The sequence below is a fragment of the Dendropsophus ebraccatus genome, chromosome 2 (genome assembly GCF_027789765.1).
Source record: "Dendropsophus ebraccatus isolate aDenEbr1 chromosome 2, aDenEbr1.pat, whole genome shotgun sequence".
Lineage (NCBI taxonomy): Eukaryota > Metazoa > Chordata > Amphibia > Anura > Hylidae > Dendropsophus > Dendropsophus ebraccatus.
In genome coordinates this window covers 28,806,228-28,878,316 of record NC_091455.1, presented here as the reverse complement: position 1 = coordinate 28,878,316, position 72,089 = coordinate 28,806,228, and the positions used below count along the sequence as shown (strand labels likewise).

Genomic DNA, 72,089 nt, shown 5'->3' with positions numbered 1-72,089 from the left:
CCTTTTCGCACCAGCCAGTTCCCTCCCAGCATAACTTCTCGTGCCTTACACCTCCCAGCCTACCTCCTTGTGCACAAGAAGGTATGCTGGGATTTGTAGTGCACAAGGAGATATGCTGGGAGTTGTAGTTTTGCAGCAAAAGCCTTCCACCAGCACTACAACTCCCAGCATACCTTCTTGTGCCTTACACCTCCCAGCATACCTCCTTGTGCAGCAGAAGGTATGCTTGGAGTTGTAATGCACAAAGAGGTATGCTGGGAGTTGCTGTTGTCTCGGGAGGCTACTGCTGCACAACTATAACTCCCATCATACCTTCTTGTGCACAAAGAGGTATGCTGGGGGTTGCAGTGCACAAGGAGATATGATGGGAGTTGTGTCGGGAGGTTGCTGCTGCACAACTACAACTCCTAGCTTACCTTCTTGTGCACAAGAAGGTATGTTGGGAGTTGTAGTGTGCTGTATTTTAAGTGCTTTTTTCAACCTTTATCAAGTATCGAAATGGTATTTAGTATCAAAATTAAAAAGATGGTATCGGTATCGAACTTAAAATTCTGGTATCATGACACCACTAGGAAGCTACACTGTGTGTGTGTGTGTGTGTGGGGGGGGGGGGTGTTGAGACTATACACTATGTGGGGGCAGCCAGGAGGCTGTACTGTATATGGGGGCTATACACTGTGGGGGCTACACTATGTGGGGGCAGCCAGGAGGCTATACTGTATGTGCAGGCTATACTATGAGTGAGCTATATACTGTGGGGGCTAAATTATGCTGGGGTGGGGTGGGGGGTGGAGACTATACACTCTGTAGGGACAGCCAGGAAGCTATAATCTATGAGGGAGCTATACACTATGGGGTCTATACTATGTGGGCATTATACACTATCTAATATAGGGGAGCACAGGGGTTGGCTTAACTACTATATGGGGCACAGAGGTGCATAATTACTGTAGGGGAGTATAGAAGAGTGGCCTAATACTACGGAGACAGCACAGAGGGGGCCTAATACTATATGGGGACACAGAGGGATACTGTTATTGTGTGAAGCAATACACATGGGGAGTTTGTATAAGGTGAGGATGATGCTGAAGCAAGTAGCCTAAAATGTTTGTCTGGCAGATTCTGTGGAGACGGTTCATGGCGGTAGAACTCTTCATGATCTAAGCCAGATGAAAAAGACAGGCAAAGACTAACAACTTCAACTGGCAAAAACGTCAGAGAGAAGTAGAGAAGACGTCCCATGTAAGTCACTGGATATAACTGCACTATAATCACGTATAAGGCCCAGGGGCGGATTAACTTTACTATAGGCCCCGGGCTGTTCACCAAGCCGGGGCCCCCCAACCCCTCTGTCACTATGGCAGCACTAGTTTGATGCTCATAGTACAGGATAGATAATGTCATTATACCCTGATTTGTGCAAAACTGCGGTAAAAAAACTGACTTTTTTGCAAATAATGACAGAACTGTTGCCAGGAGACAATACACCACTGAAATTATAAGTCTTTTTGGGTGGCCATGGGGCCCTCAGGAGCTCAGGGCCCCGGGCTACCGCCCGAAACGGACCTATTATAATCCACTGGTAAGGACTATAGATCTTGTATACAGCTGAATCTCTACCTCTATATGGTCACTGCTAGAGATTGGTGGAGTTACAGACTTATAACAGTTCGTGCAAACCTGAATGCCTGGAAATTGAATCCTAGTGGCTGAAGAAGATGAATGCAGCCTATGCATCCATCTTCTCCAACCATCAGCATTCAAATAGTGAGTTTTTAGGTTTGTGTGAACCTGAACTTATTATAAGTTCGCTCATCTCTAGTCACTGCTGAGGAAAAATGTTGCTTCTTGTATAGTATAAAGGGAATATAATTTACTGACAGTGTACTGGTATTATCAAGTTGATGTATGGTGATAATGGTAGTGGTCACAGTGTGAAAAGATTATTTGTCCTGTGTATACTGATATTATTGGTAATATTTTTGTTTTACATAGTGGATTCAGTGACAGTATGAGTCATTATGTGGTGGCATTGGTAGTAATTAGATAGATAGATAGATAGATAGATAGATGATAGTTAGGAGAAAGATAGATAGATAGATAGATAGATAGATAGATAGATAGATAGATAGATAGATAGATAATAGATACTAGATAGATAGATAGATAGATAGATAGATAGAGTAGATAGGTGATAAGTAGATAGATTGGAGATATAGAAGGTAAATCACTGCAGCACTCCAAATGAAATCAAACAAGTGGATTTATTGCTCCCACAAGTGCGACGTTTCGCTCATATAATCAGAGCTTTCTCAAGCAGGCCTGCTTGAGAAAGCTCTGATTGTATGAGTGAAATGTTGCACAGTTTCCACGGTTGCTTCCCTAGTGGAGATCGCTGGCACCGACCTTCAAGATCGCACTTTGAGTGCTGCACTTGCAATACCTTTTCTAGATAGACAGATAAGATGGGAGAAGAAGAAAAGAAGATAGATGAAGAAGCATGCACAATGTCGTCTAATTGCTGGTCTTATTACACACAGCAATTATCGTCCTAAATGGCCACAACAATAATCACTATGCCTAATAGGGACCTAACTTAATAGAATATATCAGTTTAGACTTATTTCCCTTAGCGACAAAACCCTTTTCATTTTAATTTTATAGAATGTCTTCCAAAAAGCCATCAGGTGCAGAATTCCAAAAAAGGCGGAAGTTAAGAGCAGAAGAAGCAAATAGGCTTTCGCAACAGTGGCAAAAATGGCTACAACCACCTCAAGCTTTGGAGGTTGATAAACAGACAAGCGCTACTACTAGTTCAGGTTCCCATGATCCCAGTGCTATGGAGACACATAGCAGTGTTACTGGTGAGGGTTTGATGACTGACTGTGAAGTTCAGGAAAGCCACATCTTGTCTGATACAGAAAAAAGTGACACTGAAGGGTGCTCTCTGGAGGATGATGAAATTGCAACTGGTAGTAATGCTCCAATAGAAATACCGTCCCCAGATGTTGCTGTTGAAGGTGTTGGTGGAATAAATTTAAATGACCCACCATCATGGCCAGAGATTACTGACAAAATCAAACAGTACCTTGTAGAGAAGGGTCCTGACCAGGGAAAAGATGGGTGTTTTGAAAAATCGATATCTCATGAGGACCGCTACTTCAATCCACATTGGTTTGCCAAAGAAGTGGCTAATGGTAAAAAGGTTGGCCGCACCTGGTTAATTTATTCTAAGACATCAAATGCCTTGTTTTGCTTCCCATGTATTTTATTTGGTAAACAAATTTCAGCCCTTACAAACCCCAAAAAAGGTTTTTCTGATTGGAAAAATTTGAACCCCAGAATTCCAACTCATGAAAATAGTCTGGACCATCGCTCCAATTACTCTACTTGGAAAATGATGGAGAGAAATATGAGGAAAGGGCATTCCATTGATTGTGAACTTGAAAAAATGATAGTTACAGAAAAAGAAAAATGGCGCAGTGTTTTACAGTGCATTTTACAAACTATATTATTTTGTGCCAAAAATAATCTTGCACTTAGAGGATCCACAGATGTTATTGGCAGTCGTCAAGCAGGGATCTTTCTTGATGTTATAGAGGTCATAAGCAAGCATAATGCTGCTCTGAAAGAAAGAATTGAAACACATCAAAGAAAAGCTGTTACGTACTTATCTAATAAAATTCAGAATGAATTTATTCACATTCTGGGAAGTAAAGTTCGTTCAGAGATAATTTGCAAAATAAAAGAAGCAAAGTATTTTTCTTTGTTATTTGATTGCACACCTGATATATCCCATCAAGAGCAATTGTGTGAAATCATACGCTATGTTTCAGTTGTGAATGGAAAAGTAAGCATACAGGAAAGCTTTATAGATTTCATTCACACAAAAGAAAAAACAGGAAGTGGTTTGGCTTCTGAAATTTTGGAAAAACTTTTTAGAGATGGGCTAAATCTGAAGGATGCTAGAGGTCAAGGCTATGATAATGCTGCTAACATGGCAGGAAAATATAATGGAGTGCAGGCGAGAATTTTGCAAGAAAATGAATTTGCGCGCTTTGTTCCATGTGCAGCACATAGTCTTAACCTAGCAGGTGTACATGCCGCATCGGTGAATCCAGAGATGCAGACCTTTTTTGGAACCGTTCAGAGACTGTTTAGTTTTTTCTCAAGCTCTACATCACGTTGGGATATACTTGCGAAATTTTTGACAACAACCCTAAAAGGACACACAGATACCCGTTGGTCTTCAAGAGCAAAGGCAGTTAAAGCCTTGTACTCTCAGATTCCACAAATCTGTGATGCTATTAATGAAATTGTGGAAACCTCTGCAAATAATGAAGCTGTTTCTACAGGAAAAAGTCTCCTTCTTCAATTGGACTTCAATTTCATGTGTATCCTACATATGTGGAACAAAATTTTAGACCACTTGGATAGAGTAAATCAATCACTGCAAGGGAAAGAAGTCTCCATAATACAGGCCTCAAGGCAAATAGATGGTCTGAAAATGGCTTTTCAGGAAATGCGTACGATGGATATGCAGGAGGTGTTTGTGTATGCAAAAACAGTTTGCGAAACCTTAGACATTCCTGCAACATTTCCTCAAAAAAGAAAAAGAAAAGTTAAAACCATGGCACTATATGAGCCAGCTGATAGTGAAGTCAACCTATCTGCTGAAGATCAATTTAGGATTAACTTTGTTACGGTTTTTGATGTATTAATCAATAACCTTGTATGGAAATCAGAAACACTCCGAAAAACTGCTGAGGATTTTGCTTTTCTTTCTTTTCCAGCACTTAGGGAAATGGAGGCCTCTGAGCTGCATAGAATGGCAAAGGATCTTGCAATAAAATACAAAGAAGATTTGGATCCGTATGAATTCTGTGCAGAAGTTGAAAGTTTTCGTTTCCAAGCAGCTGCCATGTTGCCAGATGTCAGTTCTGCAACAGCACTTGAGCTCCTTCAGATGATTCAGGATTTTTGCCTTCAGTCTTGCTACCCGAATATAGATTCAGCATTACGTATTTTTTTAACTCTTCCTGTCACAGTTGCATCTTGTGAGCGTAGTTTTAGCAAGCTTAAACTAATAAAAAACTACTTACGCTCAACTATGGGTCAGGAAAGACTCTCAGACCTAAGCATTCTATCCATTGAATATGAAACAGCAAAAGAAGTAGACTTTAATGATGTAATTGACGAGTTTGCATCCATTAAGGCAAGAAAAATTGCACTGTAATGTATAGTGTTGTCATCTCCTTGTAACCAAACCATTGGCTGCTTTGAAAAGTTTATATTGTTAATTGTATTTTATTTACTTTAAAGTTATGAAGCACTTTATTGATGAAGAAAATACCTCTAATTGTTTGCACTAGTTAAGTTGTTTGCACTAGTTACAGGGGAAAAAAACTATTTATATTAATAACACTATTTTATGATCGTTCTATATTAAATGTGTTTAAAAGTGTGTATACATGTACATGTTTTTTTGTATGCAGATATATACTTTTTTTTTTTTTCCGGGGAAGGGGGGGGGGGGGCGCCATTTGCCTTCTCTGCCTAGGGCACCAAAACTCCTTGTCCCGGCCCTGCCCCAGGTCACTACCCATGGCTTTGCTTGCTAGCAGTGGTGGGCGAGGTGCAGCTGGAGAAAAGTAGGCAAGCAGGCTGGAACACAGCAGATGGAACCAGGATAGCAGTCACAGGCAGGAACCAAATATAGTAGGAAGAGCAAATAGCTGGGCAGGAGTCTTGGAGAGCTGAGACCACACATGATGAAAGCATGCAGAGGCTCCAACAGGGAATGTCAGGACAGGTGCTCATTTATAGGGGAGGTGATTGGGTGCAACATACAATCAAGGACGTACTGTCCCTTTAAATCTAAAGCAGCCAGTGCGCACACACCCTAGGAAGTGGAGACAGTGGCACAGAGCTGAGATGCGGAGCCAGAGAGGACAGGAGCCGGGGCTGGTGAGGTGCCCGAGAAGGCTGAACAAGCGGCGTCGGGCTCCTACACATGGGCTCCGACATCCGCCCGGCAGAGCCAGCAGGGAGAGCAGTTGTGGCAGCGGGACGGGACACGGATGTGACAACCACCTTTTGGAACAATTTGCTTTTGATCCAATATGGCAGCTTTAAGGATGGTAACCATGTTCTGGACATAGCCTACAAGCTAGGCCCCCAGACCCATAACTTGCTAGGGTATTTATATTTGTAATTTTCCCTTTTGTTTCTGAAATTAAAGGATGTCCTGAGACTTTTGACTCACCCTGTAGATGTATCATTTCAGTATTACATATGAGTGTAGGTAAAACACAGACCAGACAGTGCTAACAGATAATGTTTTATACTCCTACAATGGACCATAGCATCATCAATTGCAACTGCTAAAAAAAAAAAAAAAAAAGAGACGGCTTTGATACAAGGCTGATTGAAGAATAAGCGTTTTCTATCCGGTCAGGAGATAATCATGTGGGAAAAATGAGTCTGCAAATCCTTTTTCTGCTGCATTCTGAATATAGGAAGTGTAAGTATTAATAGGATTACATGACTTCATTAGTGGAATTATACCAAGAGGATCTGCAGGAATCGCTAACTGATAATACATTGAAACGCAGCCCAGCGCAGTAAAACAGCCCATATATCATACACATATACATATAGAGGAGACTCTTAGCAACTTCTATTTTGATACTGGATATTCTCCAGGGACGTTGTGTTCTCAAATCTTGCCAAATTAAACAGGAAAAGCCTCCGAGTAACCTTGTGACCATTACTTGGGGTTCTTAAAGGCTTCCCCCGCCACATAGGAAGACACTAGTGTTATAAATGGCACACGGTGGGTGAGTAGGGGGGTGGCTGTTATAGGTTTTTATTTAGGGTCCATTAGATATATGTGAGACCTCTGGTCATGTATAATAGATATAGAATATCACAGAGCGCCCTACAGGAGGATTCATGGATAGTTTGAAGCTATTGTGAATGCAAGAAAAAAAAGTAATAAATTTATGTTCAATATCTGTAGAATTGTGTGAAAACTTTTTGTTTCTCTACTCATTTTTTGGTGAACTCTCATCTTTAGGCTGGGTTCACACTATGTATGTGTGCGGCTGTATTTTTTATGCGGCTGTAAATGTGCGGATGAAACTACGGCCGTGGGAAAAAAATAGACATGCGGCTGAAAACTTACGGTCATTTACTTGGAAATCGGGTTCAACTAAAAATAACAAATAAAATCTTAAGAAAGTGATGCAAACACCTCTGGATGCATCTGGGAAAGCAGGGAAACAGTTTACATGAATCGCTATTACCGGGGTTTGCGATCCTCTGCAGTATGCCGATGCCGATGCCTCTCATGTTTAATATATTGAATTAATAAAACACATTTTCGTTGTAATAAAGTCCCTTTCATTGTTTAATAATTACATTTAAACAATTCCATCATTTTGCAATTAAATATACTGTTAAAATAAATATATATATAAATAAATGTATATTTATATATATATTTATTTTTTGACAGTATATTTAATTGCACAATGATGGATTCGTTTAAATTAAATTATTGAACAACGAAACTGATTTTATTTCAACGAAAATGTGTTTTATTAATTAAATATTAATTAGTACAGAAAGCTCCATAAGCCGTTAATTCATATTGCCGGCAAAAGAGCATTCTGTACTAATCATCACTTTACTTTAATTAAATGATCAAATGTTTCTTCTAAATATGTTATCACAATAGCATTATAGAAGAAACATTTAGAATTCTATGTGCGCTCAGCTGATTGGCTGATCGGCTCAGCGCACATATAATTAGCGGGTCCGCAGTACAGTGACTTCATTGTGCTGCGGACCAGCGAAGAGGACACATCGGGGTGAGTATAGAGCTCTCCCCACCCCCTCCCCAGCACTGCACCCCTCCCAGCAAGGAAGGGGGGTCACTTAACCCCTTCCTTGCTGGGATGGGTGCAGTCTGACATCAGTCTGGCCCCCAAGGGGTTAAGGGGGATGCAATACATCCTCCCTTAACCCCTTGGGGGCCAGACTGTAAGCAGCGATCTGTAAAGATGCTGCATACTGTAAGGAGCACAACACCGCTCACAAAGATGGGTGTTGTGCTCCTGTTTGTGTGTTTTTTGTGTGTTTCTCCCTTTTTGTTTTTCAGATATCGGTATCCTGGGGATTACGTCGGATTCGGTGGACTACGTCGATGACCAGTGGTTGTTTGTTGTTGTTTTTTTAATAAAATGGTCAATGAGGGGTGTGGGGGTGTTTTTATTTGAATAAAAAAATTTTTTTAACTTGTGTCTTGTCTTTATTTCTTTACTTTATAGACTAAGTAGTGGAAGCCGTCTAATAGACGGAATCCATTACTAAGTTGGGGCCTAGTGTTAGCCGGTATAAAATGGCTAACACTAACCCCCTATTATTACCCCAGTACCCAATGCCACCAGGGGTACTGGGAAGAGCAGGGTGCCAGTGGTCCCGGAGCGTCAAAATTGGCGCCCCTGGACCGGGCGGCAGCAGGCTAGTAAGATTTAGGCTGGGGAGGGCCTAAACCAATGTCTCTTCCCACCCTGGTGTTACCAGGCTGCTGTCGTTTGGTTTTTAACCCAACTGGTTATAAAAATAGGGGGGACCCTATGCGTTTTTTTTTTTAAATAAATAAATAATTTAAAAAAAAAACGCATAGGGCCCCCCCTATTTTTATAACCAGCCGGGTTAAAAACCAAACTACAGCAGCCTGGTAACACCAGGGTGGGAAGAGCCATTGGTTTAGGCCCTCCCCAGCCTAAATCTTACCAGCCTGCTGCCGCCTGGTCCAGGAGTGCCAATTTTGACGCTCCGGGACCACTGGCACCCGGCTCTTCCCAGTACCCCTGGTGGCATTGGGTACTGGGGTAATAATAGGGGGTTAGTGTTAGCCATTTTATACCGGCTAACACTAGGCCCCAACTTAGTAATGGATTCCGTCTATTAGACGGCTTCCACTACTAAGTCTATAAAGTAAAGAAATAAAGACAAGACACAAGTTAAAACATTTTTTTATTCAAATAAAAACACCCCCACACCCCTCATTGACCATTTTATTAAAAAAAAAAACAACAAACAACCACTGGTCATCGACGTAGTCCACGGAATCCGACGTAATCCCCAGGATACCGATATCTGAAAAACAAAAAGGGAGAAACACACAAAAAACACACAAACAGGAGCACAACACCCATCATTGTGAGCGGTGTTGTGCACCTTACAGTATGCAGCATCTTTACAGATCGCTGCTTACAGTCTGGCCCCCAAGGGATTAAGGGAGGATGTATTGTATCCCCCTTAACCCTTTGGGGGCCAGACTGATGTCAGACTGCACCCATCCCAGCAAGGAAGGGGTTAAGTGACCCCTGAGCTCTATACTCACCCCGATGTTGTCTCTTCGCTGGTCCGCAGCACAATGAAGTCACTGTGCTGCGGACCCACTAATTATATGTGCGCTCAGCCGATCAGCCAATCAGCTGAGCGCACATATAATTCTAAATGTTTCTTCTAATAATGCTATTGTGATAACATAATTAGAAGAAACATTTGATGTTTTAATTAAAGCAAAGTGATGATTAGTACAGAAAGCTCTATTGCCGGCAATATGAATTAACGGCTTACTGGAGCTTCCTGTACTAATTCATATTTAATTAATAAAACACATTTTCGTTGAAATAAAATCAGTTTCGTTGTTCAATAATTTAATTCTAATGAATCCATTATTGTGCAATTAAATATACTGTCAAAAAATAAATATATATATAAATATACATTTATTTATATATATATTTATTTTAACAGTATATTTAATTGCACAATGATGGATTCGTTAGAATTAAATTATTGAACAACGAAAGGGACTTTATTACAAAGAAAATGTGTTTTATTAATTTAATATATTAACTATTAGAGGCATCGGCATTCGGCATCATTGCCGGCTATTTTTGAAGTACTCCGTACAGACCGCCTGTCAATCCACGGCCGCATGTCCAGCCGCAAACAATGGTCTTGCTAATTTTTTACGGGTCCGTTTACGATAGGGCCGTAGATTCATACATAGTGTGCACTGTGCAGCCGTATATCGTATACTTTCCAGCGTACGCATGAACCACCAAAAATACCGCCGCACAATTACAGCCGCAAATACAGCCGCACAGTTACATAGTGTGAACCTAGCCTTATAGTGCGATAAAGCAAAAGTAAGCAAATTTGCAATTTCGTGTCCTTCACTCTTCCCTATTGTATACCACTCAGTGTCTAGGTTACTAACTACCGTTCTGCGCTCTGTGATCAGTGGCCGGGCTGTGCTGTCCTCGGTGTCCGGCACTCTCAGCCAGCTTCTTTGTCTCCCTCTCAGATCACAGAGTTTTATTTACGATTTAAAGTTGCATTATCATTTGCCGGATTCACCTTGACAACTTACACGGGGCGACTGAGAGGAGCAAACAAGCAATGTCAGCGCTCGTTTGCTCCTCAGTCAATGCTCGTTGCCGCCGTTACGGCATGCGGCGGCGGCAGTGAGCGGGTGAGTACGGGGGGGAGCGCAGGGAGATGCGGGCGGGTTTGCCCGGGTGATCGCCAGATCGTCCGGGCAGCCCATAGAGGATAGTGGTGGTCTACTGCCGCCGCTCCTGTTCTGCGGAGCAACAGCAGCAGATCGCAGATCGTCAGTTGTAACAGATTTCCTCGTTAGGGTTAGCCCAACATGGTTTTTTTTAAAGTGTTTTTAATTTCATGTGTTTTCTGTATTATCTTGGTACAAATAAGGAATTATTAATGGATGCATCCATTTTTTGTCTTTTTCTTTTCAGGTTTGTGCCATTGGTCTTTCAAAGGCACAGGATTGCATCCCTTAGAAATAGTGGTGTTGGAGCTCCCTAATCTTTTCTCTTACTGTACAAGTAGAAACAATCAAGAAGAGAAGCCTAGAAGGATTTGCCATGTATATTGTTGAGTGAGCTTGCCAAACTGTTCAGGTTCTGCATTGTTCTTTAAACCAGAACCGGACCATTTGACTGCCAGTGGTTGGAGAAGTTGGATGCTGCCATAGGGAGACCTGGAAATCATGGATACAGCCATAGACTGTAACCATGTTTTAACGGAAGCCCTAGGGATGGCATCCAACTTCTCCAGCCGCTGGGAGTCAAATGGCGAAGGTTCGGGCTTGGAGAACAGTTCAGAAAGTTCACTCAATAATAGTCATGTACTGTATGTGTGAAAAATAAACTAATAACGCTTCTATTTTTAAAGCATTGTTCCATTGTAGCACATGTGCACAGTACTGTATATATAGCATTATAATGCATTGTAAATGATGGGATGGCTATAAGTGTCCTACATACCTGGTAACCGAAGCCTCGGCAAAGGAATGTACTACTTAGTGTTGTGGCAACTATATATCTGTGCTCGCTTGATAATATTCATTACACTCTCAGGAAAAGCAAAGGTTATATAGCTGCAATCAGTTAAAATGCTTCCAGACGCGGAGGTCACGTTACACGTTATCTGACTTCTGGGGGACGTCCTTAAAGCTACGGCAAATAGTGAAATCCTGTAGGGATGTGTGCTCCTGCCATTGTAATCTGTCTCCGAAAATTATTAACCATGATAACTGGAAAATTAAAACCATTTCTGAAAAATCATGCCATGCGGACAAAGGTCAGGCTGGGAATGGGAGCCATAGCACAAATCAAGGCCTACCTTACACGTACGTGTTTTAGGGTTAGGAAAGGTTGTGAAATTGCAAAACAGCAAAGAAATCATGACAAGTAATGCCTGGACTGTAATAGGCCCACAGCCAGTAATGTGTTATCTGACAAAATGCAGCAAATCTCTGTACAGGAGCGATGGAGAGGCCGCCTGCCAAGTGCTCCGGGTGTGACTGAAGAAGACATGTCTGACCAGAGTTGTCACAGCAACAACTAGATGCATCAATAAAAGGGAAAGTAGCTGATGACCTTAGGGGAGTCAATTTATAGGCTTCACTACTGACCACCATAGTATACAGTGCATTGGCTATGCCTGGATACTGGCTATGGCCAGAAGTCTCTCAGAAGTCACTTGTTACACCACCAGACTGTATTGTCGGAGACTTTTCTGTAACGATCACCTCATTTATTCTACTGGGACTCAGTGACAATTGCACCACCACCTATACACACAGGCTACAATGTCCTTGGGTCATTTTCCCCTTTCTGTGGGTGGCGGTACTGACAGTCCGGGTGGGTCTTCTCCCCACTCTGGACCACTGTGATAAGAGCCCAAGAGACCCATCACAGCCCGGCAGGTCACCGACCATTGTGGAACAGTACAGTCAGCCACAATTAAAAGCAGGTGTAACACCCAACCTGTGTGCTGAACTAGCACTGGCGTCATCACCGGCTGAGCTGTACTACACTACCGACCAGCCACCACAGAGTTGGCGTCACCAGGGACAACTTAGTAGGTGACCGGTCGAGCTACCACACATCTGCTTTGAATGGTTTGCCTGGTACCTGATGTTCTACTCCTGGCTCCAACTCTTGCCTCCATTTGTAAAGGAGAACTCTGTCAAAAAATTTAAAAACAATCCAGCTGGCCTCTGGCAGCTCCCAGTCCTACGATGTCACGACACGGCTGAAGAATATCCACTCAGCGAGTCAGTGATTGAGGCGGGACACTGCAGCAGTCACTGATTGGCAGAGCAGGGAGTTCCTGCCGGGTTATGATGACACAGGAAGTCGGGAGAAACTGGAGGCCGGTGCGGGGCCTGTGTGATAAGGCACAGGAATAGTATAAGTATAGCTAGATTTTTGACGATGTTCTCCATTAACTACTGTCCTGACACAACTAATCTTGTCACTTGCCTACCTGCTTTCTTGGTTACAACCTTTGGCTCCATTCCTGACTACACTATTTCAGTATCAGAACTACTGTCAAAATGTGGCAGTGCTCCTTAAGATCTCTCTATTTCTTTGCAGGGCTTAAAGGGATTATCCAGAATAAAGAAAAAAAAATTCTATTAGCATTAGAATAGACATTAGATTCATATCTACTCTAATGCTAACATGTACAAAAATCAGGGGAGGCTCAGTATGTAGCATCACCAGTGACCAAGGCGAACCATTGGTGACAGCAGAGAGGTGTATTACCCCTTACTGTAGCCACTCAATGTAAAAAATAATAATAAAATAAATATATATATATTTACAGTTATTTACGTTATTAAAGAAATATGGCCTCCACCTCACTACACCGGCATGTATTGCTATAAAATTTCGTCCTACCCTACAGACAGCAACAAGCTTCTCGACACATAAGAGACATTTCATATGTATAAAATCCCTTTTCATGACCCTGACTGAAAACCACCTTTCCTCTCTATTTAAATAATTCTCCATAAATAAACCCTTTAACCTCCCATTTAGCTTATTGTCAACCAAAATTGAAGAGCAAACACTAAGTATTACTTTGAAATTATTATTAAAGTTCCAAAATTGGCTCTCACTCCATCAACCTATTTGTAGTCCACCTTTGCGTCCTCTATTGTTTATGGAAAATTTTTCACCTCGACAAGTTTTACGTGTTAGGATGACAGCAAACGTTCCGATCATGCCTCCAAACTCCACCGCACCGTAACCTTGGTCAGACCACCGGGCGAACTAAGCTTCAGCATCATCCTTCTAGTGCTACCATAAATCTTTGAAGAAATGTCCTGCGAAGGAAACAGAAAGACTATGGAGAACTCCTGGAGGCTTCCCCTACATTCTTGTTCTCTCACTTAGTTGTTGATAAGATCGGACTACTACTGGGTGTCTCCCTTTAATCTTGATGGGATCTAGATAGGGATATCTGTCTGACTGCATGTAGGGGGGGATAGAAAAATGTTCTCACTCTGTTACACATAAATCATATCTTGTCAGTGAGTACAAGGGGTGAATCCAACATTTTTTTTCTTTTTCGGAGAATTAGACATTGACCTGTTACCGCTTTGCTAATCCTGATATGGTCCATATGTTTCTATGTAGTAACAGCATGCTGTAGAGTTCAAATACAAACTACATGTTTCTATGCAACTAAAAAGCATCATTATAATAAAGGTCAACCATATAATTTCCTAGTATTATGGAAATAGGGCAATAAGTAGTGACATACGTGAACAGAGTACTTGTCTGCTAACTGGTATGTAACAATGCCGGGTTGACATTCTGTGCTTTAATGCTGACTTGGTCCAGTCTCCTCTTCTCTCCGTTGGTTGTCCAGTCCTTATTCTTCTTCTTTTTCTCTCGTAGTTCCTGTGTAGTCCATGGCAATGGGTGCCCACCAGTTTCCTTGTTTCTCCCAGCCTGTGCTTGCAGCTTCTGGCCACCGCTGCAATTCCACCCCGTCCAATAGGATGAACATGGTTGGCTGCTCTCTTGGATTTAAAAGGCCAGTGTGTCTCCTCTTAATTGTATTTCTTCTGCATCTATTTAAAGCTGCTCGCCTGTTCCTTCTTCCCTGAGTGATGTTGGCTTCCTGTATTATTTCGTGAAGGTGTTGTTTCTTTATCCGCTATGCCATGTATTCTTACCTGTACCTGTTTCTCAGATTATGATTGCCTTTCTGGCCTTTTCTGTATTATTTGCCTCTCCTGTTGCTGACCCCAGTGTTGGACTGGCCCACCAGAGGAACGGAGGATCCTTTGGTGGCCCCCCAGCTTTAGAACCTGCACAAACACTGACTGACATGTTGTTTCTGACAGGTTCTTCATTGGTGGGCCTCCTGGATCATTTCCTCTGGTAGGCCCCAGATACCCCAGTCCGACACTGGCTGACCCAGACTGTATGACCTACATCTGAAGCCACCTGCCCTGATCCTCTGCCTGTTTGTCTACTCTGCTGCCTTATCTTTCTTATCTTGGTCTTCTGACTTTGCACATTCTGCATATTTCTCTGGTGGATCACACCAGTACTGTCTGGTTCTGAAGACCCACCGCTAGCCATATTGGAACCACTTTTGTACAGCAACCTGGTGTTCTCTAACCGCAGAAGTCCAGCTTCTGCATCCTGGAGCAGGATAAAAGGTGAAGACTTAGAGGGCACTTATAGCCTTATTACACTAAATAATTGGTTTTACTTGGCCAATTACTGACCACTCAGGCTGATAACCGTTAAGTGTATTAGTACATGTTGATAAACAACAGTCAACATGAACAATGTTGGCTGATGGTGGTCTTTCAACATGCTGAAAGATCACGATCATGTCACATAGCACAGGCAGTAAGTGGAGAACAAGGGGGAAGCAAGCGCCAAACTGACAGCTTGGTGCTCGCTTCCCCTAGAACATTGTGCAATGTAAAACGGCCTTCAGACTCTGCACTCGGGCGTGACACCAAAGTCAAACTGGTTTGGTAGCGCAGTGGGTACTTATCCACTGCCTGTTACGTGTTACCAGTTATAGTCGAACCTTGGCTATCATACTGGTAACTGTCTTATTGGTTTGTAAAAAAAAAAAAATCAAGCAAAAAACTGTATATTTTTTCCATTCATTTCCATAAGGAATCCTTTTTGGAAACATTGTTCTTTGCTCTGTAAATGACCAAAACTTTGGGTAGGGCATAAGTTAATTGAAGTCAGAATAACTCCTACCTGCATTTTTTTTTATTATTATTTGAGACCATCTGGATCTTTAAAAATTCTTTTCAGATGATTTTTATGCTAATGTTGTACGTGAAGAACATACAATGAACCTTCCGTCTCTCTTTATGTCTGTCCAAAACATTGGCATGTATTTAGATTGAGATAAGGTCATTCTAATAGCACAGAATGTACAGGAACCATTGCATAAAAAAATGAAACTTAAATCTCCTGGGCCTCAGTGCAAAATCTAGCATGTAACATGCATAATATTAGTGTCTGCTTATGTTTTAGAGGTCTGTACCTCTGCAACCCCTATTGCTATGTCTCTAGTTACGCACATAATCATCATTCAGCATGACATGCATCCACGCCATGCTGAATAAGTGCTTCCTCTGTAAAAAAAAAAAAAAAAAAAATTATAATAATTCTGAGCGCCAGAGGTTGCATGTCATCTGGGAAATATATTTAAAACTAAAATGTTTGTTGAACATCAGAACCAGAGAGAATGATAAAAAGTTATACAAGAGCATCTTAAATGACAAAAAGTTAGAATTGCAATGAAATCTATTTACCATACCGGTCCTGACGTGTCAGCGCCGGAGATCCCAGAGCCTGGCGGAGGTCCCGAGGCCAGTCCTGCTGCTCACTGCGGACGCGGGCAAAGGTAAGTTCATTCTCCTAATCAAATCCCCAGCCCCTGCCAGTTTAAAAAAAAAAATGTCCAGACTTCTCTATTGAGGACTTAGGGAGAGATTTATTAAACATGGTGTAAAGTGAAACTGGCTCAGTTGCCCCTAGCAACCAATCAGATTCCACCGGATTCATTTTCCAAAGGAAAAATGAAAGGTCCCTAGGGCAGGTAGGACGCTGCAGGCCTAGTGCACACATGATGCTCTAGGACCTGCCTCATTGACACCTGGACTAAAAGAGTGTTTTTATAAAAACAATGACATCAGGATATATTTGGACCCATGGACCAAATATGGATTGACCACGGTAACGCAACAATACCAGTGGTTTTGGGGGGTCTGGGGTGCCAACAGGCCTTGGAATATTTCTATATCTCAATGTGATAGCTGTCTGTTTGGACACAGGTATTCTGCAACAGAGTGAGCACAGATTGGAAGGAGCCCATGGGCTGGCTGAGGCTTGTAGTCCTCACGTCAGTCACAGTGAACAGAAGACTCCGATGCTCTTGGTGGCTGACACTTTCTCCAACAGCTTTCTTCTTATTCTAGTTATATCATGATTTATTATCTTTTTTTATATTGTGTATTTTCCGGATACATCTTATTGCTTTTACATGTAAGTGTCCCTTTTTAGTAAATTGACCCCGTCTGTAGAAGGAGGGCAAACTAAGTTTAGGGGTCAAAAGGAACGTTTTAAATGGAAAAGCAGAACATCTATCTCTGGAAAACTCGGGACACGTCAAAGGTCTGAGACAGAAGCTGAGATTTGGGATTCATTCATTAGTAATAGGAAACGGGGGGCTAGAGAGGGATATGCTTCAAAGGAAAAGTGATGAAAAAGTGATGACAATGTATGATACTACTGTATGACCTTCATAGACATCATTCAGCAATGAGTGGGTGGTGGCCGTGACTCATCTCTGGTAGTGGGTGACTGCTACTCTGGTGTAAGTGCTAAACTACACTACAAACACAGTACATAGAGGGTCTTGAGTTACTTTGGTGGACAGTGGGGACGATTTATTAAACTTTGTGCAGAGGAACTATTAAGCAGTCGCCCATAGCATCCAATCAGATTCCAGGTTTCATTTCAAAACAAATGAAAACAAGAATCTGATTGGTTGCTATGGGCGACTGCTCCTCTGCACATGGTTTGTTGCTACTCCCCTAAAGAAGTAAATTTTTTGATGGCTTGGATACAGCTATTGCTTCTTCTGATGCCTGTGTGTACAGCTCTTACCTACAGTACTGATATACACTCTAAGGTGACCTTAGACCAAACTAACCTGCTGATAGCCCCCAATAGCACCTGGGACGTTGAGGAGGAAGGTATGTGTCTTACCCTCCTCCTCAGCGCCGGTCCCACGCTGTTAGTCTGCGTAATCTTTGGCCGGCAACAGTGTCCCATCCCCACAGCGTCATTAGGCCCACCTGCTCCATTGATTATTATAGCCGAAGATTATGCCGACTAACAGTGCATCAAGGAGAAAGATACATATCTTATTTTCTGGCGTATAAGACGACTTGTTAACCCTGAAAAATCTTGTCGGGGGTCGTCTTATACACTAGTATGGTCGCCCCATACGGTGGGGGGGGCTCAAAAATGACCCACATCCCCAACAAGGCGACCATTTAAAAAAAAAAAAAGCAGTTAACTCACCTAGGCCTGTTCTCGGTCTCTGCGCGTCTTTTTCTCCGCTCCCGTTCCTGGCGCAGCCAGTGTGACGTACTGTACACTGACTGCGCCGGGGATGCCCGAATCCCTGCCAAGCAGCCGAGCGTCTAATCGGAGACGCTCGGCTGCTTGGAAGAGCTTCGGAATAATGACAGAGGCTTACGGGTATTTCCGGAGGCTTCCCGAAGCCTCTGTCATTCTTCCGAAGCTCTCCCGAGCAGCCGAGCATCACCGATTAGTCGCTCGGCTGCTCGGGAGAGCTTCAGGCATTCCTGGCACAGTTAGTGTATGTCACACTGGCTGCGCCAGGAATGGGAGCGGAGAAGAAGACACACGGAGGCCGGGAATGGGCCCTGGTGAGTTAACTGTTTGTTGTTTTATTAATTTAGCTGCAGTTAACCCCTGCAGGGGTAAACATACACCCAGTCACCTTATATGCTGGAAAATACAGTATCTTTTTCCTCAGCATACCAGGCGCTTTGGGGGGATATCAGCAGGTTAGATTTGTCTAACCTGCTATCAGTTTCCCTTTAATGTGGTATACAGAGCTTTTATGACTCGTAGACAGCATTATACATGTGTTTGGGGTTTGAAGAAGATAATTTTTTTTGCTAAGGTCCGTCAAACTAGCTTAACCAAAGAAAGTCCGAAGCTCCATAAAACCTTTTTTTTTTTTTTACCAGATCCTTTAAATGATACTAAGCAGATAAACGTGTTGGCATGTTTTTATCTGCTTTGTATCATTTTAAGGCCACGTGTCTAACAACGGCTGCTCTGTGACATAGAGCTGTGTCACAAAACAGCCGCTGTCTGTGAAGTTCACCCCAGATGAACATCCACTTTTTTAAAATTGAAATACGGGCACATTTGGGTGTGCCCGTGTTCCAATAACCCATAGCAGACAATGTAAAGTGCGCCCAGAGCCGTACTTTACATTGTCTGCAAAGTCAACTTCACGCGGCCGCTATTCAGTTTGACCAGGATTCCATAGTAATAAAAGCAATCGACCAATGTCATGACACAATGCCCGTTGTTGCAAACCTGCAACAACATCCGTTGTTTAATGAAAGTATATGTTGTGTGAACCTAGCCTAAGGGTGTAAAATAAACGTAAGAAGTTTAGAGCTGTGGACTTTCTTCATTGCATGATCAAGCGGCCGATGGAGTGGCCTGGAGTGGCCTGGAGTTCCTGGTCCACCATCCATACACTATACATACACCTGGGGGGAGATTTATCAAACATGGTATAAAGTGAAACTGGCTCAGTTGCCCCTAGCAACCAATCAGATTCCACCTTTCATTTTCGCAAGAGTCTGTGAGGAATGAAAGGTGAAATCTGATTGGTTGCTAGGGGAGACTGAGCCAGTTTCTCTTTACACCATGTTTGATAAATCTCCCCCCATGATGGTGACTATGCATACACGTGGTAAGCTGACATATGTCTACAGTATATACCTGCTAAACCGAACCTTTAAAAAGTTTGTTCATCTCTATTACTTATTATAAGCCAAATTGGACCCTAAAAATGTATCTTATAAAAATGATGACCTCATCAATGTATAAATGAGAAGTTGCTGCTGTTTTGTCTATGAATCTGGGAAGGAATAATATTTTTTTTCTTGGCAATCTCAATAAGTACAGCGCCCATATTTCCACCAGTAAGAAGGATTAAATTGTAAAGTTTGTGGCATACAGCTGCCTCTCATGTTTAAGGGCCATTCTTTTAGGGTGGGGTTTTCTTTGACGTTTATCTATTTATCTATTTTTTTATTTTTTTGCTGAATTCAGCTGGTCATTCTTTGTTCCACTAGAAAACGTTTTCTTATAACGTAACATTGGAAACCCTATTGTTTATCAGTGCAGAACTGACTGCTACCTAATAGGTTATGCTCTGCATTAAATAAGAAAACATAAATCATTGCTTAAGAAATTTTACCATCATTAAACGTTGTCCTGAAAGGTCAAATATCTGTGTGTTATATAATGAGATCTGACAGAATATTGGAAGTATTGATGACCTGCAACAAGCCGGACAGGAACCTTATACCTTCATATAATGAGACAAGAGCGTGCCAGGAAGTCATATGAGCTACAATCACTCGACATCACTCATAGCGCTAATTTACTACCAGAAAGACGTCCACCGCAACAATTATAGATATACTATGTAATTATATTCTATTGAATTTTCAGAATATAATATACTTTTTTATTTTAGAAAAAAAAATAAGTTAATTTTCTTCCAATTTTCTTGCTTTTCCACATTGACTTGTAATGCTGTACAATTGAGCAATTTCATCAACTTTCCCCCAGGATGGAGCAATGATCTGCATACAGAACAGGGGACACAAAACAAAGATAAATTAGACCTGACAGCATGAATCAAGGTGTAACAATCAAGGCCGTGGCTATACAGGGCTTAGTGTCATGTGTAAAGGAAATGTATCCCCTAAAAATAAATAAATAACCAATTAAAATCTGTTTCTATTTTCTGGTTGTAATTTTTTTTTGGGCAGATTATGGGGATAACCATTTTGCCTGGTTTATTTTTAACAGCTAAAAGAGAGATGCTTCGAAACAGGCAACAATAGACAAGAGCTTTCTCAATTAAGTCAATGGGAAAGGACATGAACGAACCAAATTTTCCAAACTGAAATTTGTTCCAAACTTTGCAAAAAGTTTGGTTTGGGTACCGAACCGAAAATTTAGCAAAATTCAGAATGACTTTGTAAAAATGATGGCCTTATATCTTTAAAAAAAAATGGTATGCTCACCTGTCTGCATTCCCCTAGTGTTGCCCTACGGGTCTCCATAGTCTCCAGTCATCTAGAGCCGTCCACAGCCTGCTCAGCCAAACATTGGTTGCGGTGCTGTTCCATTTTAGTAAGTGATTGCCTTAGCAGAATTTTGGAAAGGCATAAAAAAAAAGAAAAAATGGGGGAGCGAGCTTTTCTTTTTTTTTCTTCCTTTTTTTCTTTCTTTTTTTTTTTGTTCTTCTTTTTTTATTTTTATTTTTTTATGCTTTTTTTTCTTACTTTTTTTTTTTTTTTTTTATGCCTTTCAATGTTGGACCGGTGACTTGGATCCTCCGGAGGGTGTAGCGATCCCGATAGAATTGTGTTATTAATCTCTTGGGCGTTGGTCTGCAGTACGTGGGGAAGTTTCACCACTCACCAATTGTGAGTGTTTTATTTCCTAGAGTCCTGTTCCAACCATAGGAACGTTACCGCTCCCAAAGTGCGTTTTTTTTCTTTTTGTTTTTACATAAGTTTAGCAGAATTTTGGCAGCTGTGGTGGACACTGGAGAAGAAGAAGGAGGACACAGAGGGAACATGGACAGCGCATGAGCAAACTTTGTGTACTGCACTAAAACAGATAAAAGCCTGCAATCCTTTAGCTGTTTTAGTGCGGCTCAATTAAGGTTCAGTTTGAACGAACCCGAATTTTAAGTCAAGTTTTGGCAAACCTGCTGAACAGAACTTTTTAAAAGTTTGCTCATCTCTAGTTTCTGGGCATGCTCTGCAATGGTCATTCCACAGAGAGGAAAGAGGCTGAGCTGTGAGCTTCATTTAACCCCTTCCCCGCCTCAGGGAAATCAGAGGGGGCCGCGCAGCGACCCCGCTCTGAACCGCCGTGGTCCTGGGTGCCGCATGTAGCCCGGGACCGCTGCTATTAGCAGGCATGGTCCGATCGCCATGCCCGCTAATAAAGTAATCAGATGCAGCTGTCAAAGTTGATTTAAAAGTTAATTTTAAACACTAGGTCGCTTTCTGATGAGACATTCCCCTTAATCTCCTGTTTTTATATATTCCATATTATGTTCCAATCTTAAGATATTATAATTTTTCTTAAAGGGGTTATCCAGCGCTACAAAAACATGGCCACTTTCTTCCAGAGACAGCACCACTCTTGTCTCCTTTTTGGGCGGGGTTCCGTAGCTCAGTTCCATTGAAGTGAATGGAACTTAATTGCAAACCGCACCTGAACTGGAGACAAGAGTCATGTTGTCTCTAAAGGAAAGAGTCCATGTTTTTGTAGCACTGGATAACCCCTTTAAAGAAAGAAGCCTAAAGTGCCCAAAGGGCTTTCCCCATCACTATGAGAGTCCAGCTTTTACAACTTCCCCTCAGCCAGCTTGCCTCCACCCCCACCATTGAATGACTGACAACCACTATGTTGTCTTCTGTTTTCACCCCCTTAATTAAAGCCCCATCTGACTATAAGGAGGTGCATGTGTGTTCATACAGTCATACCGTTTCAAAGGTAAAACACAAGCAGAAGACAATGTAGTGGAGGGGGAGGGTGTAACAGAGTGGAGATGCAATCTGGTCAAACAAATAAAGAAACTGAGTCCCCGGTAAGAAGAAGAGTAGCTCTGCCGTTTTCCCTTACCATGTTTATGCCGGGAGGGGTAAATGATAGAGATGAGAGAACCTTGAGCATGCTCGGGTTTGGCCAAACCCAAGTGTGCTGCATTTCATTGCTGCAGATGAAGAAGTTGGATGCAGCCCTCAGGCTTCCTAGAAAACATGGAAACAGCCATAGGCAGTATACTGTATCCATGTTTTCCAGGACTTCTTAGGGCTGGATCCAACGTTTTCAGCTCCCGGGAGTCAAATGCTGTAGGTTTGGGTTAGGACGAACCTGAGTGTGCGCGAGGTTCACTTATCTCTAGTAAATAACTTTTGGCCAAAGTGTTTCTAACACAAGTAAGTATGGAATGGTTGATAAATATGTATAGATTGTTCCACTGTTCATGTTTTCAGACCATCCACAGTCTATGAGAAACCTAAAACCGAACCCAGACGTGAGCTGTAATATATTAAAATGATAATAATCCTGTAATAGCCAAGACGGATATAATACAAGAAGTGTAACCCCATCAGCAGGGGAGATCACCTAGCACTTTGGCAAAGGCCCTAGCATCTGGTTAGAAACCAAACTCTGAGCTAAACTCAAAATGTAACTAGAAAAGGGATTAAAATCCAAGTTTAACAAAGGCTTTCAGGATATGCCTTGTTCTATCCACTTAAGAGAGGCAAATCCAAGATTATACATCAATGCTAGAAGTTACAAAGAACAAAATAAAGCAACTTAATGTCTTTCCCTTGTTATATTGGCAGAGGACAATGTTTTGATAATATGTAAACCGTTCTCAGTGATCCCGGTAAGATTCTCTTAATGCAGGTCATATGGAAAACACCTCATTCGTCTTCCCACTCCACACTGTGCATCCATTAAACAGTATTTGCTAAAATAAAAAAAATATTTTCGAATGGACGGAACACCGATGGCCAAATAAAATCAGACCGGATAAATCTTGGGTATTAATAATGACAAATGATGCAATTTGTATCAACAATGTTCAAGCAAAGGTTACTTACCGTTAGTTTGTTATTTAAAAATTTAAGAAAATTCTCCAATAGAAAATAAATAAAGCCAGGGTACAACCAATGTGCATGACTGTGACTTCTTCAGGGGGTTTCCCCCAACTAGCTTAAAGAGGTATCCACAGGATAGGAGAAAAGTAGGAGATTGCGGGGAGAGGGGTCCAAAGTCTGTACCCCCTGTCGATCTCCGTATGGGGGCAGCTTCTGTATTATGAATGGAGCCACGGGTATAGCATTTGACCTGCGTCTCTATTCATTCCTATGGAGCTGCTGGAAAGAGACGAGTACAGAGCTCTACTCGGCTCTTTCTGACCCTTCGTAGAAATGAATAGAGCCATGGATCACGTGTCATACCCCCAGCTCTATTCGTAATACAGAAGCCGGGGCCCCATACAGAGATCGGTGGAGGGTATAGAGGTTTGATGCCCAGTGATCTCCTACTTTTCTCCCATTCTGTGGATAGGATAAAAGTTAAAAAACACACAAACTCAATAGTTGTAGTTAAAGAGTACCTGAAACTACGGCCTTTGCAGGGTCAAAGGAGAATTCGACTCTGCACCTTGAATTTTGGGTGCATATAGCTATGAACTCGCCATGACAGAAATGCAGGCAAACCCCCATTCTGATCCTATGAGAGTCGCTCAATTTTTCATTATGGCGTGCTTGTAGCATACGTATTGATAACCGAACTTCCGGGTTTGTAGCCAAATTCACCTCTGATCCAATAGCAGCCGTGGTAACACTTATTTTCAATTTTGCTCCCATTTTGTGCACAGTCTGTTTTATGTGTCTTTGCCAGTTTTATGTATCTTTGCCAGTTGTGAAAGTGCAGAGCATAGAGGATTTTGTATTACTTTTGCTTGTTGAAATTTGTTTTTAGTTTTCTTTTGGTACACTAATTGTTGTGAAAAAGCAGTGCACAACCTGTTGCTACTCTACTGTTTGGAAAAAGCTATTTTCTGATATCTTAAAATTAACTTTGCCTTTACAGCTTGAGAGTACTTTGATACACTCCTTGGTGTCCTAACAGTGTAATGCAGGGCCTATTACGGGGTATACATGAGTTTGAGGGCTATTGGTGAACTTTAGGTATGGATTCAGTTGGGTCTGAATCAAACTTTTTCTTGAAGTTTGTTGAACCAGCCAAATGGGGTTTCCATTGGTGAGCATTTGACAGCTAAGAACCGCACTGACCCATGGAATAAAGGCTTCCTGGTGATTTTTAAAGGGGTTGTCCAGCGAAAAAAAATTTCTTTCAAATCAACTGGTGTCAGAAAGTTATATACTGTAGATTTGTAATTGACTTCTATAAAAAAAAATCTTAAGTCTTCCCATACTTATATGTCATGCAGGAAATGTTTTATTTTCCGTCTGACACAGTGCTCTCTGCTGACATCTCTGGCTGAGACAGGAACTGTCCAGAGCAGGAGAGGTTTTCTATAGAGATTCCCTAGCCAGACCGTGGATCTGATGACCTGAACTGATAGCTGCCAGTCATGAGCCCTTGGTTAGGCAGGGAGATGTGATGATCATACATACATACATACATACATACATACATACATATATATATACAGTTGTTTTAATAAAAGTAAATACCCCCTACATAATGTTCATTACAGCTGTTTTGGGTCCTTAGAGTCCTTAGCAGCTATTCTCCACTCTGCCCTAAAGAGTCCTGAATTGGATACCCTTTCTATTAAATCCTGAATTCTATGACCAAGAAAACCCCCTTGAACTGCAATTTTTTGTTTGTTCCAACTGTTTTTTTTTTTTTTTGTTTTTTACCCCCAAAATTGGAACAGGTCACATCTTGAAATACTGAACCTAGAAATTCCTGCGTATTTGTCTTAATCATTACCTATTGGACTGTCTTCATGTCCTACAATGTATACTTACACACCCTATCATTCATATTCCATATTCCTAATAGATTTCTTCAAGATTCGGCGCTAACATGGTCCGGTGACCTCAAGATTCATTGAGATGTTAGCAGTTATCCATTTACGTATATTTAAAACGGAATGACTTATTGAGGAGTCATTTATGTTTTTGTCTGATACTTAAAATTGATCCCTCAGGTTGTAACATCTAAACATCTGGTGCATTTCTATGACCACCCAGATAATAAAGACCAGCAAATCATCCTAAAACATCCATGCAAGACGGCTGGAGTCTCCCCAGGGACCAGGCAGTGAATGTCTGCAATACCTATTATTTCCATGAGAAAACACGAGAACCCTTATTGCAATATTACTGGCTCAGATATTAGTTATCAGTTATATTGTGTGTGGCCGCACATAATACATAGTCAATAGACCGATCTTATCTGGCCAATGTGATACAACACGAGCGCTTCTAGGCAGGATTTAATAATGGAAACAATTGTAAAGGTGAAAGTGTAACTCGGACCAAAGACGTTCTCACGGCCGATGGTGTACAACATAAACTCTGCTCCATCTGTTTCATGTTACATGATAATATTCTTTAGTATAGTATTATATTAGGTCTGTTTACCTATGTAAAATCCAATAGCCCGATGATGAACCGTGTGATCTCAATAAGGAACACATATGGTATTGAATGCATTTGATGGAGAAACATCATGAAATCTTTGATTTTTTTGTAATAATTGAAGATAAAGGGAGGGGGGGGTGAGCTGTAGTATCCAGCCAGGTCAATACACAGTGAATGGAGCTGACTGATTCCAGGCCAATTTACAGCTTATATGCAAGGGAACCCGGGACCTGGATGGAAGACAGGGAAAGACAGACAATGTGAGCTCTAGCACTAGGCCCCCCAAGACTGTCCCTGCCTACCTGCCAGCCTGACCCTATGCGATTGGCGACAAAAGGGTGACGTTTCTTTCACTAGGTAAATGAAACACAGAACGAAACAAGACAATAAAGAAAAGTCATGTAGATACAAGTGAAACCGGAGATAGCAAAATGGTACAAAAACAGCATGCTAAAAACAGAGGTCAGAAGGACAGGCATAGAGGTCAGATTTCTTAGCAATCCAAACCAAAATGAAACACCAGCTCAAGCTAAAAGAGATTATTGCAAGCTATGCCCCAGAGCACAAGTGGACTTCTTATAAGATGCCAGAGTCGCAGTCCAGGGCATGATTGGACCAGCCCTCTGCCATCCAGACCACACAGAACACAGACTGACAGGGAAGGGAAATTTAGTGGAAAAGGCAACTGTTCATCACTACTGAAAGTAAACTATCTGCAGACAAGCTAGGGCTAGCAGAAGAAACCAGATGGGTGTGGTGGAACCTGTCAATCACCACACAGCACGTGCTGGAATCAGATACAGTTCAGACTGCTAAGAAACATGCTCACTGAATCAAGGCCAAAAGCACGGTCTCAGATGTACTTTATAAGCAGAGGACCACACTCAATTACACTAAGCCTTTAAAAGCTCAAATAAAAGAACCAAACACTTAAGAAACCTGGGAGAGAAACAACAAGCGCCCCTGCCTCTTATCCAAGCCAAAGTGATAGGTACTGGTGGGACATGCAAACCTGACCCTCCTGACTCTGAGCCTCAATATCATGCATATTACAGGTGCCTTGATGTAGGTAACCACCTGCTCCAGTCATACTTGCTACTGTTGTCAAGCTGCTGTTCTTTGGTTTGTACACTCCAGTTTGTGCTCTTCCAGGCTTCATCTAGTTTACTCTTTTTACTCATCAGGTTCTTCTACAAAGACCAGCCTCTTGCCCTGAGACCTTGAGTGTCTGGTCAGTTTAGCCTGTTCTGGCTGAACCCACTTTCCTGCTGTGTCAGTACCATCTCTGGTATGCAGGTCCTCCTGTGCCCACTGTGAGTTCTTGGTGGGCCATCCCTGGTGTTCTGAGTTTCTGCTATGCTACCTCTGGTGTTCCAAGTTCCTGGCATGCCAACCCTGGTATTCTGAGCTCCTCTGTATGCAAAAAGTTATTATCTCAAGTAAAGACCTTTATTCTGCTCAAATCTCTCCAGTGTTTTCTTTGTTCCACCATCTATTTTACATCATCTGTCCAGCTGCCACAGATAAGCAGAGGAAGACCAGCCATTCGAGCAATAGACCAGTATTGGAGGTTCCATGAACACAGAGAGGTAACAGACAGAGTGCCCCTCAAATCTACGGGGCTACTTCCCCTCTCCTCATAGAGAAAGCATGAATGATGACAATTGTTGACAGCCAATGGTTTTTGAAAACATATGACCACTTTTAGCTTCTCAAGTAAAGTATACTGTTCTTCTGTTATAAGTTTTTCTCACCAACAAAGTTGACACGTTCCGTTTCTGAAAGCAAATTAAATGTTCACAATAATTCTGGGGCCACTTCCTGTTGTCACTTTTGCAAACATAGCCGCCATAACTGAACAAACAAATGCCAATATCCCTATAAGTAAAATCAAGTTCCCCACTGAGTCCTTGTTGATGTCTTTTGCAGACTATAGACAGCATTTATACTATGCAAATAAGAGCCTTGAGAGTTGGTGGGACTAGTTGACTGCAGTGGTGGGAACTTGGTCTATATGATCTTTTAAGTTTGACCCTTACAGATTGTTCTGCCAATCATCAGACGTGAGTACACTACTCTTCTGTGCTTCCCGATAGCCATGTGCTGGGATACATTACCAATGTCTGAGTGATCAGCACTGTACACACTGGCATCCATCAGTAAGGCCAATTGTGTGCACGACAGGTAGATATCCATAGAATTTGCCCAAAAATTTACTTTTCAAAGGGATTATTGATCCTGATGACAATCACTGTTCCTGTGCACAAAGACAAAGCAGAGGTCAGTCTCTACGCACTGTTGTGACCTTGACTAATTGGGTCAACTGTGGTCCTTGTAAACAGTAAAATGTATTTGTCAAAGAAATAAATGGCCCTGAAAAACGCTATCAATGAAGAACAAAAGGCACATAATCTGTATGAACACTGTGTATGTAATGTAACAGTGCTAGCTAAAGACCCTTTCTTACAAAAAAAAAAAACAATTTTATGTATATTTTTTTTTTCTTTCTATTATTAGGTGACTAGGGCCCACCAGTAATATTAACTCTTCGAGCCCAACCTATGGTTACATTCAAATTTTTTATCTGTTTTACTTTTTCTAGACCTTGCGCACACAACAATAACACCACAAATTTACCATAATTTGCATAAAACATTTCTGCTATAACTTTGTGCAGATCCCAGCAAAATTCAAAGGCATGTCTGAGAGATATTCAGGAGTCCAGTAGAGACCCACTTGTGCCTTGGTGGGCCAGCCAAGCCTGATTACTCAAGAATATAAATGATTTTTCTACATTTCTACAACATTGTACAATCCATTTTGGAATAATGTAATAAAGCTCCTTGTACTACATGATATTTTTTGTACTCTGACACCAGGTTAAAAAAAAAAAAAACATACTGGAGAAGCATATAGCATTGATTCATCTGACCAAGTTCTAAAAACTCCAAATCTCCATTTGTGCTAATATTAATACTGTAGTACTGGCTTCAATGTGGTTTTGAGTGATTTATCCCTGACAGGAAAGGAAAAGTAGAAGAATTACAAAATATGTATTGTCTCCAGTGCCCAACTCCTCTTTTGTGATGAAGCCATCTATAACCAACACCTCCAGCCTTCATCACCATCTCCCAGTCATTTTCACAGACATATATATTTAGTGAGAGTGAGGTATGATTACAGCATGTTGTCTTGTCATGAATGATGCTACCGAAAGAGCAGAGTGAATGCAACAGGTGCTGTATCCTGATTGTCCAATAGTCTGCAGTTGAATGAGATGTTCTGCAACAGCTTTAGATAAGGAACTTGCTGGAGTGCTGTGGGAGAGAAGTGATCAGGATGGGGGGACTATGAGAGAGAGAGCAGTGGGAAAGCAATGCATTCTGGGAATTGTAGTACCGATCTACTGCTCAACCAGGAAACACAGAATTAAGACCCTTAAACAAATGGATTTAAAGTCGAAAGTCCGGTGGATTGTAAAAGCTGGCAGCAGGCAGGGGAAGGGGCAAAATGTATTACAAGTACTTACCTCTCCCCGCGCGAGCGGCGGGCCCGGCCTTGGGACCCCCACCGGAAGGCATTTTTTCCCCAAATTGTGATGACGTCATGACTTAGGGGAAAAGGCCTGTCCCGGTTTGGGTACTGGCCGTTCAGACAATCAGTGACTGGAGCAGCCAGTCCATCAGCCGGGTCATGACTAGAGATGATTAAACATCGGGAATTTTATGGTTTCGAAATTCCATTCAATTTGGATCGCCAGAGATTCCGGAGCCTGGCGCAGGTCCCATGGCAAATCACGGGCACGGGGAGTTGTAATCAATTTACCCCTGCCAACTGACGGATTTTATAATCTGCCTGGCTTCTTCTTTAAGTACTGGGGAGGACAGGTAAGCAATGCTACATACTTCTGCAACAATTTTATCTTTTTAGGAGCACTATCTTTTAAAGGAGCACTACTGCTGGTCAGCAGAATTCTGTATTTAGCTCTGGAGCTCATATCATGATGTAGCTTACAATTAGCACAATACAAAAAAATTAATGTAGATACTTCTAGTTTTCATCTAAATTTGGTCTGTAAAGTTATGTTTCTAGGTGGACCTAAAATGAGATGAGAATGTATTTTTACCCATGCTTACTAGTGAAGGAGTCATAACCTGCATGCCCTTAGTTAATAGTAGACGTATAACAAATTGAAGCTTGTAAAGGATTATTCTACACTGAGAAATTCGCTACCGCTCAGTTACAGAACATGACCTGCTCCCTAGATCTTCTGACCTCTGAAACATGATTCTCTCTTGAAGTCTATTGAGTTATTTTTATGTGTAAAACTTCGTCATGCGTTTCATTCTCTCCTCGGCTATTATCTCTTAAAGTCCGAAAAGTTTAGCATTGTATTACATAATAAAGAACACATGAGGGGTCATTTACAATGAATTAGTGGGGTGATCTGCATACGTTCGGGATAAGTGTGTTTGCAAATTCCACAGATATCTCAAAGGAATCGGGTATGGACGTGGCAGGTAAAATATGGAACAAGTGCAGGGGGATGGACAGATCAATAGGGATCACTGGCATTCCAAATGCAACATATGAGGTGTAAGGACGTCTACAATAATCCTAATAATTCCAGATATTACCAATGTACAAATACATAATCCAGAATTTATATAATATTACATGCAATGAACTGTGTTTTATATCTACATAATAAGTATCGGCATTCACTAAACTATTATTCAACTCCCTTAACCTGTTAATTCTTCAGCCACTTTTGCCATTAAATTTCAAATCTGACCAATTTATATGCTAATAACTTATCCAAGAAATTTTTCTTCGGGGAAAAGAAAACTTGAAAATTTCCTAAAAAAATTTGAAAAAAATTGCATTTCTCTAGGTTTTAAAATCTCTGTGTATAACAAAGATAGTCAGACAACACAAATAAGATAATCCTAAGATAATGAGCATTTACAATATGTTAATGTCGGCATTATTTTGTAGAGGTTAGAGATGAGCGTACCGAGATTCATTGCAAACTTTGAGAAAAGTTTGATTCGATACTGAACCAAACTTTTTGCAAAATTTGTAACAAGTTTGTAAAGATGGCTCCCGCGGTGTCCTCCTGTGGGTCTACGGTCAATCACTGACTGAAAAAGGACAGCACCAGTGATTGGCTGAGCGGGCTGTCAGTCTTCAGACAAGAGTGTCAGCCTGCTCAACCAATTATTGACTGGTTAGTGATTGGCTGAGTGGGCTGTCACTCTCGTCCAAGAAGTGAGAGCTCGCTCAGCCAATCACTGGCCGTGGAGCTGACCTTTCTTAGTCAGTGATTGGCTGAGTGGGCTGTAGGCAGCTGCGGGGGGACACCAGAGACCGGGGAAGGAGGACATCAGGGGAGCATGGACAGGTAAGTATTGATGAGAAAACTTGGTGAACAGCACTAAAACAGCTAAACACCTGCAATTGTTTAGCTGTTTTAGTGCAGTATGTTTTAAAGTTTGATTCAGAGAAACCCAAACTTTTTTCAAAGTTCAGCTATCCTGCCAGACAAAACTTTGAAAAGTTTGCTTGTCTGTAGTAAAGGCTATTTTACCTTTGAGATGTTATAGGGCTTACAGCAACAGCGGCTGCAATTAGGTACAGTAACAGGAACCACTATTAGGTACAGTGACAAGAGCGAAGATCACATACACTAATAGTGACAACAACCTGATACACTAACAGAAGCAATGATTAGGTAACCCTAACAGAAGTGAAGATAATGTATAGCAACAGGGGTAACTATAGTTACAGTAGTAGGAGATAGTGGAGAGTATCACTCCAACTAAGAGTCTTAGATCACGACTGGTAATATATGCCAAAAATGTATCCAATATGAGAGAATACCCATCTGTTGACAGCTGTTTCGGGGTTATTGTTCCCCATCAGTATAGAGCAGGGTGCTGCTTATTGAGAGGTCTATTGTTGTGGGACCATAGGCATAATAGTTTGAGGAGATATCTTGACATCTCTGGGTCAGAGACATCAAAAGGTATACACAGTAGATTAAAGTTAATGAAAGTAGTAAACTATCTTAACCAAAACAATCAGGTGTAATGTAACAGGTGTCAGGTGCAATGTTACAACAAATGAACATTTTGGCCAACTGTTGGCAGACTGTGGTCAGTATAAGGTGTATGGGAGATTCCTAATTCTCCTTTAACAGATGATGACGGTAGAGAGAAGATTCGGGTGTGGTGGATTTCTGCCATGTCACCAGTTTGTGGAGTGTGATGAGCCGCCAGTAGAGCAGAATTCAAGAACAATTGACTGTTCTAAATGTTTATGTGTATGGGGAGAACAGAAGAGGTAACTGTCGGCAGAACGATCATTCAACAGACAGTTGTCGAGGAAATATGGAAACCTTCATCTTTTAAAAAGAAGTCAAATGTGTTTGAAAATTTTGCTCAATAGTCACATGCAAGATCTTTTTTTCACAAACTACCTTTCAGGGGGAAAAAAAAATTTCTTAGAAAGATGGTTTATCCTTTACCTGTTTCATTGATCAAGTATGGTCGGTGTGAACAAGTGTGTACATAGGGCCACATGTATCATCCGGCGGACGGATGATTTTTGGCGGAAAGTGCCGATTTGCGTATTATTTTATACGCAAATGGCCGATTTGCGAATAAAATAATCGCAAATCGGCACTTTCCGCCGAGTACGCCAGGGGGCGGAAAAGGGGCGGAAAGTAGGCGGGAAGTGGGCGGAACGGAGGGCGCGGACTCAGAGTCCGCGCGATTTATCATCCGTTCCGCCCAAATGTACGCCGAAAACCTACTCCAGTCCTCAGCTGGCGTAGGTTTTCGGCGGTGCGCACCGGCGCGCACAGGATTTATGTACAGGCAGTCCGCCTCTACATAAATCCCCGTACCGCCGGAGCTGCGGGGGCATTTTTAAGTCCGGCGTGAAAAACGCCGGACTTAATAAATGCCTCCCATAGTGTATAATGTGTACAGTTAGTTGTGCGAAACAATCATTCATCAGATGATCATCAATTCAACAGTTGTTCAACCCTCAACCCACTTTTGCCTAATGTATACGGCCACCTTTACACTGTACTCCATAACTATTAAAAAAATATTAGTACATCTGGGCCATTATTATCTTTTATGACTTTTATGTGTTTGTTACATCTAGAAATATTACATTGGATCAAGCTCTTTGGACAGTTTCATGTCATCAGTTCTGAGATAGAACAATAATTTCTGCTTTTCCTATATGTGTGAATGAAGACCAGTGACTGGTGCCTGTAGATCATGATCCCCAAGGTGCTGACAGTACACACCTAATCTGTTCCACATCCCTGACAGCACATACCATCTGGTTTCTCCTGAACGTTACGTGGAATTGTAGCTGCAGACATTTTCATTCATGTTACAGAATAATCTACATTCCACCTAAGAACAATTATTCTACCTTCATATGTGAATAAATAGCATAGAGATAAAAAGGGAAAAAAATACATTGTAAATGCATAAATAGCTAGAACAACCATGACAAAGCTGCTAACACTGCAACCAGCCAGATAGTAACTTTTATTCTACTGTATAGCATTGTAGTAGGATGTAGTTTGCTATAAGGGAGGACTATGATGGCTGCTGAGGTATGAACCCGCCATATTGTTCGATTTATATTTGCTACCCATGAAAATGTAGAGGTGGACTAGCTGAGGTTAGACCCCCAACAACCATAAAAAGAGGACATATACTACTGAATTTTACTTACCTAAATTCCACCATTTTAAAGATTGCATATTGTTCCTTGCTGTAGCCAACAATATTTTACAGTTTTTTTTTGTTTGTTTGGTTTTTTTTTTTTTGGGGGGGGGTGTTTTTGTTTTTTGTGTTGGTAAGCCAATATACAACAAGGAGAAGGAGGAGAGTGTGAGAGAGAGAGTTCATCATGAGTACTGTCTACTGGAACAAAAGGTATTTCTACTGGGAATCCTCAGTCCATGAACCCAAGCAAGTGGACTTTAGCACATTTGTTGGTAGCAGAGGTAACTTAGGCCTCTGTACCATCTCTTTCTGAGTTCAAAGGGGAAGTTGAACAAGGGCCTTGGGGCAATTCTAGGAACTGCAAGTAGCGGCTTTTGGCTCGGCCTAGATGATTAAGCAGAAAGCTTACTAGCTGACAGGGATAGAAAGACTGAAGCACCATTGGGAAAGATCAGGATCACAGGATCATTGTGGCGATTATTGTCCCACTTGTAATGACAAACTGTAGTTTAGGGCAAACCACTGTACTCTCCATTTAAAGCTTAGTAACCCATTCTTGGCTACCAGGCTTAAGAACTGTATACAACTGAAATGTTTAAGTGCCTATAAGTTATCAGTAAAGAAGTTATTGTTGCACCACCTCCTCGCCTCCCTGTTCACCTGTACCTCACCATCAGCAAAGAGCATCTTGCAGGACAGCAGTATCAGGGGTTGGCCTTTGGGAAACTATAGTTCCACACCACGAACCACTCTGCACACTGGTGCAGAACCCCTAAAACCTTTACAGCGGCACTCAAAAAGAGGGAGACTACAGGGAAGTGCCAGAGCATAGTCGTCCCTTCTGAAGCCCTCATGCCCACTTGAGACTGTGATAAGTCAGTAAGTAAGGCAGCGGTGCAGCACAAGTCCCAACCCTCAACAAGTAATAGCATCACTCTTACCCTGCAGCTCATAGCATCTGCAACATTCTATATATTGGTAGAGATCAACCAGCCACCATATTGCCTATACACTTACACAGTTGGCATTGACACCAGTTCCATACTTACTGGTCTGACCATTAACAAATAAGCCAGGTGGTAACAATAGTCTACAAGTAAATCAGGGACACCTCATTTGTTACATTACAGTAACAGACGGGACCACCCAGCCATCCAACAATTCATTTCTGTCCTATTCAGATGAAGACACCAGGCGCTTCCATTTGATGCAGAAATTTGCAGTCCGGCTCCTTGTAAGCACATAAATATACATAATTAGATATTTCACTTCAATTTCTTAAAGGGATTTATGTTTCTTACTTATTTGCTGTAAGAAATACTACTGCGCGGATACTTGGGTCACGATCAAAGTCTCCTGAAAGCCAGAACAAACATTTTGGTATATATTTAATTGTGTGAAATGAAACGTGCTGGAAAAAGGATCCAAAACTTAAATGCATTGCAGGTGGGATTTCTAATAGGAGGCCTCAAGCAGCGGGACACAGAGAAATACTCTGCAAGTGTTCTTACTGTGGCTGTCACTCTCATGGACCTTAAGGAGAATATTCTTATTTTAAAGTAGCCAAGTGCTCAGAAAACCAAGAGCAGTGGACAAGCCATCAGTTCTGGTCCATCCAGTATAACGTCTCTCAATATACCGTCTACGATTACATCTAATCACTTCTTCATTTGCAGTTGTATTGACACTTTAAGGCTATGTTCCCACTTCAGGAACATAACGGGGAAAGTTTACCGTCTTGTTATATTGAGGTTTGAATAAAATGATCATGATCATTATTCGTAGACGTCAATAAAACAAGACAGGCGCCTTTTCCCACTATGTCCATGAAGTGGGAACATAGCCTTAAAGGGACTCTGTCACCTCCAAGACACCCCCTAAACTTATGTTATCAGTAGATAGAGTAAATAATACTGATTCTGTAATTTGTATTCTTTTATGTTCTTGTATTCCTTTGCTATAAGCCACAAATGAAGGAGTCTAAGAAGTCCTCTCCATTATATTCTTAAGCATCAACATGACCATTTTGTAGGATTATAATGGTGAAATACAAAGGAGTAGAAAGTATAGATGAGCAAAGCGCTCATCTAAGGGAAGCAAAAATGTACATTCTCCTGCAGTCTATGACTTTGTTTTTACACAGTATTTTTATCAGTCTTTTTTCAACCAAAAAAAAAGACTGATGGAAATAATGTGTGAACATAGCCTATAACAGTACCGGCAAAGTGGACTGTATGCCTCTATACCTCCAGGTACAGTATCTCTATACAGGCAACGAATATTATAAACATGATTTTTAACATAAAGGTTAAGATTTCCCCAAGATCGCTTTTTTTTTTTTTTTTTTTGTTCCATTCTTTCCTCCAAACTCTTGGTTCCACACCCTTCAAGAACACACACCTAAAATTCCTGTCATTACAATATTATTCATAAGAGACAAACCTTACCAGTTCTTTAAAACTACAATGGTTATTTTGTGCCAACAGACAATTTCTTCCTATGGACATTGTTTTTTGAGGCAATGTTCTGTTTTAAAGGGATTCTCATGAACTTTATAAATTTTGCTACATCTACAGCCTATAAGAAGAGTTTTTGTTCAGTTTCTTCTGGAAACATTTAACCCTTCCTTTACTGAAATCCCCCCTTTTACACCACCCCTCCTATTCCAACAAAACCCACAGAATCAACGGAGACTAAATTAACATTGGAATAAATGGCCATAACAGAATTTTAATTAAAGTGCCGAAACCTTTCCCCTAGCCACACCGTGTTGACTCAGGAGCTGGAATCTGTCACATGGCACTGCAATTCCACCCCACTGTTCCCTGGGTCCTACCCCAATGGAAATAGCACTGCATCTCCAAATCATTACACCACAATAAGAAGTGGGGGAGGATCATTCCTCTGACAGGTCCTCTTCTAACCGACTCCACCTTGATGTGCCCTACAAGACCTCCCTACCGCAGGCTGTCTTGACAGTAAATAAAATAATACAAAGAGCCCAAACCCGCACACCGGTACATTGAAAATACTGCAACATTGGGCAGGTCCAGTGGGAAACTGATGCTCCACCTCACTCCCACCTTCTTATAGGCCCTTTGGCTCCACCCTGGTAAGTAACCTAAAAGCACCCTCCTTCCTTACTGTACAAACCTGCCTTTAACCCCTTAATAGCCCTCCTCTGTCTTCCAATCTACATACTACCACTACAATTGCCTCCTCTCCCAGCTAACCTAGTCATGTTGGGCCTGCACTAAGGCTGCACTATGCTCCTTGCCTTTTCTATCTTAGAAGCTATAGCTTTAGGGTGCCTTCACACCTACCGGATCCACAGCGGATCTTACTTCTGTGGATTCGAAGCGAGAACCGCTGCGGATCCGGTATCAATTCACCCCTATGATAGCACATATTCGCAGCGGGATTGACATCCCGCTGTGAATATGTGTTTTAACTCCCTGGTGCCCGCAGCCCCGCCATCGCATCCCCGGTGCATCCCCCCATCCCGGCCACATTCCCCCATCAGCCCACCCCCAGCCCGCCGCCGCCCCCCATCCCGCCGCCGAGAGCATACAGTACCTGCTAGGCGGCGCGGCTGCAGTGAGGCTGCCGGCTCAGGTCCTGCTCAGATCAGCTGAGCCGGGAGCCTCACTGCAGCCGCGCCGCCGAGCAGGTAATGTATGCTCGCGGAGGCGGGGCGGAGATGGGCTGATGGGGGGAAGTGTCCGGGATGGGGGGGATGTGCCGCCGCCGGGGATGAGGGATGCGATGGTGGGGCTGCGGGCACCAGGGAGTTAAAGCACATATTCACAGCGGGATGTTAATCCTGCTGCGAATATGTGCTATCATAGGGGGGAATTGATACTGGATCCGCAGCGGTTCTCGCTTCGAATCCGCAGAAGTGAGATCCGCTATGGATCCGGTATGTGTGAAGGCACTCTAAAACTTAGTATTCCTGTGTAGTCCTTGTCTGTGCATCATGATGTTTCTCCTGGTTTGATTTTCTTTGTCTTTGTCACTGAAGCTGGGTCTGTTGTGTCAGGGTCAGTTATACAATTTGGCCATAAGTCCTAGGGGTATCTGAATACTGAGAGCCACTGTTAGGACTTAGGAAAGCTAACTACTGCAGGGGAAGTCCAATTCTACTGTCTTGTGACTAGTCAGAATTATAATAGTATGTAGAAATGTAGTTTTTCTTGTATTATAAAAACATTAAGGAACCCTAAAGAAACTAATTTTCCTCTTACACGTATCACATTCATAGATTCATAGTCAGTTGTCCTTCCATATAGTTCTCTATACAGCACCATTTTGTCTGTTAGCATTTTTTTGTCATATTCAAACATACATATATAGTTATGGACAAGTGTAGGCAAACCTCTCGAAATTCATTAAGAGAGGATTCAAAGTGAATTGGACATAAATTTGATTATGATTCTTTGGCTGATTTAAAGGGTTAACAAAATTAAATTTCCCAACTGAGGACTCTAAAGCTCCAGACGAAATTAAAATTGTTGCTCACCTCTTGATAATGAGATACAGTCGCTAGGCCAGCCCTAAGTAGCAAAGCATACAGTGTATGTGAACTGAAAGGTCTGGCATACAGTGTATGCCTCACTGCACAGTGGGTACAGCAGGTACTCTCATCTTTGACAGGTGTCCCTGCACCTGCACAGATTCTACCTATATAATTCATATAATGATCCATCATTTTTGTAAAATGTTGAATTATTTCTAAACCGACTTGCTTCTAGTTCTGCACTTCAGCTCTGTACTGGTGGTAAGGAACAATGGTGCCCTTGAGTTTTACTCTCCCCAAATCTGTAGCCGAACAAAGCTATCCCTATGCATTTGTGGATATATTGGCTTTGGCTTGTCCAGTCAATCTCGTAATACTCTTCTAAGTGTCCTACTTGGGAATTGCGCTATGTTCTCCTACCTGAATACCTTTCCACTACAGTCCCCATGCTGCTCCAGGACGATTGATTTATTGTTTTGTTGGTTTGCCCTAATGAGAAACATATGATGGGTCTTTGGGCAAATAGCACTCCAATGTGCTAGCACAAATAATACGAGATGTGGGAAAGAGCTAGTTTAGGCATAATTATATCTAGCATCAAAGATAAATGTGGATACATAAAATAATCCTAAAAATAATGCACATATGGGAACGGTTGTAAATGAAAATAGCATGAAACCCTATTCCCTGGTTACGGAGCCGTTTGAAAGCAATGACTTCAAGCTTTTTCGTGTAGCTTTGGCAGATACCATTACTTGTAAATGGACGTTATGATTGATGTGCATTTTTAGAATTTTACTCGATGCTACGAGCTACTGATGTAACACTCAATATTACAAGATACCAGACATTGTCCGGAGAGCTGTTAAAGATACAGCAAAGCAAAAGAGCAAATAAATATATTATGTGACTTCCCGGTACAGTATTATAGGCCTGTTAAAGGTTTAATGATTATATTTGATGCTTTTACATCTGATTTTAATAATTTTACTATATGAATCTTGCAGAAAATATGCACATCTTTTATTGCTCTGTTTGGCAAATGTAGTCCAGCAGAGTCTGCCTGCAATGAGATTGGTGATATATAGTCTTCTGAAAGACTATTCCCATTGTAGAAGAAAGATACGCAAAACAGTTCTCTGGTGTAATCAGAGACAACTTTCTCTCAAAGCCAACATTTGGTCCCTTTAAGAAGCCTTAGAACATGACTGGGGATTTAACCAGTCAACCTCAGAAACCTTCCCCAGAAGGATAAGTTACCCATCTGTAGACAGCTGTTTCAGAATTCTTGACCTTGATCAATACATAGCAAGTAGAGATGATCGAATATCGGGATTTTGCAGGTTCCATCGAACTTGAACAATCTCGAACCGACAGCATTTGATTCCCGATGCCTTCCCGTTCCGAGGGGAAGGAGTAGACCACCCGGGTACCGCCTGGAATTCAAGGATACAGCCTAGGTAATAGTCTGTATCCCAAAATTCCAGTCGGTACTCGAGCTGTCTACTCCTTCCCCTCGGAACGGGAAGGCATCGGGAATCAAATGCTGTCGGTTCGAGATTGTTCAAGTTCAATGGAACCTGCAAAATCCCGATATTCGATCATCTCTAATTGTAAGGTGTAGGCTCCCTACAGAGAGGCCTATGTCATGTGACCGAAAGAGTAATGCTTCTTCTTGAGGAGAACATCATGAAGTTATATGAACACCGAGGATTTAACTAGCAAAACTAGAAACCTTCCCCAGAATGAAAAGTAACGCACTTGTAGACAGCTGTTTCAGGGTACTTGTCCCTGATCAACACAGAGCAAGATGTTGGCTATAACATTTTATAGAGACTTATAGGCCAATCCCTTCTACACTGAGAATTCTAGGAAGAAGGCAATGGCTCTCCAATAAGAAGCCTTAGAACACGAATGAGAATTTCATAAGCCATGTAATCAACATGTACGCCATATGCTATGTTTAGGATATTGGTCGCCCTACCTATGATTCTGCGGCTAAACCCAAGCAGTAAATAAACAAAAGCAATCATGCATATGCACAGTTTTCTCCATTCATTATTATATAAGCTACAGAGACAGCTGACCCCATTCTGAAGATAGGTGCAGATCTTTGTGGATCTCAGAAGTCCCAAAACAAAATCTAAACCAGTTCTGCCCCATCTTTACCATACATCATTTGAATCAAATGTGAGCCCCTTAAGGCACCTAGTTGTGATTGCTATCCCTGCACCCCCTATAGCTACACCCCTACTCACAGCCTCATCATCCTCCCAGTTTGGGAATGGGGATACTTGCATAGGAGTGACGGCCTGGGCAAACACTCTGGTCAATCACTGACTGAGGGGGAAAACCGCCACTGCCAGTTATTGCTGAGTCGGCATTTCCAGTTGAATAGACTAAGGGCTCTATTACACGGAAAGATAATCTGCCGAATCGGCCCCATCTGGCAGATTATCGTTCTGTGTGATAAACACAATAATTAGCCAATGACAACGATCAGCGGCTGATCGTTGATATAAGTTTGGACCTATAATTGTTGGGCGCCGACCGCTCATCACTACATGTAATAGCGGTGCGCAGCTGGCGGATGACGATTTGCAAAGTGAATACATTACCTATCCATGGTCCAGGGCTCCTCTTGCGGTTTTCTTCTTCCTGGATTTTGCACGCTGCAGCTTCAGAGTGGCCTCTCATCAGGAGCTGTGGGGGACCCCAATAGGTATCACTTACCTTTTTATTCTTATCATGCTCCTAACTATATATCATACATTTTATCACTCTGGACAGCCCCTTTAACCCCTTAGCGACCCATGACATATCTGATACGTCATGGTGCCGCGGGGGGTGTTCAGAGCGGGGTCCCTCCGAGACCCGCTCTGAACGGCGCTGATCCCAGCTGACATGTGCAGCCAGGCAGTGCCTCTATTAGCCAGCGCGGGTCCCGTTGCCGCGCTGGCTAATTAAGCCTCTAAGTGCAGCTGTCAAACCTTCAGACCTCATTCCCCTGGTGTCTAGTGGGACGGATCTCCCCCCCGTGATGCGATTGCGGGGGGGAGATCTGTTCTTCTACCCGTGCCGGGCCTCAGCATCGGAATGACGCTGATCCCGGCTCGGCAATAGATTGCTGTGGCCTGCAGCAGGCCATAGCAATCTATGACCGATCTCATCGATCTTTGCTGTGTATATACACAGCATTGATCTCTATAAGATATCATTGCTGTTTATATACAAGTTCCCCAGGGGGACTTCTAGTTACAGTAAAAATAAAAGTAAAATTTTTTTCTTATTAATAAAAAATCCCCTCCCCTATTAAAAATCACCCCCCTTTTCCCATTTTATAAATATAAATAAATAAATAAACAAACATGTTTAGTATCGCCGCGCGCGTAATCGCCCGAACTATTAATTAATCACATTACTGATCTCGCACGGTAAACGGCATAAGCGCAAAAAAATTCCAAAGTGTAAAATTGCGCATTTTTGGTCGCATCAAATCCAGAAAAAAATGTAATAAAAAGTGATCAAAAAGTCGTATATGCGCAATCAAGGTACCGATAGAAAGAACGCATCATGGCGCAAAAAAATAACACCTCACACAGCCCCATAGACCAAAGGATAAAAGCGCTGTAAGCATGGGAATAGAGCGATTTTAAGGACCATATATCTGTTTTTTTACAATTTTTTACAAGCCACCAGATAATATAAAAGTTATACATGTTATATATCGTTGTAATCGTAACGACTTGAGGAACATGCATAACCAGTCAGTTTTACCATAGGGCGAACGGCGTAAATGCAAAACTTCCCGAAATCAAAACAAATTCCTTTTTTTTTTCAATTTGACAGCGCCAATGATTTTTTTCCGGTTTCGCAGCATATTTTATGGAAAAATAATGCCTGTCATTGCAAAGTACAATTGGTTTCGCAAAAAATAAGCACTCATATACGTCTCTAGGTGAAAAAATGCAAGCGCTATGGACTTTTAAACATAAAGTGGAAAAAGCAAAAGTGCAAAAACGAAAATTGGCTTTAACCTTAAGGGGTTAATATTTCAGTTGCATAACTAGTGTCTGTGCAATCTATAGCAAGAGTAGCACTGCATAAGATATATCCCTGTCATGTTGTATTTTATACTATATCATTTTTTTGTCATATTATATACTATTATGCTTCTTCTATTAGTCACTGAGAGACACTGAAGCTTTTTGTACTATGGCTATTATTTCCTACAGAAAATAAAGGAAGCAGCTGATGTCACTTAATACTTTGATCATCCGGGATAAGATTAAGTCATAAGGTTCTGCCTGACCTTTTTATTACGGGTGAGAAGATATAACATATCACCCAACACATCACTACTTCCCGAGAGCCTCCATGTCTGTAATAGCAGATCTTCATTTACATTAGGATTACAGCTCGATCCCCCATGAAACGTATTCTTATCACATCCATTATTCTCCTTAATTCAGTAACACAACTGTGACCAGAAGTCACAGGAATACAGGGAACATATATCTGCACATAGTCTTCCAATGTAAAATATATGTATATGTATATGTATATATAAGTATATGTTCACACTATGTTAAAATGTCATCTTTTTGGACAGCCCTCATCTTAGCGCTAAATGCCGACCGTCTGTCAGTAATGACAGCAGCCGCAAATAATGTTTGTGATCATTATTTGCGGCCATCATTGTGAAAAGGCGGCCGTCTTTTTGATGCCCGTCCTGAAAGATTTTTCATGGTGGGAACATAGCGGCAAAGAGTTTTCTAAATTTTGCGATTATTCAAGGTTATTCAGTCTACAATTTATAAAGTAGTGCCGCATGAAAATACAGATTATAATCACCCCGCTAAATATTTGTCATGTTCAATGTGTTGTCTATGGTGCTGAACACAGAGCTGAAGCTCATAACGACTGAACTACAAATCTGATTCTCACAATCGATTTCTAAGACTATTCTGGTCCTTTTTTTTATGCTACATGACCACCTTCCCATTGAGAAAACTTGCCCTTGATCCAATATGGCAGCTTTTAATAGTCAATTAGCTATTACTTACATGTTTGTTTATGGGCGTGGACACACCATGCTCCCAGCAGGCCTTGAAAAGGGGCCGGAAGGGGTCAAGTGATTGTAGGCAAACAGGAGGTGTCGTGTCTACGCTATTTATGATGGGATCTTTGTTGAAATTTGAATAAAGAAATATAGCTTTAAATTAAGTGCGGCTGACGTGCTTCTATCTAATGAGGTTATTGTATATGGACGGCCTTTTGGACAGCTGAACCACCACAGCTTATGTGGATTGTGTCTGATTACTCTGCTACTACTACTACTACATCTACTACACAGCAGGTACTGGTGACTGTAGACTTAGGGTAGACTTACATGGCCCAATGGGGTCCGATAATAACTGTAGTGATGAGCAAATAGTGAAATATTCGAATATTCGATATTCATTTGAATATCTCCCTGATATTCGATCCCATTAAAGTCTATGGGAACAAGTATTCTTTTATTGAAAAACGTCTATTCGACCACTTGGAGGAAAAAAATGGAAGTAGGGGGATTTGAACGCTTATCGAATATCGAATATTCGGCGAACTATTGGATAATATTCGATAGATCAAATACCTTACTATTAGATCGAATATCTATTTGATCGAACAGTATTCGCTCATCACTAGTAAACTGGGCCTATTACGCGGCCCGATAATCGTTTAACAAGGGCTGCATGGACATTGTTACCGATGTCCTTGCATCCCTTGCTAAAGCTGCATCCATTACCTATCCATGGTCCAGGCTCCTCTTGCAGTCTGCTTATCCCCGGGTCCCGCGAGCTGCATCTTCAAAACGGCCTGTCTCAGCTGACAGGCCACTCAGCCAATCACTGGCCGCGGCGGTCCCGGCCTTTGATTGGCTGAGCCGCCTGTCAGCTCAGATAGGCCGCTCTAAAGATGCAGCGCGTGGGACCCGGGAGAAGCAGACCGCAAGAAGAACCCTGGACCATGGATAGGTAATGGATGCACTTTGCAAGTCGTCAGCCGCCGGCCGCGCGCCGCTATTACATGTAGTGATGCGAGGTCGGTACCTGACAATTATAGGTCCAAACCTATATCAACGATCAGATCGCTGTCATCGGCTGATCGTTGTGTTTATTACACGGAGAGATTATCTGCCGGATAGGGCCAATTCGGCCAATTATCGTGTTATAGTACCCTTAGATATAACTTTAGAATAGACATTGGACATAACTTTGATCTCAACGATCTAATCACTGTGGTGAAAACAACCATGGCATGTAAACAAGTAGACATCCTTGTTATCAGCCCCCCAACATAAATGCAGGGCGATCAGCAGTAGACATGGTATCCACAGAAGTACTGGAGGTCCCTGTGCCTGCCTCGAAAGAACACCAATAACTATAGTAAAAGCAAAGTACACAGCAATATATTCATATTACAGAGTACCGTACATGAGTTCAAGATGCTTAAAGGGGCTAAAAAGAAACAAAAAATAGTAATTGCTCTCGTAGCATCTATAAAGGAAATTAAATAGCTATTAATTATGTATAATGAACATTGTCTAAAAAATAAATAAATAAATAGGCTCCAAATAAGTCAATCAAAGGAAAATAAAAGGCCTGAAAAGGGATGAATAAACTGGCCTGACTATTGGTGAAGCGATCATCCCAGCCACACATCTTTCTAGGCTTTTCCATTATTTGCATCATTCAAAGCAAATATAAAGATGAATGCAAACAGTGAAATAGTGACGGCGTCTCATCCGGCCAAGTACAAGCTGCTCCTGACACCTAGTGAGCAGGCGGAAAACTTACAGAGACCAACTATATACTTCTTTCTAGAGAATTTAAAGTTACTGATTTATTCTGATAATCAATAGAGCGGGCGGGCTGGTTGGCATAAGAGGAAGTCCTCCTAACACTTCTACCGGCCGAAGGTTTGCCGACTAACAGCGCGGGACCATCGCCAAAGAGGAAGGCAAGACACATACCTTCCTCCTCAGCATTTGTCTAACCTGCCTATAGTTCCCCTTTAGGGGTTTGTTCACATTACGTATGAGACTGGCTGTTCCGTTCCGCAGGGTTTTCTGCGGCCGCTATTCAATGAATGTGAATTCAATGTGCAACAACGGCCGTAGTTTTACGAAAATATACGTAGTGTGAGCATAGCCTAAGTCACATCAGTTGTTTCACGATATGGACACATGCAGTGCATTCTTGCTATAGATTGCACAGCTGCTAGTTATACAGCTGAAACATTATGGGTATAAACCCACACACCGTATATGCAGCGTATTTACTGCTGCGATACGCAGCAAACTCGCAGCAAACTCGCAGCAGATTAGATCTAAATAACTGAACACAGCATCAAATCTGTACCAACAAATCTGCTGTGTATTTGTTGCGTATCTGCTGCGTATATGGTGAGTGGGTTTATACCCTTAGGGTACAAACACACACCGTATACGCAGCAGATACGCAGCAGATTTGATGGTGCAGATTTGATGCTGTGTTCAGTTATTTAGATCTAATCTGCTGCGTATCTGCTGCGTATCTGCTGTGTATTTGCTGTGTATCTGCTGCGTATTTGCTGCATATCGCAGAAGTAAATGCGCTGCATATACGGTGTGTGGGTTATACCCTAAAGGGGCTGTTCAGAGTAATTAAATGCATGATATAAATTTATGGGCATGGTAAGAATAAAAAAAAAGCAAGTAATACCTATTGGGGTCCCCCCACAACTCCTGTTCCAGGACCTTTCTGTCTGCCACCATCCCAAGTCTTTTAAACTGGAAATGCCAACTAAGGCCCCGTTCACACTGAGTAAAAACAGCGTAAATCCCACCGTGCTCAGTGTGCTGCTGTAAGTGAATGAGAGGGCGCGCGCTCCTCTGCTCCCTCTCCTCTCCGCTCAAAGAAGTAACATGTTAGTTCTTTGAGCGGAGAGTGTCGGCAGCAGACGAGCACGCGCCCTCTCATTCACTTACAGCAGCACACTGAGCATGGCGGGATTAGTCAGTGTGAACAGGGCCTTAGTCGGCATTTCCAGTTGAAAAGACTTGCCCCCTCCCCCCCCCCCTGGTTGTGACAGGGCGATCCGCCGAAACAAGGTGAGACAGGGGACAGGTGAGTTACTGTCTTTTTATTTTCTTGTTCTGCTGAGGGAAGTGAGGGGGATGGGGAGATGGGCGGGTGTCACTGGTGGGGGAATTGGATACTATATGGGGACCTATTAGGGGGATTTAATGCTATATGTGACACTACTGGGGTACTATATAGGGCACTACTTGGGGCATTGAATACTATATGGGGCACTATTGGGGGGGTTGCATACTATTTGGGCGGATTACATACTATATGGGCACTAAATGGGCGGATTGCATACTATATGGGCACTATATGGGCGGATTGCATACTATATGGGCACTATATGGGCAGATTGCATACTATATGGGCACTATATGGGCAGATTGCATACTATATGGGCACTATATGGGCGGATTGCATACTATATGGGCACTATATGGGCGGATTGCATACTATATGGGCACTATATGGGCGGATTGCATACTATATGGGCACTATATGGGCAGATTGCATACTATATGGGCACTATATGGGCGGATTGCATACTATATGGGCACTATATGGGCAGATTGCATACTATATGGGCACTATATGGGCGGATTGAATACTATAAGGGCACTTTATGGGCGGATTGCATACTATATACTGTAGGCACTATTGGGGGGATTGGATACTATATCGGCACTATGTGGGCGTATTGCATACTATATGGGCACTATTGGGGGGATTGGATACTTTATAGGGCACTATATTGGGGGATTGGATACTATATGGAGCACTGTTGGGGTGATTGGCTACTATATGGAGCACTATTGGGGTGATTGGCTACTATATGGAGCACTATTGGGGGATTGGATACTATATGGGGCACTACTTGAGGCATTGGATACTATATGAGGCACTATGTGCGGATTGGATACTGTATGGTGCACTATTGGGGGGATTGCATACTATATGGGCAGATTGCATACTATATGGGCACTATTGGGGGGATTGGATACTATATGGAGCGGTATTGGGGGGATTGGATACTGTATGGGGCACTATTGGGGGGATTGCATACTATATAGGCGGATTGCATACTATATGGGCACTATTGGGGGGATTGGATACTATGTGGGGCACTATATTGGGGGGATTGGATACTATATGGGCACTATTAGGGGGATTGGATACTATATGGGGCACTACTTGGGGCATTGGATACTATATGAGGCACTATGGGGGGATTGGATACTGTATGGGGCACTATTGGGGGGATTGCATACTATATGGGTGGATTGCATACTATATGGGCACTATTGGGGGATTGGATACTATATGGAGCACTATTGGGGGGTTGGATACTGTATGGGACCCTATTGGGGGGATTGGATACTGTATGGGGCACTTTTGGGGGGATTGGATACTGTATGGGGCACTATTGGGGGGATTGGCTACTGTATGGAGTGGTATGGCGGGGATTGGCTACCATGTGAGGCACTATGGGGGGCCTTACAACTATATGGGGCACTATTGGGGGAGTAACTACTATATGGGGCAGTACAGGAAGGAGTTAGCTACCATATTGGGCACTAATGAGAGGATTAAAAAATATAGTATATAGGGCACTATTGGGGGGCTAGCTATAATAACTACAATATACAATATATTTTTCCCTCCCTACCCCACCCTTTAACGGTGTCTCAGACGAGCAGCTCGCATCCTCCATCTATGACCTGCTGCCTGTTGTGCTTAGGTAACCTGCTGGGAAGACCTGCGATAGAGACAGGGTAGGCGGTTGATAAGAGCCTCCTATATACTGTGCTTCGTGTTGTGCGTAGGGGGGGCCCTTGCATTTTTCCTTGCTATGGGGCCCCTTGAATCCTAGCTATGCCCCTGCCTGCGGGGGCTGAAGCATGGTAGGTGGCAGCCTGGTAATGGGTCCCCAAAGGTCGGGCAGGCTGGCGGAGGTGTCTTCTGCAGGGGGAAAGCCTGGAGCGGCTTCCGTTTAAACTCGGCGGCGGTTTAATAAGACGCACTTTGGGGGGGGGGTACATTTTTTAAAGTGGGGAAAAAACTGTACATCTGTACAATTTTGGTACAATTTGGTTAAACTGGAACGCTTTTTGTAAACCAAAAATCAGCAATTCTGGCATTCGGTATTTTTTATTTACATTTTTCACCATGTAGGATTATAAACATCATATTTTAATAGTTTGGATAGATGATTCTGTACACATTAATGTCAAATAAGCTTCATTATTTGTTTTTAAAAAAATTTTTATTGGTAGAGAAGTGATTTCAATTTTTTGGCGGGTGGGGTGGGGGTGGGGTGAAGAAAAAGGGTTTTTTTGTTCAAAAATCCAATGTGATGGAGATGTCACTGGATGAATGTTTTCACTGGATGTTGTTTCATTCTTCCTTTTCTTTTGCTTTTTTCTCCTTTTTTATCCCGTCTATTCGGCATCTTTGGAAAAAAATAAATAAATAAATAAAAGTTAGTCGGGTGGTTTTAATGTTAGGGCTTCTTGGTGGACAATGAGGCTGTAAACTGTAATGTACAGTATTTTTATATCTGCCCTAGCAACCAATCACAGCTGCCATAGCAACCAATCACAGCCCAGCTTTTACTTCTGACGTTTTTCTGGTAAAATGAAAGCTGAGATTTGAGCGGTTGCTATGGAAATGTGATTGGTTGACTTACCTATCCCTCGCGGATGATGATCGCTCGGCACATGGGGCACGTCTGGTTTTCCAGCAGCCATGTATCTAGACAGGATTGGTGGAACATGTGGGTACATGTGAGAATGTACATGTCTCCTGTCATATTGTCCAAACATATGGGGCACTTGTCCTCCTCGCTGTTCACGTTGGTGGGTGATGGCGGTGGACGGCGGTCATTGATGCCATCTATGACATCCAAGAGTGCTATACTCTGCATCATATATCCCTGTAGGATATCCAGGAGAGATGTTCGTGTCTGGATACTCCTCCTCCTCCTTCTCCTCCTCCTCACAGTAATGGTTCCTGAAAAGCAGATATGTATCACTTTTAATGGATTCCAATGGACGCCATCAGCTGCCAGGTCTTCCATGTCCTATCTATAATCCAGGCACTGACAGATACAGACAGGGATATCGTCCCAACACCTGTGGGGGAGATCTATGTAACCATGTACGATGGGACGGTGGAGCAGTTACCATAGCAACCAATCAGATCCCAGTTCACATTTTTGAAAAGTCCTCAGAAACATGAAAGCTGGTATCTGATTGGTTGCTATGGCAACTGCTCCAATGCACAAAAGTCAATAAATCTATATATTTGATAGATTTATATGTATCTTGTGTTGGGTCTTTGACAGGTGGGTGGGATATGCGGCCTATTACCTCCATTACTGTTGGTTCCTGATGTTCTTCTGCCTCTCCTCCTTCTCCGGCGCGGCATGGCGCCAACCTCAACCTCAGTCGTCTCTATGCGCAAGTATTTATGATAAACACAAACAGTCAGAACTCGAGACACGAATGTCTCAATGAGAACTGACACCGGGAGACCAATGTGGAAGGGTTTTCTGTGGAAGGTTGGTGACGTCATAATAGTGAGGTCACAGCAACCTATATATAACAATATATAATACATTGTTGCAGGACAAAACAAATGTTGTTTAACCCATAGCCGCACCATGCAGTTATAGTACGTCCTGGCAGGAGGTTAGTTTCCGCACCAGGACGTACTATAACTTCCCGGCTCCCGGTGCTCACTGTTTATGTAAACAGTGACCGGGAGCTGAAACTAAACTGTCAGCTGATAGCTGACAGTTTAGTGAAGCCGTTCCTGGACCCCCAGCAGGGGTCCAGGAAAGGCAATAACCGGCATCAGGGGATCGGTAACGATCCACTGATGCTGGTGCACAGTCATCAGTAACCCCCGGGTCCCGGTCTCTGCTGAGGTCCGGGACCGGGGGAAGCTAGGGCAGAGATCCCTCCCTCTCCTCCTCCCCTGCCTCTGATGACCCCCCCCCCCCCACGATCGGAGCCCCCCCCTCCCCCCGCGATTCCCGCGGCCCACCCGCGATTCCCGCGCCCTCCCCCGCGATCGGCACCCCAGTCCGCGGTAGCCACGCCACGTTAGTCAGTGTCCGTTAGTAATCGTTAGTCAGTGTCCGTTAGTAAGCGTCAGTCAGTGTCCATTAGTAAGCGTCAGTCAGCGTCCGTTAGTGTCAGTCAGCGTGCATTAGTAAGCACCAGTCAGTGTCTGTTAGTAAGCGTCAGCCAGCGTCCGTTAGTAATCGTTAGTCAGTGTCCGTTAGTAAGCGTCAGTGTCCGTTAGTAATCGTTAGTCAGTGTCCGTTAGTAAGTGTCAGTCAGTGTCCGTTAGTAATCATTAGTCAGTGTCCGTTAGTAAGCGTCAGTCAGCATCCGTTAGTAAGTGTCAGTCAGCGTGCATTAGTAAGCGCCAGTCAGTGTCTGTTAGTAAGCATCAGTCAGCGTCCGTTAGTAACCGCCAGTGTCTGTTAGTAAGCATCAACGTCCGTTAGTGTCAGTGTCTGTTAGTGTAATTCAGCGTCCGTTAATAAACATCAGCCTTCGTTAGTGTCAGTAAACGTCGTTGCATTTACTGCTACAGTACGCGTGCACACACAGACAGAGGTGCTCCTTCTCTTCTGAGCCGTGTTGTGCGTCCGTACAATTTTTTACGTTCACAAATTGGGTATTTTCTTACTCAGGAGAAATTGCTTTACAAATTTTGGGGGGCTTTTGCTTCTCCAAGCTTTTTGGAATTTGGAAAATTTGGGGTTTCACTAACGTGTAAGTGTGAAAAATGTGATTTTTAATGTTCATGGGCCCCTTTTGCAAAAAACTGTGAAAAACTTGTGGGGTCAAAATGCCCACTGTACCCCTTGTTACGTTCCTTAAGGGGTGTAGTTTTCAAAATGGGGTCACTTGTGGGGGGTTCCCACTGTCTCAGCACTAGTGGGGCTCTGTAACTGTAACATGGTCTCCTACATTTATTCCAGCCAAATCCACGCTCCAAAATCCAAAGGGTGCTCCTTCTCTTCTGAGCCGTGTTGTGCGCTTGTGCAGCACTTTATGTCCACAAATGGGGTATTAATAAAAACTGCAGATTCAGAGGAATAAATGTTTTATTACATTTTACTTTTTATAGCTGGTTTGGTATGAAAAAAATAGGATTGAATTGGGATCTCTGCAAAGAAAGTGGAAATTTTTACTTTCCACACTTTCTTTGAAGTTATTCCTGTGAAATGTGTAAAGGGTTAAAAAACTGTATGAATGTCAATTTGAATACTTGAAAGGGTGAAGATTTCAAAATGGGGTGAATTATGGACGTTTTCTAGTAAACAGGCCTCTAGAATATGCTTCAAAACTGATCTGGTCCCTAAAAAAATCTGAGTTTAAATTTTCACAAAAATTTTGAAAGTTGCTACTAAACAATTACGTCTCTAAAATCCCCCAAAAAAGTTAAAGCATGTTCACCAAATGCTGCCAATATAAAGTAGACTTGTTATAGATATGAATTAATCAATAATTTATGTGGTATAACTATCTTCCTTATTGGCAGAAACTTTCAAATTTAGAGAAATGCAATAATTTTTACATTTTTCACAACATTTTGGAGTTTTTCACAAAAAAACGCTAAAGGTATCGATCCAAATTTACCACTAACATAAAGTAGAATATGTCACGAAAAAACAATCTTGGAATCACAAGGATTGATAAAAGCATTCCAAAGTTACAGAGGCATAAAATGACACATGTCATATTTGAAAAATTTGGCTGTGTCATAAATGCCAAAACTGGCTGTGTCCCCTAAGGGTTAATCATTATTCTGTGTTGTCTTTTTTTTCTTTTATTATCACAATCCTTTAAAAGCACAAGAGACAAAGTCATGTTATCAAATAAATGGTGAAAAAACGACATTATCTTTATTACTAATGTGGGGAGTTTATATTTTCTACTTGTTATGAATATTTCATGTTATATCATAAATGTATTGCGTCACTGTTTACCAAATGCTTTGACATCCTGCAGTTCACATCGCGACCATTGGACGGCCACATACAGCATGAACGTCTCCAGAGTTTTTTTGTTTTTTTTTTAACACTGGTCAACTCAATGGCAACCAATGGTAATTTCTGTGACTGCTCTGTTTGCACATCCTGAGTATAATAAGACTACTAAGACGGCATTAGCTCCCATTTTAATTCATTGGTACCCTATGATTACTTCCTGCAGAGTTCCCCCACCCCCCCATGACCATCTAGATAGCGCGGTCACTATTCCCCATGGCATATTTGGAGTTAAACATCTGGGATTAGCGTTATGATCCCGGTGGGCAGATGACAGGTGATAGCAGCCACCAACTGGTGTGTATGGAAGAGGCCCAGTTGATATGCACATCTAGAGATGCCGTATTTAACATAGTGCTACACCCTGTTATTGCAGCCTGCCAGGCAGGGCTAGGTGCTGGGTGCTGGGCCTTTAGCTGTAAATGCTTGTGATGAGTTCTCACAGTTAAATGATACACAGAGCAAGGAACCATTGGTTCTCCATTCTGCTAATCACACTTGGGGTCCAGGCAGCATTATGCCCCTCGCCACAAGAAGGTGCCTTTCCCCCCAGCCAGGGGCGGATTAACTTTACCATAGGCCTCGGGCTGTTCACCAAGCCTGGTCCCCCCACCCCACTGTAACTATGGAAGCACTAGCCTGGCGTTCATAGTACAGGATAGATAATGTCATGATGTCCTGATTTGTGCAAAATTGCCATAAAAAAACAGTGATTTTTTGCAAATCATGGCAGAAGTGTAGCCAGGAGACAACACACCACTGAAAGTATAAGTCTTTTTGGGTGGTCATGGGCCCCCCAGGAGCTCAGGGCCCCGGGCTGCCGCCCGAAACGCCCCTATTATAATCCACTACTGCCCCCAGCTCCCAGATGTATGAGCGATATCACTCATGTGCTCGCAGAGCTTGGAGTAAAAGGCTGTAGGTTATAATCAGGGGAATAATGTAGACAGATGCTGTAGTGGTGCTGGTCCTGTAAGCAAATATTGATATTGCTGCTGTGTCCGGTTGAGGAGTTTGTGTGTAAGTTTCCAGTTACATGGTGGTAATGTCCTTTGTATAGAACCACAAGGGTTATAATGTTTCATTGTGTGTGTGATTATGATTTCATGTTGTACTGGGGCCAAAAGAACCCCAGCTACAGCTTTACATCATGGTAACACGGCTAGACAAGTATCATTTTGAGAACCTTTTTTAGCCTCATCCCCACATTTAAAAATTTGTGGGGTTACACTATTTGTGCATGGAGAGTGGAGACGTGCAAGAGTTCCCCCACGGAATTCTGTCAGTTTTACTCCGTGTGAACTGGCCCTTAGGCAGTTATCATTTGCAAAGAGGCCGGAAGCAGCGTCGTAACTACCATAGAGACAGACCATGCGACTGCTACGGGGCACAATGTGGCACTGGGGCCCTGGCCACCCCGGTGAGACATGGTGTGCCTCCATGGTGGCCACAGCTCCCATTACCCACTGGTAGGGCTCACCACAAATTGCTCCTGAGCTTGCTTCTTTGAGCCCCAGCAGATAATGGTGGAAATGTATGCCATGCATCATTAAAGCACAGACTTCCATGGCATACATTCCCGCCAATTGTCACTAAGGGGTTAAAATGGAAAAACAACACAAAAACATTTCTCCTTTTACTCCAAGCTCCGCAAGCATGTGAGTGATGTCACTCATGCATATGGAAGCTGGGGGCAGGGCCGGCGTCAGGGCTTACACGGGCAAGTGCCGGGGGGGGGGCTATAGAGGCTTTATTGGCCCAGAGCTTTGATTTTCAGCCCCTTTACTGTAGTGCAAGGTGAGCGGGCTGAACTTCAGAAGAAACAGGAGTGGTGGATGAGGCATTTTACAGTTTGCCCACTAGGTGTCAGTGTTTTATAAATTTATATGGATTTCTAGCTATAGGCTATGTTCACACTATGTATGAGACCGGCCGGTCTCTGCCCGGATCCTCTTTCTGGCCACAGGGTTCTGATGCGGGCGCATCAGCAGCGATCCCGCATCAGAACTCCCCATAGGACACAATGAGGCCGGAGCCGCTCGCTTCATTGTGTGAACTGACAGGGTTTCCTACAGCCGCAATTCATTGAATTGTCAGTTATTTGCGGGTCCACAAGGGATCCCGGCCGGAGCGCATACGATGTGTAAATGCTCCGGCTGGGATCCCATAGAAATGTAGGCAATGTTCTACACTGCATAAAGTAGTGTGAACATAGCCAAAGGAAGCAATGGTTTAATTTTTTGCAAGCCAGCTGTTTTAGTACCCTAATTCTCCACTAGATGGTGCTATTATAAAGCAAATCTTTTTCTTTTCAGCATCCCAGATACTTGTTAGAAGCATCCCATCATTTTGGATGATACACACAATATAAAAGTACCAGCACTAAGGATAGTGACATTTATTATCCTTCTCAATTCTTTATAACTAGTTCTCACTTACTTTTTTTTTCTTTTATTAATGTGTAATTTACACTTTAATGGAAAAAACAGCATATAGGCTAGTAAATAGTATAATTTTGTTTTTTAAAATCATACCTTTATGTATGTGGTGTTTGTTAACATACAGACTATAATGGACATCTAGAACAGAGCGCTCCTATGGAGTGTAATGTATGAACTCCTTTTACTCCAAGCTCTGCAAGCACAGGATGCTACTCGTGAATCGGGGAGCTGGGGGAGAAAGTGGCCCCCTATATGGTGTTGTACATCGTCTACAGACTACATAGCACTCTGCCCAACACCGTATAGTAATGGTGCTTGGGTTAACCCCTGCCTGACTGCAGCAGGGCTCCTCAGCTAAAACCAGTCACCAGCTTGTTCCTTATAATCTATTTAGACTATAATCTGGAAGAGGGTGAGTGGTTGTAGCCGAGGGGTCCTGCTGCAGTCAGGAAGGGGTTAACCCAACTTGCTAATGGCTAATGAATATATATATATATATATATATATATATATATATATATATCATGCTGGTCAGCGCTGTATATATACAGTACATACATGGCTCCTGCTGATTAGTGCTGTATACATTGCAAAATTGATTGATTGCTCAACCCCTGTTAATTTATAAAAATAAAAAAATAAAAATGCGACAGGGCCTCTTTAGCTCTATTCCCAGCCTTTTAACTCCCAAGATGCCATGATGAATGGTGACCGTGCAGTAACTTGGGGTTGCCAGGTGTTGTTAGCAGTGGGCTAGGCGTAGGGGTAAACAACAAAACACAGTAATCACTGAACTCAAGGAGATCAGTGAAAAAATTCCAATGAAGTATTCAATCAAGCATCTCCACTGATGCCCCCCAAAATTTAAATATGCAAAACAGGAGTCCGTGGAGCCTCAGTTGTGAGTCTCAAAACACGGGAAATGCCAGATATCTCTAGCCTGTTTCCACGGGGTGCCTCCATGGTGGGCACCACACCACCCTGGTAGGTAGCCTCTTAAGTCCCACTCAGTTGCAAGTATTGGAACATAGACAGGGAAACAACAGGGGTGTCCCTTTTGGTCTAACAAAGTCTAACTCATAGTGCTACTAAATTAAGTCTAAATTAAGTCTAACTAAATTAAGTCGAACTCATGGTGCGAGTATTGCAATCATTACAAGGGCTTGCCCTTGCACATCAGATTTTCTAAAAAGCTTTTTTCTTAAAGAAAAAAAATTGCAAATCATTTGTTTCCCAATAAAAAAATAAACAAAGAATAAATAAGCATATTTGACACTGATATACAGAATAATCTATTAAAACTATTAAAATTAAGGAAAAGATCTATTAAAGTGTCGCTGTCGTTATAACTTTTAAACTCTAAATCAACATTAGATGTGATATAAAGCAAGTTTGCAATTTAATTTTTTTTTTTATCATGGATAAAACGGCACTTCCTGTGTTCTGACCTTTTTTTCTCAAAGAGTCTAAAAACAGGAAGTCCTGTGTATCCCAGGCCATCTGAGCGCTCACAGAGAGAAGACAGTCATGTGATTGATCGACACAATGAGCCGGGACTCTTTGTACTGGCCAGAGTTTAGTCTCTTTTTTCAACCAGCACAAGACTAAAAAGCTTCAGGAGACTGGACCTGGATTTCTGGTAAGTTCAGCTTTCTTTTACAGCAGGATAACAACAACAAATAATGAATGTATATTGCAAACTTGCTTCATTTCACATTTACTGTTGATTTAGATTTTGAAAGTTATAATGACAGTGACACTTTAAGCTTGCACCCCTGAAGTACTCCTGGGAGAAGGTGCAGGTGTGGTGGTGGGCGGCGCTCTGTTGCAACTGCAACCACTCACTTGCTAGATGGTGCTGTGTGATGCCACTACTATGGTAGTCGGTCGGTGGGATATAGCTCAGACAGGTGGTAGGTTGTCATGACGCCAGTGCTAACTCAGCACACAGGTATTGAGGCACACCTGCCAGTTTTCTGAGGCTGGCTATACTTTTCCCCAATGGTCGGTGACCTGCTGGGTTGTGATGGGTCTCTTGGGTGCTTATCACGGTGGTCCGAAATGGAGAGATGACCCACCCAGACTGTCGGTACTGCCACCTACAGAAAGGGGAGATGACCCAAGGACATTGTAGCTTGTGTGTAGGTGCAAGTGCAATCACTGAATCCCAGTAAAATAAACTTTCTTTCTTTACTGATCAATCTTCTCTGATACAAGTGAATCATATAATACATAGCTGATACAGACTTGATGCCATCCGTAAAGTAATAGTGTTTTTGAGGCAACAAGAACAATCCCATTAAAGCATATGTTCGAAGAAACGCCACACCCTCAGCATGCTGCATTTTGGTAAAACTGGGTTATTCCAAGACTTTAAAGGGGATCAGCAGGTTAGATTAATGTATTGTGCAAGGAGCGCAGAGGAGGACGTTATGTCTCTTACCTTCCTCCCCAGCGCTGATCCCGTTCTGATAGCGGTGTAATCCTCGGTCCGGAGTTCCTGCCCCCAGAGCGATGATCTGATCCGCTCCATTCCTTCTCAATTCTGAATAACTAGTTCTCACTTATCCACTATTTCTTTATACTTTAATGGGGAAAAAACTGCATGTAGACTTATATAGGCTTATCATGGGCTGCCACACTGTAGCTTGCCCACTGTTATGGGTGTAACTATGGTACGCATTGTTATGGGGGGCACCTGGGACTGGAGCGGTCTGCCTTAGCTCTATATGGTCGACACATTATTATAAGGACATCTGTGGTGCTTACACTATAAAAGGGGGTGTTTATGGTGGTCACAATGTTATGGGGGCATCTGTTACTGGTGTATATTGTTGCATTTGTTGCTCATGTTGTTATGAGGGTCTGTAAGGCTTTGATCGCACATTGCATCTCTGATGAACTTCTTTTGCTGGAAATTTTCAGGGTCCTTTATCTTTTTTTTTGTTTGTTTGTTTGATATTGTTAGTGCTTTTTTATGCGACTTGGTTAAAAAAAATTCACTACATAGTGCATTAAAATTTTGCCCTGACATTACCTTATCCTGACCACTAGAGGCCGCCAGTACACAAGTAATGCGAGTAGTTATTATCCTGGATAATTGTATTGTCAGAAAAATCAGATGAAAACCGCTGTATGATCAAATGAGAAAGAACTAAATTATATAATATTGAAGACCTTAGAGAGTGTACCTGCAGATCTGCCATGGATATCATGCACTGGGCCGGCGGAGTAAATATATATAGAATACAATTCACAGTGCAGTTGCTGCAGAACTTTTAAGTTAACTTTACTACTTTTCAAACATAAAACCTTTTCTAACCCCTAAAACTTTATTATTTTTCATATTTTAGGAGTTCAGATAATTAACAAACACAACAATTCATTTTTTTTCCTTAAGCCCTTCCCGCATCAGGGTGTAACTGTATATCCTGATGCGGGAGGGGAGCTGCATTTAAATGTATTATTTGCCTCTATCCCTGGTATCTAGTGGGGGGATCTCCCCCCGCGATGCGATTACAGAGGGAAGATCCATTCTGCTTACCGGGTCAGGGCTCACCGTCACAGCTCGGCAATCCATTCATCTGGTCTGCTGCAGACCAAAGCAATACAGCAATAATCTGATCAATCATTGCTGTATTAAGTATTCTGCAGTGATCTCTATGGGAGATCACTGCAGTAATACTGAAAGTTCCCCAGGGGGACTAAAAGTTAATGTGTACTGTAAAAAAAAGTCTTGGATTTCGCACTGTAAACGGCATAAGCGCAAAAACCCACCAAAGTGCTAAATTGCGCATTTTTTTATCACATGAAATCCAGAAAAAGTGTAATAAAAAGTGATAAAAAAGTTGCATATATGCAAATAAGGTACCAATAAAAAGTACACACAGCCCCATAGACCAAAAGGTAAAAGCGTTATAAGGCTTTGAATAGAGCAATTTTAAACATACTTAGTTTTTTTTAAAAGGTTTACATTTTTTTAAAAGCTGTCAGATAAAAGAAAAGTGATATAAATTATATATCATTGTAATCATAACAACTTGAGGAATATACATAGCATGTCAGTTTTACTATCAAACAAATGGCGTACACACCAAACCCCCCAAAATGAAAACAAATTCCTTTTTTTTTTTTAAATTTTACTGCACAAATATATACTTTTTTTTATTTCACAGCATACTTAAAGAGAACCAATCACCTAAATATAACTGTCCCTATTATGACAGTACATCTCTCCCTAAGTCTATTCATGAAGATACAGACTGCCTTTGCAGTCTGTATCTTTATACTTTACCTGATCCTCTGTTCCCTGGCTGTTCCGGTGAGCGCCGCCATCTTGATGACGTCACTTGCGTTCCAGCTGTGCGTTCCAGTGTGACGTCATCAAGATGGCGGCGCCGCCGGAACAGCCAGGGAACAGAGGATCTGGTAAAGTATAAAGCTACAGACTGCAAATGCAGTCTGTATCCTCATGAAGTCTATCTATGAAGATACAGACTGCCTTTGCAGTCTGTATCTTTATACTTTACCAGATCCTCTGTTCCCTGGCTGTTCCGGCGGCGCCGCCATCTTGATGACGTCACGCTGGAACGCACAGCTGGAACGCAAGTGACGTCATCAAGATGGCGGCGCTCACCGGAACAGCCAGGGAACAGAGGATCTGGTAAAGTATAAAGATACAGACTGCAAAGGCAGTCTGTATCTTCATAGATAGACTTCATGAGGATACAGACTGCATTTGCAGTCTGTAGCTTTATACTTTACCTATCCTCTGCTTCAGTGCCGCAAGGCCGGGCACCGCCATCTTGATTACGGGCCTTGCGTTCCACCGCTGGAACGCAAGTGACGTAATCAAGATGGCGCCGCCGGCCTTGCTGCACCGAAGAAGAGGATTAGGTAAAGTATAAAGATACAGACTGCAGAGGCAGTCTGTATCTTCATAAATAGATTAGAGAAGAGGGACTTTAGATAATACACAGCGATCTTGCGCTGTATAGCGCGAGATCACTGTGTGTTAACAGAGCGGCAGGCAAAGGATCATGGGAACCTTTCCTGCCACTCTGCATGACGGGAGTTTCCTGTCTCGCGCCGGCTCTTTTGAAAAGAGCCGGCTCGAGACAGGAAAGTAAAAAGGGAATAATTCAAAAACGTGACAATAAAAATAATTAATTATATTTGCAAATGTCAGTTAAATTATGATTTGCATCTAATTAAGGAATAAAAAAATTTTAACTTTTGTCCATGATTGGTTCTCTTTAAGGACGTGCCATGGCCTTTTAAACACGAAGAGGAAAAAATCAAAATGCAAAAACGAAAATTAGCTCAGTCCAGAAGGAGTTAAAGGGGGGGTCAATATTAGAGGTTATGTTTTTAAAAACATTTTTAATCATTTCTATTACATATGTAGTCCCCTTGGGGACTTGATCATGAGGCCACTTGTACAGTACACTGTATAGTACACAGTATAGCAGATGGTTGTACATAACACTGACATACATTATGACCTTGGTGGGGAGATCCCCATTTCCATTGGTCATCGTCTACAGTTTGTGTCAGACTGATTGGTTTTTGAGTTTAAAGGGGTACTCCGGCCTAGGGGCTTTTTTTTTATATGGCCGGGGAGGAGGTGGCTGAGGGCAACAAAGTCTACTCACCTCCCCGGTTCCAGCGGCGGGTCCCGTATCGCAGCGCTTCGGTCCCCGCTGTCCGGTCGCTTCCTGGTGTCTGACATTTCAAGTCTGCTCAGCCATTCAGTGACGGAGGTGGGGTCGGAGATGAGCGGGCATGCTCGTCCAAGCTTGGTACTCCTTCGAGTATTAGGGAACTCGATGGTACTCGTTACTTAGACGAGCATCTCGAGAAAATCGAGACAATGGCATCTTCCCTTTCCTGCATGTTTGGCGGCTTTTTCTCAGCCAATCATCATGCAGGAGAGTCTTTGGGAGCTCTTAACCGTACATGTCGATAGCAGCGATTGGCTGGCCAGATCAGATGACCTTGGCATATAAGATCCAGATGCTCGCTTCAGACACAGGCTGGATGAGCTTAGGGAGAGAGCTGCTGTCTGTCAGGGAGAGTGTTAGGGCCCTATTCCATGGGACAATTATCGTTCGAATTATCGCTACATCGTTCGGATCTAAATGATAATCGTTCGGTTGAATAGCAGTTAACGCTTAAATGGCGAACGAGAAATCGTTGATCGTTTAATAAGACCTCTCAGTACTCATTTTTGCTGCTGCTGTACCTTGGCTTGCTGGGATCTGCAGTGCAGCTACACCTATCCTGGCTGTGCAGTGTAACAGGTGCTCTAAAACATACAGCACCTGGTACACAGAGACTACACCAAAAGTCCTCGCAGTTGCACCTAGTTGGGTGCTTTCCTAATATGTGCCAGCACATGTGCCTTGCCCATCTTGGTCTGGGTTAGCAAAATTGTATTGAGGGCCACCATCCGGCTGTTGCCCATAATTTGGCGTAATGTTGCGATTAGGCAGCCTCAGAGGCGTCCATCCATGCTGTTTCCTGTCCATTTCCGTGTTGTTTCCATCATTTTCTGAGGTTGACAGGTTTTCAGGCAACCTCCCCTGTGCAGAGCTTTGGTCCCCTGCAAAAATGCTCGGGAAATATTTATCTCGAGTAATGAGCACCCGAGCATTTTAGTACTCGCTCATCTCTAATCACATTTTAACCAAATTGTACAGATATATACGCCAGATTCCTAGGCAATGGACCTTGAATGATGCCCATGACAGTTAACGGGAATCAATCACCCCAATTAGGCTTTTTTGGTTCCCTGGAGCAATGTATAAAGCTCCTGTGCAGCTAGTGGCACGCATGGGCCGTGGCTGCAGCAGCAACTTTACACCCAAAAAACAAAGATTAATCCCCGGGCCTGCGTCAGGAAGAGTGGTGGCAAATAGTCACTTGGGCGGCTCCTGTCCGTGTCTAATCAGCACGCTAGGGGGGGATTATTGACAGGGAGAGGTGCCAGTAACAGGCCTCTCTGCCAGGAAGAGAGCGGTGATTAGACACGGACGGGGAGCCGCTCAGATGACTATATGTCGCGCCTCACCCTGCCACACAGCCCAATTCGGCTCCCTGCAGCACTTTATCAAGCTCCTGTGCAGCTTGCGGCACGTACTGCCTGCGGTGGCAGCAGCAACTTTGTACCTGAGAAAATGAAGTTTAATTGGTTGGTTCCCTTTAATCTTTTGAATGTCATCTGTTTTATTACCCTAATTCTCCACTAGATGGTGCTATTATAAAGCATTTTTTTTTTTACATTTTCCAGATATTTGTTAGATGTGTCCCATCATTTTGGATAAAACACACAATATGAAAGTAGCAGCACTAAGGATAGTGACATCTATTATCCTTACCAATTCTTTGCAACTAGTGTTCACTTATCCAATTTTTTAAAAATAAAAAAATAAACGTTTCATTTACACTTTAATGGAGAAAAAACTGCTTGTAAGCTAGTGAGTATGTGGTGTGGATGTGGTGTTTGTTAATATACAGACTATAATGAACGTCTAGAACAGAGGGCTTATATGAAAGGGCTATAATATATATATATATATATATATATATATATATATATATATATAATTGACTGCCACACTGTATTGGACATGTGTAGCTACATCACCTTTAGCTTGCACACTGGATGTACCTATGGTACGCATAATGTAATTAGAGCATCTATAGGTACAAAACACATTGTTTTGGGGGCACCTGGGACTGGAGCAGTCTGCCATAGCTCTACATGGCCGATAAAAAATGATGTTTATGGTGGTGACAATGTTTTGGGGGCCTCTGTTACTATTGTATGTTGCTATGGGGCTGTGATCACACATTGCATTTATGATGCACTAGTGCTGGAACTTTTTCTGGGTAATTTGTCTTTTTATGTATATATATGTGTGTGTGTGTGTGTGTATGTATATAGATAGATAGATAGATAGATAGATAGATAGATAGATAGATAGATAGATAGATAGATATGTATATATACTGTATGTTATTAACTACAAAATGCATTAAATTTTTCCCTGACATTACCTTATCCTGACCACTAGAGGCCGCCAGTACACAAGTGATGGGAGTAGTTTTTATCCTGGTTAATTGTATTGTCAGGAAAATCAGATAAAAACCGCTGTATGATCAAATGACAGGGTAAGAACTAAATTTTATAATACTGAAGACCTCAGAGAGTGTCCCTGCAGATCTGCCATGGATATCATACACTAGGCCGGCAGAGTAAATATACATAGAAAACAATTCACTGTGTTTTTGTTTTTTTAATTACATATACAGTACACTGCTATACTAACGCTATAATAATATATAGCAGATGGTTGTTCATAAGACTGACACACATTATGACCTTGGTGGTGAAATCCCCATTTCCATTGGTCATTTGGTCATTGTAGGTCTCTATTTTGTCTCAGACCGGTTGGTTTTTGAGTTTGTCATTCTTAGCCTTTGTTGGGGTGTGCGTTAAACTTGTGTGTTTTGAGTGAGAAAGGGCTGAAGGGGCTATAGAATTTCACGTCCCAGGAGTAGTCTACATTAGCAGAAGCTTACATAAGGGGAAAGTTATGGGGTTAAAACCTAACACTTGTGCTCCTGGGTCTTCTTCCTGCCTCTCCTGCTGGGGAACTTGTAAGTTTGATAACCTTTCACCAGCAGATGGCAGACAACACTACATACAGACACCAGTATAGCCAAAGAGATAAGGGAGGACAAGGGAGAGTTTTTTTAACACCTAAATCCCTGCTGGCAGGAGCAGTCCTGTCCTGCTGTGCCCAGCCTCCTCTATAGCAAAAATCCAGATGGTAAAAATATGTCACAGTGTATATATAATGTGGATAGCATAGCTATATAGCTATAGGGACTGCCGCCAGCACAGGCTTGCCTAACCATATTAACATTTACCTTACCTAGCATATTAACTTCAAAGGCAGAGCTAAGTGAGTACTTTAGCCCCCCCAACAGTTACTATACATGTACATCACATGTCAGGTCTGGGTATATAAAGCAGGTTTACCAACTGACAACTGTTATCAGGGACCAGCATCAGAGTTCACTCCAATGCCAGTCATTTTAGAGTCAGTATCAACCATGGCAGGTATGTGGTATATAACAGGTGCTGGTCTTGTCATACCCCCAATAGGCACTCTTAATATACATTTGCCAAGTGCTGATCAGTTGTCAGGCTGCCATGTCTACTACCACAGCCTGCCGTAGGCAAACAATAATAGATTGCCGAAATGACAGTATACTGCAATAATATTGCAGTATACTGTATACAATCAAAAAGATCACTTGTGCACATTTCCTGGGAAGACTTGAAACACAGTGTAAAACAAGAGGTAAGAAAATTTTTTACTGTATGATAACTGCTGTAAATGAAAAAATATAGCATATTTGATCACCTCATATGCCACAAAATATGGAATCCATAAGATCCATCAATCCCACAATGGTTCTAATAACGATGATGATGATGGCAGGGGGACACTGAGGGACACAGGGCCCTGGAGGGACACTGAGCATCCCTCTGCCATCATCCTCTCCAGCAGCCACAGCCTGCACAGCTCTGGGAGTCTGGTCGTGACATCACCAATTTATCCAGGAAGTGACATCAACATTTTATTCAGGAAGTGACATCACCATGTTATCCAGGAAGTGACATCACCATGTTATCCAGGAAGTGACATCACCATGTTATCCAGGAAGTGACATCACCATTTTATCCAGGTAGTGACATCACCATGTTATCCAGGAAGTGACATCACCATGTTATTTAGGAAGGGAAGCCTTCATGCAGTAGTAAGTGCAGGGAAAAAAGCACTTTAGAAGCATTTCCCGAAACAAGTGTATATTGGTCATTTGTATAACTTTTGGAGGGGCAATACAATATTTTAATAAAAAGTTTAGACAGACTTCTCCTTTAAGGGTAGATTCACGCGTACCTTATCACTGCAGACTTCTTGCTGTGAGCTTCGTAACAGAGTTCACTGTGATACTTCGGACTGTTACGGCCTATGGTCCTGCATTCTTGCAGCAGATTTTCATTCTTAAAGCAAATGTACCACTAGTACATTGCTATGGGCTTTTTACATTAACACTGGCACGGATGCCGGTGGTGTGGTTTCTTTTTTGAACCAGCTCCAGCGCACAACGACGATCTATTCCCGAGCACCAGCCAGGCATGAAACACTGGAGCCGGGCCCATCTGCCCTCAGTTTGACAATCTCCCCTTCTCTCTGTGACGCCACTCCATTGATTCTAATGGAGCCGCCTCACAGAGGGGAGGGTGTTTCGTCACACTGTATGTTGCCGGGCCCGCCCCCAGTGCTTCATGCCCAGCAAGTGCTTAGTAATAGACCGGCACTGTGCACAGGAATCGAGCGGCAGTTCAAAAAAAGCACCAGCATCCCCGCACCGGTCTGTTATTGTAAAAAGCTCATAGCGATGTACCTAGCGGTACATTTTCTTTAACTAATGCTCAGCCGATAATCCGCTGTCTCACCACAGCCACTGATTGGCTTTGCATCACCTTATTCTGAATGCAGAGCCATAGGCCATAACAGTACAGATTATCACAGTGGATTTCACTGCAAAAATGTAACTGTAAAAAACAAAATGGCTGCAGTGAGAAAGAGTTAAAGGAGTACTCCTGGTAAATGTAACATTCCAGGAAGGGCAGGGGATGGTGGGAACATGATACTTACCCATCCCGGTACCCATCCATAGCCTCAGAACCACCGTCCACAGCCACCTGCTTGTCTTCTGTATCTCCCGATCCTGTGACGTCACAAATGCCCACTCAGCCAGTCATTGAGTGAGGCGGGACACCTCTGCAGTCACTGATTGGCTGAGAGGGGACTTCCTGCCAGGTCATGATTATGCAGGAAGCCAGAAGGTACAGGATACAGAAGTCTGTGTGGGCACCAGTATGAGTTTCACTTCATTAATACATTCCTGTTTTTAACGTTTTTCTGGAGTTCCTCTTTAAAGATTTTCCTCTAATCTGTACAGGCATACTACCTCTTTAGGAATAGACAATAAGGAGAGATGGGACATTGGGCACAGCTGACCGTTTCTGCTCATTTGTTTTAGCAATCTGTGAGGGTCTCAGCATTTGGTCTCCCACCAATACCACCATGACACATCCAAAGTTTGTATGTTTTTCCTACACGATAGCTACACTTTAAACAGGGATGGGGAACCTATGGCCCTCTGGCTGTTGCAAAAGTACAATTTCCATCATGCCTGAAAAACCGAAAGAGTTTCCGGGCATGATGGGAATTTTTTGCAACAACCAGAGAGCTAAGCATAAAATGGCTACAATTCCAGCTCTACCATTGATTCAATTGACCCAAACATAAAGGGGGAGATTTATCAAATGGGGGGAAAGTAGAATTGTCTTAGTTGCCCCTAGCAACCAATCAGATTCCAATGAAAAATTAAGGTGGAATCTAATTGGTTGCTAGGGGCAACTAAGACAATTCTACTTTACACCAGTTTGATAAATCTCCCCCATAGAGTATATTGTTAGTCTGTGTTACTCTACCTGCATATACTGCTCATGTAAAACTGACCTAAAAGCTTGTATACATCACGTACAGGGTATAGGCTCTGCCATAAATCATATTAGATCAAAAGAAGAATGGCGGTATGGTACAAGGTATAGGGAAACATCTCCTAATGGCTTCTTAGGGAACGTTTCGCTCACCTTTAAACCAGGATCCAATTCTCCTTTTGATCTAAAACGACATAAGGGAGAGCAGATTTCCTGTACGTGATGGAAAAGAGGCCTAAGGATAAAGACTCTCACATTCTCTTTCTTTGAAGCGTTTCCGTCTTCATTTGGCCATTAAAAGTATTTTTTAATATTAAAATGTAAGATACAACTCCAAGGGAATTTGCTTAGATATCCAAAATCCTCCCATATGTGACCAGTGAAACAACGAGGCAGGTGTGTGATTGATGTAGATCCCCCATGGGCTTGTCATGGTATGGCAAGGGGCCCGGTGGTGACCTGCTCACTAGAAAGATGCCGCAACAATAAATGAATAGAGGCAGAACTATATATGCAGAACCTAGAGTAACTTTACTTGTCTGAATTTTACTTTTGAATTCTCTCGCCGACATAATCTGCTGGAGGAGAGTCTAGGCACTTCCGTACACTGGCTTCCATTACTGGTGGTATGGTGGCCTTCAGGGAGCTACTCAATAGTGTGGAGTGGACTTGCTGAACTGTTCACATTAAGCAACATTCTCGGAACCCAAACACTTGGCATTTGAATACTGGTGGCTGGAGAAGTTGAATACCGCCCTAAAGAGTCCTGGAAAAGATGAAAATAGCCATAGGCCATAGGCTGTATCAATGTTTTCCTGGCAGCCCTAGGGCTGCACTCAACTTTTCCAGCCACCAGGAGTCAAAGGCTGAGCGTTCGGGTTCAGAAAATGTTGCCAAACCTAAGGGTTCAGCAAGTCCACTCAATGCTAATTTTCACAGTTCACTTGCTTTCTTCTCCAGGAGCTTTCACTCTCTCTTCTCTTGACTTGTAGCTGTCTTTCTCTGCTGCTTACTTTTATACTTACAGTGCGCTGCCCATCCCCCAGGGCACCTCTCCTCTAGAGGTCTCAGACAAAATACTCTAAGTAGGATTGGACATAGTGCCCTTTTAGTCCAAAGCCTACACAGTAACACTTTTAGATGCTCAGAAGTAGTCTCCAGAAGCTTCTAACAGACTTCCCACACACCAGCATTACACAGGGTACCCTGCCCACATATAGAGACCATGATGGCTTTCGCATGACAGTCACATTTTCCCATGGGGTGTCCTACCATGGCTGTTACAGTTCTATACACTCTTCGTAAAAGTCTGTACTTATTGTATTTGTGTGGTGATGAAAGTAGTACTAAAGTTTCGCCATTAGACGTCGCTCTATTAGTTATGTGTATTTGGAGGCTACACGGATGAAGTGTATAAAGGATTGTTGTTTATGTGTGTCACAAAAGAAGGCGTGCCACCACACCTGTGTGCCCACCCGGCACTGGCGTCATGAAGTAACACTACAAGGTCTGGCTGTATCTCGGCCAACCACCTCCGGCGTGGAGTCACACATCACCACCTAGCAAGTGACCAGCCGCTCCTCCGATGTAACATCACCCCGGGGGTACACCACACCTATACACACCAATCTTCTCACACTCTGATGCTGAGCATTCAGGTTCATACGAACCCGAACATCGGCAGTTTCGGACCATCCCTAGTCCTAGCAGATATGCCTAGAGTTTGGCTCTAAAAGTGGTCCTAAAATCTTTGCGGGGACTGGCATAGGGGGCCAATGCTCACAAGCTCTGCCCCTTTCCTCACTTGGAATGCAAAAATCAAACAACCCTCAGGCAGGGTGGTGCAGATGGGGCTGGTTTTAATAGGTGCAAGTAGCCGTGGATTGGCAGATGTCAGAAGCAGGTGGAGACAAGCTGCCTCTATATATCCAGAGCAGTTAGCCACCTAGTGGCCAGAGATGTCATTGCAGCAAAAGTTGGAGGACACGAACAGCCTTAGGAGCACAGCAGAGAAGTGAACAGAATGGTGACGCTGCTGGTGAGTTTTTACCAGTAGCGTTATAATTTATGTCATTTCTTTTTTATGCCTCATCTATTGCAATCTCCCAGCAGGCTTCACCTGACCCTGCAACTGCTGTTATTCCAAGAACTAAGAATGACCAAATAGGAGGCCCGGCTGCTGACACTTGCTATTACTGATAAAAAAAATGTATTGTCACCAGCATCGAGTATGGTGGAAATAAATACTATGTGCCTGGAAAGCTAATCATATCCCTGTACCTGGATCCCTGCTGGATACAAATTCATCCACATGGATGCTTCTGGTTAGCCAGTTTGAACTTTATGGCCACGTCCGTTGAAAAATTCCAAAAATGTTATTTCTTGATACAATGTGTCGAACATCTGAACATTACAATAAAATCCAATCTCCCCTCCTGTATCCCACATCCTCCAACAATCATATCTGCACCACAATATAAGAAGAAAAGGAAGGGCCCGGCTTTATGAAAGTACCTCAGAACCCACCACAAGACACAGATTTGGTCATGCATTTGCTTTAATACACAACAGAAGTATCTTCTATGAGCGGAGGAAGGTTCTCGCCCATATGCCGAAGGCATGTTCATGACTCCTCTCCACCAGCCCGAAAGATGGAGACGGTTTTGATTATGCAGCTGTCGGCAATAATTACCCTTAGCTTCCACATAATACGCCGTGCAGGGTGAGGAGGAAGGAGGAGGAGCCGCCATACCTTCATTTCTATGCTACAAGAAGGAAGTTTTCTGTAATCTTCATCTGCTACATGCACCACAGCAAAGGCCAAGGGCTACCTAAGGTTAAAGTAGTGGTCAAGTTACTTAATGGCCATATGGGGGAGGGGGCGTATGATTCACAACAGATTGCTTTTTAATTCACCAGTTTAATTTTTAGATGTTTTGGTTTTTTTTTTTAAGGTTTTCACCCCAAAAAAAGTAAGTGAAAATGATCGACTATAATATGTATAAAGGAACGGCTATTAAGGTGAACATGTCCAGGTGGTTGGTAATTTGTAAGAAATCGAATTTATTGTAGAAGTAAAAAAAAGAATATTAGATTATTATGAGATAGAGAGATAAGTAATAGATAATCCACAGCAAACTTGTCCAAAAAAAGTAGCGTTTTATTCCATCAAAAAAGTCTTCGACAAGTCAGTGCCGCACACAAAAATAAAAGGGCGCAACGTTTCAGTGAACAAACTTCGCCATCTTCAAGCCATCTCGTTGAAAAGTTGCGCCTTGGTATTTTTGTGTGCTGCACTGACTTGTCAAAGACTTTTTTGATGGAATAAAACACTACTTTTTTTGCACAATACTATCCTGAGTGCTGTGGATTATCTACAACTTATTCACTTCGTCCTTGGTCGGGATCAGATCTGCTGGCACCATACCCTGGTTTGGAGTGCTGCTGAACTATCTTCTACATAGATAGATAGATAGATAGATAGATAGATAGATAGATAGGAGATAGATAGATAGATAGATAGATAGATAGATAGATAGGAGACAGGCATGTAGTGGTTAATACCTACCAAAAGTGATCCAAGGGGGGACCACCATGGGATTCGGAGGCTTACTCATGTGTGATTAAATTCCTATAAAAGGGACGAATGGCACCGACAGGAAGTTGTCAGAGCACACAGAGCATTGCAGCTTGTTGTGTATGGGGCTGCATAGCCATAGACCACTCAGAATTCCCATAATTTTTTCTGTCTGAGTGCTGGGGCGCACACAGATCGTTAAAACGAGTAAGGAGAAGCATGTGGTAGCACACCTTACTTCCTGACAGCTCTTGTAGCCTTGTCCTGCTTCTCTAAAGGGCCCCATATATAATGGAGACAGAACGGAGATGGCTGTGAGCCAGGGAGTAAGGCGTGCCCACTTCTCCCCACTCGTTCTAATGATCAGTGGGGGTCCCAGCACTCAGACCCCGTATTTGCTTTTGAGTGCAATAAAGTTTTGAGGATTCTCTAGAAGATTGGATGCTGTTGGATCTGCTTTTTTCTGTTCATACACCCACTTACTGAGATATTGGGCCCCAGTGTGCATGCTCACATTGTGCTACTTAAAGGGACTGTCTAGTGCTGCTGGACCCTACCGTCTACTAAGCACTCAGACCCCAGTCATAAAAACCTTTGTTTTTACATCTACTCTCTTAGTGACGAATGAGTATTATTCATATATTATTTTTTCACATGACAACAGTGTAGCAGACCTACATTTTACCTTTTTCTGTCTTTTCTCTGCAGTCCTACTGTGATATTACGAGTCAAACAAAGTCGACGACGGACTCGACTTTGCTCTTTCCATATATCTCGATGTATATTCTTGCTTTTTTTTTCTTTTTTTCTTAAATATGGGTAGAAGTGAGAAAGTTGCAGCTAACGTGTACCTGCAGGAGTCGCCTGGCCCTTATTAAATCATCCTTATATCATCTGTGCATTAGTCGAGACCAGCTGGGATCAATTCCAGCACAGCGTCACATCCACAGCCGACACCTGCCGATGACTTGCAGCGGCTCATTTTGGGCTCTGGCTTGCAGAGAACAAGATAAATGACACGGTGGGGGGTGTCTGCCTTCTTTCTCCCTCTATTTTTCTTTTTTTTCCATCATTATCTAAATTTTTCTTCCTTCCATGCAGGAAGGCTCCAATTATATTCCGAGCCCTTTGTGCTGATCCAGGACTCACATTCGCCAATGTTGAGGCTGCATTATGGTTTTGCTCTTTGATGGCGTCTTTGTTTTTGATCCTCTGCTTCATTCCAGATCATTTTATCTTCCAATTTAAGCTGAAATAATGTATTGCTTCATTTATTTCTATTTAACGCTAATGCGGCATCCTGATCGGCAGTCACATGCGATATCAGCTCATCCGCACCGTCTCCACGTATCACTTTACAAAGTGCTTAGGAACACCTCAAGGCCCTGGAATGGGGGGGAAGAGACCCCAGGTACGAAAGAAAGTTCACTGCCTAAACTTCTGTAGGGTTTCGGAAGGTTTAGGATTTTGTGCAAGACATAAAGGACTTTGTTTCTCTTTTTTTCATTAGTTTATAGGATTTTTGTAGCTATCTTAGTCTTTTTTTATTATAAAATTCTAACAAAAATGGTCAAAATGCAAAAGAAAAACATCAGACATAAGTAAAGTAGGTGCATTGAGACTAGACAGAAATTTTTATCAATCAATACAAAACAAAGAAAAAAAAAACGCCAGGTGAGATGGTGGAGTGACTTACAGTGTGCCAGTATATCAGGTAACTGAAACCATGAGGCCATCTTCACATATCGTATTTTGAGTCTCTTTTTGGCCTGTAAACAGTTGGGAAAAGTGACCGAAAGCATAAAAACTGTTTGAAAGTAAGGTTTAAAAACTGCGTGTGAAGATAGATTTTTAGGTGCTCGGTGTATGTATTAAAGTAGTTTTAATTCTAGCCATTATATGGCTTGTATATGGCTTTTTTTTACTGTTTTGCACCCCTCTGCAGGTTCCATATCTAATTTGTAGTTGTCCCTGTGCTGGTCGGCATGACCTATCCTCTATAATGTCTGTAATATACTGCTTGCACACAGAAGAAGAGAAATTGTGCCCCTATAGCTTTATAATATACCCTTAGAGGCAACAGCAGCAGCATAGAGGACACTATAAAGCAGTGCTAAGCAGTGT

General features: G+C 42.4%; 1 long non-coding RNA gene across 1 annotated transcript; it reads right to left on the bottom strand.

The window, feature by feature from the left end:
* Positions 1-48,571: 48,571 nt before the first annotated feature.
* On the bottom strand, positions 48,572-50,104 carry LOC138784336 (uncharacterized). The gene is made up of 3 exons (XR_011361821.1): positions 49,659-50,104; positions 48,977-49,299; positions 48,572-48,739 (listed from the first exon to the last, which is right to left on the bottom strand). It is a non-coding gene; the product is annotated as an uncharacterized lncRNA (long non-coding RNA).
* Between the last annotated feature and the right edge of the window lie 21,985 nt (positions 50,105-72,089).